Source organism: Ursus maritimus, unplaced genomic scaffold (genome assembly GCF_017311325.1).
Source record: "Ursus maritimus isolate PB19 unplaced genomic scaffold, ASM1731132v1 scaffold_10, whole genome shotgun sequence".
Lineage (NCBI taxonomy): Eukaryota > Metazoa > Chordata > Mammalia > Carnivora > Ursidae > Ursus > Ursus maritimus.
The window spans coordinates 66,783,761-66,855,849 of NW_024423344.1; the positions used below are offsets into that span (position 1 = coordinate 66,783,761).

Sequence of the window (72,089 nt, forward strand, 5' to 3'; positions counted from 1 at the left end):
AAGAGCATTCAGTGCTAGGGAGATTTTGAGTACAGCTGGCCTCTGAAAACCAGAGTTCTTTCTACTGCTTATTTTATGTGACCTTGGGCAGGTCATTTAACTTCTGAGCCTTTATTTTCTTATCTGTCAATATCTCAGGGATGCCACAGAGCACTTAATAAAAGTTATAATAAGGTAGATGTGGATTCAGGGAGACCCTGTGTTCGCTCCCTTGTCCTTGTCACTTCTGTCCGGAGAAACAAAGTAGGTTATAGGCGTGGTGGCTCTTAGAGAACAGACAAGGTAAGTGTCTTCTTGGGGAAAACAATTCCAAGTATATTTCAAAGACTGATGTGTTTTCCACAGTAAAAGACCGCTATTGTTAGAATTCTTATACGTGCACATGAATCTAAGCTTCTCTTCAACTTATTTTGGAGACAACGTATATTTAGATCTTGTATTTTGATCCACTCTGACAATCTGTCTTTTGATTGGTGTCAACTTTTTATTGTTAACCAATTTGCTCTTATTTTACATTATTCATGGAGAAGGAAAGAAGTGCCCTGAGTCACAAAACTTAGATTGCTAGATTATTATTAAAATAGTATTAAAGAAATTACATTAAGGGGCGCCTGGGTGGCACAGCGGTTAAGCGTCTGCCTTCAGCTCAGGGCGTGATCCCGGCGTTCTGGGATCGAGCCCCACATCAGGCTCCTCTGCTGTGAGCCTGCTTCTTCCTCTCCCACTCCCCCTGTGTTCCCTCTCTCGCTGGCTGTCTCTATCTCTGTCAAATAAATAAATAAAATCTTAAAAAAAAAAAAAAGAAATTACATTAAAGTCTCCTGGCCAAATTTCTCCTGGCCATATTCATTTATTTATGTATATAAGTTTTAGTATAATCATTGCTTGAAAGAAAAGGTAGCATAAAGAATTTGAATACTTTCTTTCCCTTTCTTGGATTTACTTCATCTGAGCTATGTCTCTGGTGGTTATAAGTAGTGGTAACTTGAACCAATTCTTCATCATCTGATCTAGAAAATGTTGACAAGATAAGTAGTTTTCCATGATGTAAAGGGATATTAGCTGAGCACTTACTTTACAGCATGGTAGCTCAGGTCACATTTAAGAATTTTTTGGCCCTCTTTGGCCTTGAGTTTTGTTCATCAGAGAAGCAAAAGTTGGGAAAATGTGCACATACATTAGAAAAATCTAAGAGCTGGAGGTGGAAGAGACCTTGAAAGTCACTGTCTGGACGTCCTTTCTAACCTAACCAGCTGAAATGTGTTTTGTGTCCTGGGGGGAATTTTACCAGCAGACCTAGATAACATGATTTCTCATGCATGGACCTTTCCCAGTCTTCATTTCATTTCTTTCACTCATGTGCTCATGACATTTTTTAACGTACTCTAACCCTTAAATGTTTTTCTTTTTCCTGTAGGAAACCTATGAGAATATCCCCGGCCAGTCAAAGATCACATTCCTCTTACAGGCCATCAGAAATACGACAGCTGCCGAGGAGGTACTACTCTAGTACTTGAGAGTATGGCATTCTTACAGAACAAGTTGGGTATTAGGTGGTGGTCCGTGTGGGTAATGAGAACTGTTGTTTACTGCAGAGATATTACCAGAACTTTGAACTTAGTATTTGCTAAAAGCTACTTTGCCGTTACCGTTTTTTTGAGTACCCTGTATTAAGAATGAAATTTCTTTTTTCTGTGTCAGATGATGTGTCCAGGATATTTAAGCTAACGGTTTTTAAGTAATTACATAAAAATTATTAAATTTAAGTGATTTCTGTGGCTATAAAAAAATTTTCTTCCTTGAAACAGTTCATTCTAAAGGAGGAAATTTAATTCATTCAGTGTTTTAATGTGTTGCCAAATGTTTCTGAGAAAATATGTATTGTCTGTCTTTAAAATTTTTATGCTTATAGTCATCTCTAGTTAGTGAAGCATATGTGCTAAAGATGTTTAGGAACAGAGAGACACTTTGGTGTGAATCCTTGGTAAATCATGGTTTTTAGCAAATGAACTTGTTACTGTACCAAATTCAAATTTATTGGTTCTTACTGCTTTTCTCTGCATTTAGCAGTGGATTTTTTTCTTCCCAAAAGTAATATCCTTATATATATTGAATGTTAAGTGAATATTTTCTTTATTTTGGAAAAGGTGTCAAAATATCCCAAGTCTAGAAAACCAGCTCCACCTATGAAACATGGAATTGAGAATTTGTAAAGTGAGGGAAATCTGGTTGGCTCAGTTGATAGAGCATACAACTCTTGATCTTGGGATCATGAGTTCGAGCCCCCCACTGGGCATAGAGATGATTTAAAAAAAAAAAAGAATTTGTATAGTGAGACTTCTTTACCTAATATTAAAATATGATGGAAATGAAGTCACACTAAACTTCCACATAGTATTACACCAGACTACTTGTGGTCAATTAGTTTATTGGCAATTTGATATTCTTTGGTAATGCTTAGAAAATAGTATAAAAGTGCCCCAATTTTTAAAAATAGATGACAGGAGGCACTTCTTCACCTTTATAATATATTCTTTAATTCAAAATGAATGTCAGATATGAAGAACAAACATAATGTAACTTAAATCTCTAAAAACAGTTGGCTATTTTAATTCTTGAAGATTGAATCAAGTTAGCTATGAAACAATTTTTTTTTTAAGATTTTATTTATTTGAGAGAGCAAGAGCTCACACAAGAGAGGGCATGAACAGGGGAGAGGGGCAGAGGGAGGGGGAGAAGCAGACTCCCCACTGAGCAGAGAGCCCAATGTGGGGCTCGATCCCAGGACCCAGGCATCATACCTCAGCTGAAGGCAGACACTTAACCAACTGAGCCACCCAGGCGCCCACTATGAAACAAATTTTAAAGCCAAGAATAAATACTACTAAAAACTATTGAATTTTACTTTTTAAAAACCTATATTGAACCCTTTTTAAATCTTGATTTGATTTAGGAATTAGATGATTGTGAACTAGCCTCAGGATCTTGATTGTGGCTTCATAGTTGTCAATGTAAGTGTGAGAACTGCATAAACTTGAACTACTTTTACAGGGATTTTAACCACTTTGAATCCTTTCTAGAACATTAAAGATTTCTTTAAAAGTTTGCTCTTTACCAAAAGTAATTCAAATAAAAAGATTCAGTGAAAAGTGACTCGAGAAAAAAATTGGCACATTTTTTTTTGTGTAGCTTAACTCCTTTTTGTTGGTCACAGTCCCAGACTGATTATAGTAATGAGTAGCTACAGCCCAGAAATGAAAGAAAATAGGAAAAATTGGGTTTAATAGTTTCAATGGCCTTTTGATTTAATATGATAAAATTTTAGAATGGTATATGTCTTCGGATAATCTAAAGGAATATTATACAGAAAATGCCAAACTTAAATATATTTTACAGATTTTTAAATGGAATAAGAATATACTCATTGAGATTAATTAGCACTTTTAGGCATTAGAAACTTGTAATGTTTGTTTGCTCAAATGAAGCATAAAGATAAATGGATTTGATAGCATGTTATCTAGGAGGCTAGTGAAAGGGATGTGATACAGCGAGACAGGCCAGGCTGGGAGTAAGAGTAGGTACACTAGAATGAGAGCCAGATGGAGAAGTAGGAAAGGTTTATAATTTAATTTCTTTTTCTTAAAAGAATATTAAAAATAGAAATTAAAGACAGGTTTATCATTGCTAAGATGTTTCCTATTTGTAATCTGATGTGTTCAGGGGCATTTCCTTAGCTTTGAACAAAAAATAGCTTTGGGTGGCATTTTCTATACAGTAGGCTAATGTGATTAGAGTTGTGTGTAGTTTACCTATTTTTTAGAAAAAATCTAAGTGCTTTTGAAATGAATTGTAAAAATAGAATCGTAAAATGTGTCAGTACATCAATGGACTGAATGTAGTTTGTTGGAAATTTTTTCTCTTGTAAGACACCAAGTTATTAACCACATTATCCATTTATAGGCTAGACAAATGGCTGCCGTTCTCCTAAGACGCCTTTTGTCCTCTGCATTTGATGAAGTCTATCCAACTCTTCCTTCTGATGTTCAGACTGCCATCAAGAGTGAACTACTGATGATTATTCAAATGGAAACCCAGTCTAGCATGAGGAAAAAAATTTGTGATATTGCTGCAGAGCTGGCCAGGAATTTAATAGGTGTGTATGCAGATACATTTGTTATTATGTTATAGAAAAAAATGAGTATATCCTCTCTTTTTTTTTTTTTAAAGTGGAGTCTTCTTAAAGGAAAATTTGCAAGTACCTGAGTACCATTTATTTTGTTCGAAATGAAAGTGATTATGGATTCTGCATTTAGAGCCAAAAATTACAGATGTTTGTGCGGTATAGTCCTAATACCTACCTGTTGGTTTTCAAAACATCTGTGTGGAGAAATGATTTTATAGTTTGCTTAAAAATTGTTAGTTTTATTTCCTCCTTTATCTGTAAAGTTTTGAAAGCACAGTGAACTTACAACCTACTTTGTAGATTAAACTTGCCAACAGAAGTAAAAATGAGTGGACTCCAGGAGCTTTTGCGGTTACATTTGTGTATTAGTAAATTATACACATAGGCTACTATACCACTGTACTATGTACTTTATGAAATACCCTCAAAATATTTTTAAACAATGAAATAAAAGGAAAATCTCTAGAAATACATTTTACCAACAATCAGAACCCTTCTTGGTCACACTAAAAATATTAATGTAATTGAATATGCTTTGTTATTTTTATGACAGATTCAGTGATACGATTTTTTTTTTAAGATTTATTTATTTCAGGGGTGCCTGGGTGGCTCAGTCGTTAAGCATCTGCCTTCGGCTCAGGTCATGATCCCAGGATCCTAGGATCTAGCCTCGCATCGGGCTCCCCGCTCCGCTGGGAGCCTGCTTCTTCCTCTCCCACTCCCCCTGCTTGTGTTCCCTCTCTCGCTGGCTGTCTGTCTCTCTGTCAAATAAATAAATAAAATCTTAAAAAAAAAAAAAAAGATTTATTTATTTCACTGACAGAGTGTGGGCGGAGGAGGGGCAAAGGGAGAGGGGAGAGAGAATCTTTTTTTTTTTTTTTTTTTAAAGATTTTATTTATTTGACAGAGAGAGACAGCCAGCGAGAGAGGGGGAACACAAGGAGGGGGAGTGGGAGAGGAAGAAGCAGGCTCCCAGTGGAGGAGCCTGATGTGGGGCTCGAACCCAGAACGCTGGGATCACGCCCTGAGCCGAAGGCAGATGCCTAACCACTGCGCTACCCAGGCGCCCCGGGGAGAGAGAATCTTAAGCAGACTCTGCGCTGAGCACAGAGCCCAATGCAGGGCTTGATTTCACAACCTTGAAATCATGACCTGAGCTGAAACCAAGAAATGCTTAACCAACTGCCCCACCCAGGCGCACCCCATTCGTAGATATGATTTTAAACTTAGTTCATTTAGGCAGCATTTTTAAAGGTTGAAAAGGATACCTCACTAGGATAAGATATTGTTGGTTGTGCTTATTAGTAAATCATGACACTAATTTTTTTTTTAATTTAATACTTAACATATAGTATAGTATTGGTTTCAGTAGAATTTAGTGATTCATCACTTAAATACAAACACCTACTGTTCAACACAACAAGTGCCCTCCTGAATACCCATCACCCATCTAGCCTATCCCAGCCCATCTCCCCTCCAGCAACTCTCGGTTTGTTCTCTATATAGAGTTAAGAGTCTCTATGGTTTGCCTCCCTTTCTGTTTTTATCTTTTTTTCCTTCCTTTCTCCTGTGTTCATCTGTTTTGTTTCTCAAATTCCACATATGAGTGAAATCATGGTATTTGTCTGTCTTTGGCTGACTTATTTCACTTGGAATAATAGACTGTAGCTCCACCCATGTCGTTGCAGGTGGCAAGATTTTGTTCTTTTTGATGGCTGAGTAATAGTCCAGTGTGTGTGTGTGTTACGCCACATCTTTATCCACTCATCAGTCGATAGATGTTTAGGCTCTTTCCATAATTTGGCTATTGTTGATAGTGCTGCTACAAACATTGGGGTGCACGTGCCCCCTTTGAATCCACTTTTTTGTATCCTTTGGATAAATACCTAGCAGCGCAATTCCTGGGTATTAGGGTATGACACTAATTTTTTAATCTCCGCTACCAATAATGCCAAAATTCTTGCTCACGTCAGCTGATTGATCTCAACCAATTCTTAAAAATAGGAAATATATTAATTTTTTTATTTTAAATAAGTTCAAAACCCCCTGAAACCTTTAAATTTGAAATTTTTTAAGTAGCCTAGAAAATCTCTTTTCAAGTTTTTTTAAATGTGCAGGTAAGAATTTTTATAGGTGACATATTCTAGTTTCTAATTCAAAATCACAATAATGGAAATGTTTCCAAAATGTTTCAAAGTTCTCTCCCCATAAATTTTTTTTTTTAAATAATGCTTTCATTCCTCTTGACCCCCAAGCACGATCTTTTGTGTTAAAGGAACTGATTAAGGGTATTTTTTTTAACCTCAGCTGAATAGCACATTTGTCATTTCAAAAAAGTTCAGCAAATGTGGAGGGAAATTTTTTAAAAACAAAAAGTGCATACATAACTCATCTGTAATTTTTACAACTCTTAAAATTCTTTGTGACAGAATAATTGGTGAGTCCTTTAACTGGCACAGATTTTTCTGGTCACTCATTTTTATTACAAAGTACCACAAAAATTTTTTATTTTAAAATCTTGTTTAAAAATAAACACCTTGATATTATGAGTACTGCTCTGGGCCCTGGGATTCCCACTCCTGGACCTTCTCCGGTTTGAAGGTAGTATTTACAGTGTTTTGGCTTCAAGACCTTGATACCAAATATTAACTTTGCCTACTTTTAAACTCTTTGATAGCAGTAGTATAAATAAATAAATAAAATCTTAAAACGAAAAAACCCACAAGGTTACCTGGGTGGCTCAGTTGGTTAAGCGTCTGCCTGCAACTCAGCTCATGATCCCAGGGTTCTAGGATCAAGTTCCACTTCGGGGTCCCTGCTCAGCAAAGTATCTGCTTCTCCCTCTGCCCCCACCCCCACTCACACACTGTCTGTTTCTCTCTCTCTCGCAAAAATAAATAAAATCTTTTAAAAAATAAACTCTTTAATAGCAATAGTATAAATAGAAGATTTAACCAAAGTCATAGTGCTGCCTTTCCCCCAAATGCTGCTCCTTAGAAATAGCCACTGCTGATATCTGTGCTTATGTAACCCAAAAGCGCAGTTGCTTTTTATGAGATTAGAATGCCATGTTTGTGGTTAAAGAACCTACTTTTATTAGGATTTTTTAAAAATATAAAGCATGTGACATTTTCTACTACTGCATACTTTGAGGCTTATGAAATGAAAAGATTTACCCCTCATTTTTTGAAGTTTGGCTTTACACGCTTTGTGCCTGGATTTCTTTACTTTTAGATGAGGATGGCAACAACCAGTGGCCTGAAGGTTTGAAGTTCCTTTTTGATTCAGTGAGCTCTCAAAACATGGGACTGCGGGAAGCTGCCCTTCACATTTTCTGGTACATACATGGATCTTATTTTCCGAAAAATTGAATGTCATAATGTGCAAAGCACATTTTAATTGATTGTTTCAGTCTGACTTTTTAGACTTAAATAATGCCTTTACATGAGCTTTGTACTTGTGTTGGAAGTAAAATTGAAAAAACACAAAACTTTTAATTTCATTTTATAATCATTTTTTGTACACAATAGTTCTCTGCAGTTTTTTTGTCTTTTATGATTCCATGACAGTTTCTTCTCCTTTATTGGAGATTGACATTACTAAATATTAATATATCTTTTAAAAAGCTACTTGAGTGATGAAATCTTGAAGAAGAAAGAAAAGCTGGTGAATCCCCATTGTTTTCTGGGTCTTCTATAATCAAACTTCATGAAAATACAGTATTTTAATAAACTATATTAATAAGCAAATGGTTTAAGTTTAGAATTAAGATTATCTGCACTAAGAAAAATTTTGTCCATGTTCTACAGTTCTCTGGTAAAAATATAATTGGATGTGTAACTTTTCAAAATTGTATATTTTTAAAAATGGGATCTGCCTTGAGGAGGGTACAGGTAGATATTATACCGTTTTCTACTTTAGTTAGATGTATCTTACCTATATTGGTAATGCACAGTGGAGAATTCATTGAAAGTATTCAGTGTAATTGTTAACCACAGTAGAGCAGAATTTGGACTGCCTTGATCACTGACGGAGCCCAGGAGCAGGTTGTCAGGCAGCACGGTTACTGCCACTGCCATCTGAAACCTTGTACTTCCTTTTGTCCTGTCCTGTCCTGTACTCCAGGTCACCTTCCTATGGAGACAGAGTGATAAGGATAAAGCATAGGGCTGGGATTGGCTGCTGAGTAGTGTGTGCGCACCTGGTTTGCCCCTGCTCCCAGCCTAATCCTCTCTGCTCTGTTTGTTGCCATCCGCCCAACCTCAAAAGAGGATTGCTGGGAGGATGGGTAGATGATGTTCAGCCTTCAAGGTTAATGCACACTTGGGTCAGGCTGATGTATAAGGTTAGATTAGAGCATTAGATATTCTGACACTTCACTAAAATATAATGTCATTTTGGATCTTTTTTAGGAATTTTCCTGGAATTTTTGGGAACCAACAGCAGCACTATTTAGACGTTATCAAACGGATGTTAGTTCAGTGTATGCAAGATCAGGAACATCCATCGGTAAATAATTTCAATGCCATTAATGTTAACACCTAATTTAATATAACATTTAACTTGTGAAAGAAATTTATATATTTGGAGAATGTCTTTAGTTTTAATACTTTAAAATATATTAGTTTTACTGATGAAGAAAAAGTTCATCTTGAGTAAGAAATCTTGAACCTGCATCCGTCAAAAATTTCTCATGTTTCACATATTTTACTGTCTTCATTTTAGATCAGGACATTATCTGCTAGAGCGACAGCTGCATTTATACTTGCAAATGAGCATAATGTTGCTCTGTTCAAACATTTTGCAGATTTGTTACCTGGATTCTTACAGGTAAGAAAACAGTGTGAAATAAGTGACAATTATATCCTTATTGGTTTTCTATAGACTTTAAAGAACTCATCAGAGTTCTCTAGCGTGCATTCATTTATTCATTATATTTGTTGCCTACTCTGTGCTGGCACTAGATGCTAGGGATTCATCAGTGAACAAAATAAATCTCTGTCCCTGTTGAACTCTAATCTCTTGCCCTTCATAGACTCATAGTCTCTTAAAATATTTAGGGTTTCAAAATTTTTCTATAACATGATAAAATGCAATGATAAAGGCAATTTATGGCTATTATTGAATATATAATCACATAAGTTATTGTCATAGAATCAACCAAATAACCTATGAAATGTAATGCCCATTTTACATGAGGAGAAACTAAAGAGGGGAAGATAAGAAAGTTGCCCAAGATCACAGTGTTGGTAAGTTACGGAAACATGATTCAAACCCAAATTGGACAGCACTCCTTATTCTTAAGCTCAGGGCTTGTAACGGTTTGTACTATAAAGTGAACAGTTTATGGTTAATTGTCACTATTGGATCCAAGAGTGTTATTATTTTAAGGATACCTTCTGCCTCAATCAGAAAGTTAAATAAGAGGGGCGCCTGGGTGGCACAGCGGTTAAGCGTCTGCCTTCGGCTCAGGGCGTGATCCTGGCGTTATGGGATCGAGCCCCACATCAGGCTCCTCCACTATGAGCCTGCTTCTTCCTCTCCCACTCCCCCTGCTTGTGTTCCCTGTCTCTATCTCTGTTGAATAAATAAATAAAATCTTTAAAAAAAAAAAAAAAAAAAAGAAAGTTAAATAAGATTGGGTAAGTTAGAGCAATTTGTTAGACCCATATTTTGTAATAAATGCATATTCTATTTTGAAATGCATTGGTAACATGCTTATGTACACATACAAGTTTTAAAAATACAAATATGTTGACCTAAGTTAACACAAAGAAGAAAGGAATAAACCATAAAATGGCATGCTTTTCAATTTATAAATGGTAGGGCATGACTACAATGAAAGACATAGACTAGGGGATTTTTAAGTGACATATACAAACACGGTAGCTAAACATGTGGACTGATAGATGATCATTGGCAAGGCAAACACCACGAATGCTGTTAGTATTGATGACTTGATTTCCAGAAATAGTAAAGATCTGGACAAAACAAAGTATGTATTCATTCTTGATTTATACTACAGTATTTACATTTGGAAGCAGGAGGAGTCATGGTACATTAAAACCAGACCAAAAATAATTTGTGAGTTAGGTTTTAGGTTCATCATTATAAATGAGTTTTACATTTTCAAAAGTGTCTGACTTTTACGATCATGTGAGATACATGATAAGGTCATATGAGTTCCTCAGAAGCATTTGTGTCACAAATACGAGATATCTGGGAACCCTGGCCTTTACCCTTCCTCCGTCATTGTGACAACCAAGAAAACTCCTGGGAGAAATAGCATCCCTGTTGAGAACCACCAGGTTAGAGAGGATTTGGAAGAGCTAAAACTGAAAAGTCTTATGTGAATTCTGCATATTTTAGAGTAATTTTGCAGGATTTAATAGAAACTTTTCTCCCTATGCTGTCAAACTGAAAAGATAGTTTGGGTCAGTGACAAACATTAACTTTCCCTGTTGTTTTAGTGGTTTATTACCTAAAAATTTTGTGAGTTACTCACTGCTTAAGTCTAATCTCAGATTTTTCTTCCCCTGAATTTAGAGTAAGTTAAAATGCTAGCCAGAACTTCTAGGGGTTGTCATGCTGAAATAGGCAATGGTAGATATAAAATGTTCACTTAAATACCACAGTGAGTTAACTTGATGTCAAAAAGAAATAAATTGAGTAATATTGTACACTTTATTTTATTTATTTATTTGTCAGAGAGAGCACAAGCAGGGGGAGAAGCAGCCTCCCTGCTGAGCAAGGAGCCCCATGCGGGACTCGATCCCAGGACCCTGGGATCGTGACCCTGAACCAAAGGCAGACGCTTAACCAGCTGAGCCACCCAGGCGCCCCTGGACACTTTAAATGTATCATAGAGTCTAGTATTTACTGCATGTCTGAAAAAAATGAGGATATGGATGTTGGAGGGACAGAGGAAAGGGATTCCTTCTGGTTATGAAAAGAATTCCTTGACAGCCTTAAGTTTGTTGTGCTGGTTACTATAATTCTGACTTAGATTTAAATCTTTAATGTTTCTAGTTAATATCAGTCAAAAGGAAGGCATAATGTGGCTGTGAGATTTGCATTCTATAGATTGCTAAGTTATTTAGTGAAAAATACTCTCCGATAATATTATCCTGTTTTCTGCCTTTTAATGTTTTGACAGTGAGACATCACATTTATAAAGTGACTCTTGAACATAGACCTTTTTTCTTTTCTCTTTCATTTTTTCCAGGCTGTGAATGACTCGTGCTACCAGAATGACGATTCAGTCCTAAAATCCCTTGTTGAGATTGCAGATACCGTTCCAAAGTATTTGCGTCCTCACTTAGAAGCTACTTTACAGCTAAGTCTAAAGGTAAATTCGATATTTTGGTAAATGTTCTGTTTATTCTTTTCAGTGAATAATCTAAACTACTAAAACATACAAATACGTCTTCTCTGTAGTTGTGTGGAGACACCAGCCTCAATAATATGCAACGCCAGCTTGCCCTTGAAGTAATCGTGACCCTCTCTGAGACTGCAGCTGCTATGTTAAGAAAACATACCAACATTGTTGCACAGACTAGTAAGTCAAAGGTCTTTAAATAATATGTGTTAAAAGTGGAAAAATTGTTGGATGAACTTGCTGAGAATTGTGTAAGCTCATAGATTTGATGAGAATATAATGAATGTCCTTTTACAATCAGATGAACGTGGAGAATGTATCTCTGTACATATTAATGTGCATGGGCCCAACACGATGGCTATGCCACAGATAGTCTGAAATCCCACAGTTGTAGGCATGACTTGTGATACCTTGAAATAAATGAAAAGATGGAGAAGACTTTTATGGGGAAAATCGGGTAACATGTTGAAAGACCGATAGAAGAACTAAATATCAGTTCTCCTTAAATTAATCTATAAACTAATACAGTTTCGGTCAGAATCCTGGTAGAGTTGGTCATAAGGATAAGGTTGATCCTAAAATTCGTGTAAAATAACATGGGGCCTGAAGTAGCCAAGACAATTTTGACGAGCAGAGTGGAAGATCTTGCCTTCTCAGCTATGAAGATTTAGAAATTATTGGTGGTAAAGGTATAGACAAATGGATGGTAGGAAACAAAGGGATCTATGAGCAGATCCACTCACATGGAAACAAAGCTGACTCTAAAAGATAATTGACCAAAGGTCATTTCCGTGACAGAAATCTATCCCAACCTCAGATACCCTGTAAAAACCAATTTGGGGTTGATTAAACACTTAAATGATAGATACTTTTTGAAAGTAAAGCTTGAGAGTAGAGAAAGATGTATTTTTTAAGACTGACTCACAAACCATAGATACAAACATTGCTAAATTTGCGAATACTAAAACAATTTTTTTGACCAAATACACCATAAGTGAAAGTAAAAGATAAGCTGCAGACTGGGAGAAAACAGCTGCAGTGCACAGAATCAGCAAGTTCAGGTCTGTAGGAAACAGGCAACGGCTAGGACCCAGGAATCCACAAGGGAGGAATCGGAGGGAGCTAATGAGGGCTGCTCAGCGTCAGTAAACACCAGTGCAGTTGTGGAGTCCAAGTTGTCATAAAGTTCAACAATTATCAAGTGTTGATGAAAGGTGTGGAGCTGAGGACTCATATAGCTTCAGGGCATTTCACACCTGGTCGTGAAATAAGACAGGTCTCCTTTCAAACTTCCTGGAGCAGTGCACATTTATGCAACCACTATGCAGAACAGTTAGTCTTCCTCAGTAATATTGAAGATACCTGTAACAGTTTCGTGCCCTGAACTCAAACTTGTCAAGGAAATGTGGATAGGAATCTCATCAAAGCAAATTTTGTAAAAGGGAGAAAATTAGAAACAACTAAAATGTCCATCAGTAGAATAGTGTGTTTATGTAATAGAGTACTGTGAAGTAATTAAGTTGAAATCCATGTGTGTTGAGAAGAAAGCAAATTGCCAAAGGATACATGTCGTATGGTACCATTTATTGTGTAAAAATTAAAATCTTGAGATAGTGCTGTATTTTATATACAGAGAGATCTGTAGTTCAAGTGTAACAACACTTGGAGAATGAGAAGCGTTGATTTTATGCAGTGCTCACCTCTGGGTGAGTAAAGGAAAAAATAGGATCTGGGAAGTATGACTTTTATCTTTAATGTTACTTCTTAAGCAGAACAAGATCTAAAGCAAATGTGGCAAAAAGGTTAAAATTTAACAAACCAGATGTTGAGGGCACAGGCAAATAATTTTTCTGTCTTAGAGGCAAAGTAAATCCTTTGTTTTTTACTTTTTTAAAATTCTTGTTCATAAATGGTGATATTGATAAAAAAGCCACAGTATTCGGGTATGAAGTGATGATTTGCTTTAGTTCCTCAGATGTTAGCAATGATGGTTGACCTTGAAGAGGATGAGGACTGGGCAAATGCAGATGAGCTGGAAGATGATGACTTTGACAGGTAATTGCGCATGCTGGACACTCTGTTGGCAGCTCCTTTGGCGGAATGGCGTGAGCTCAGGTGGTGGCGAGAGTTTAGGGTTCTAGGACCCATCTCTTCCACTGTATTCTGTCACCTAAAGTTAAACTTCTAAGTTTGGAAACTGGGACACTGGCTTTTCTTAAGATTTTATTTATTTATGTGAGGGAGAACGCATGAGAAGAAAGGAGGGTTAGAGGGAGAAGCAGATTCCCCACTGAGCGGGGATCCCGATGCATGACTCTGTCCTGGGACTCTGGGATCATGACCTGAGCCAAAGGGCCAAAGGCAGACGCTTAACCGACTGAGCCACCCAGGCACCCGACACTTTGGTTTTCTGTGTCAAATTTTGTAAATATTTTATTTTTAATAAAGTAGGTATCTTTTCTACCACATTTTACTTTAAATTTTCAAGATTATTTTAGTGTAAGAGTATCTTAAAATATGTATAAAAAAGCTTTATTATGAAAAATGCCTTTATATGCATAGACCTCACTTAAAATAGTTGTTTCCACACAGTTCCCTGCTTTCCCAATTTCACACAAGTTAACTTTAGGCTAAAGAGGTGGTGGCGGGATTTGTACTGTAGGGTACAGTGACACTGGAGCTGCTTTTTAACTTATTCAGACTTATGAGACCCTCATGGATAGAGAGTCCTGTGGCAGAGACCACCAGAATCTAATTCACTGTCCAGTGGTGTTGATGGGCTCTTCTTACATGCGTATGAGACACAGCACTTCAGAGCTCTGTTATCTTTGTGGATTCGTTTCAGTGGTCCTAAAGGTATATTCTCAGGTAGATTCAGGAATAGAGGGGGTGGGGATTGAGTGATTTGTCTAGGTTTTATATAGCCAGTCCATAGACTGAGGTTTAATGCCATTTCTCTTACTCTTCCCAGTGCATCATACTACCTCCCTTTCTTAAAGAGAACTGAAAGTATTCCCCTGATAGACCGGTAGTCAGTATAAGCTACTATAATAGGTATTAGGTAAAATTAAAGACCTTTGACTTACAGAATATACAGTGTGTTTTGCAGCTTAGTCCCGTTATTACAAATGACTACTCTGGCTTAAATGCTGTTTTGAAGTATATGAAAGTAATCCTTCACTGGAAACTACTTCATAGGGCTGAAGGGAAGACCTGGCTCAGATCGGGTTTCTGCTCCCTGGTTCAGTTACTGTAATGTGCTGTTCCTTGGCCTTTAATTTTCCCTGTACAAGGCACTTAATTTATATGACTTATGAAGCTATGTTTTCTGGGCTAGGTGAATAAGATTTTCTTACTTGTGAGTAATTAGGTCTTAAGTATATTTTCAAGGTGAGTTGGAATACATCCTAAAGATCATTTACAGTTTCATCTTTATAGTCTCCTCTGTCTGACAATTTGAGATGATGCACATGACAAACTCACTACTAATCTTTCAGTTCAAAGACAGTGCAAAAGGCTCTTTCATGGCCAGATTTCTTCTGTTTTCAGTGAAAACACTGGAATTGAGTTTCACCTGTGTATAATTTGTGGCAGTATGGTTTGCACCCCTTTAAAAGTAAATAAGCTCACAGCAAGGAAGACATCCTCCAGAGTCTGAGCACGGCTTTCAATTCTCTGTGTTCTGTCCATTGAGGAGTTTGAAAGGTATATGTCCAGGAAATGAGATCACAAGGCTCACCTAAACACTGCTCATACCTCTGAGTCTTAAAAGCATCAAAGCTTGAGTGTTAGCCAGTGAGGGGTGTGTGCAGGGAGAGGGAGAGAAAGAGCAAAGTCTTGAAAACTAAGGTTGAGAAACAGGAATTTTTACACCATGGTGAATGAATCTTGAAAATGTTATGTACCCTCCTCCTTTTCTTTAACTCTGAATTTTTAACCCACAACTTCATACATTCGGAAGACTGCTTGAATTGGTCTTTCTCAGCCTTAGTTTAGTGTGATAACGTGTTTAGATGTGCGTGTGTACGGTGCACTGTTGTTGTGTATGTTGAGCGAGGTGAATCCGTTCTCCGGTCTTGTGCAGCAATGCGGTTGCTGGCGAGAGCGCCCTGGACCGAATGGCGTGTGGACTTGGTGGGAAGCTGGTGCTACCGATGATCAAGGAGCACATCATGCAGATGCTCCAAAACCGTAAGCTGGGGCTCCCTCAAACGCTAGAGTAGGGCGGTGTGGCTTTCTAAATCCGAAACTCTGACACGCGCTTAGACTTAATCTCTCTACCTTTTTATCCTGTGTTTAGCCCAATTTTTATATTATACTGATAAAATCCTATTTAGTCCTCTTTGGGAACCATTCAGTCTTATGCTAAAGAATGTTTTTCCTCACTACTGCACATGTTCAGTTCCCTCCCTAGAATTGGCTTCAGTGCATGAAAAGAAATTGTAATTCCAAGGAAAGACTATAGATTTTCTCCCTAGCCAGTAATATCTAGGTTTTAATTTTTAAATAAGACATTATTATTTAATGTTTATAAAATATTAGCATATTTGATTCATATCCTCTTCCTTTATCTACTACTTTTTGTTTTTAAAAATGTCTAATCAGAAGAGAAGCCACTTCTATATTTCTGCTGTTGTTTTCATAGCAAATATTTGGTCATTTGTCAGCCTCTATACCTGTAATTTATACGAATATCAAAAATTGTTGTATAGGTGTTATATTTTTGTCTTTTTTTAAAGACAGCTCACAATCCAAAGAGCAAGAGTTGCGTGCTCCACCAAGCCAGCCAGGCGCCGCTTATTTTTGTCATTTTAATGACAGAGTTAAGGTGCTTAACTTTTTTTAAAAATTGAAATACAGAAATGTATAAACTAAAAGTCCCTTAACTTAGATTTAGAGATGGCCACTGTTAATAGGTCTCTGAGACTTTTCTCTGACCTCCTTTGTGTATACATGCACATTTAAAAAATGTGAACATACCATATGGACATACCACCTTAAGCTTTTACCCCAGGGTATATCTTTATCACCACAAAATAGCTCCCCCTCATTTTTTTTAGCAACCACATAGCCTTCTACAGTACCCCATTAGATGTTAATAGTTTTTGTTGATTACAAATAATGCTAATGTATACACTCTTCTACAGAAATCCTGGCTTACTTGTATAGATATTTATATCTATAGGGTACATTACATACAAGAGACACACTTGAGGGTCAGACCATTGATTCAGCATCTTAAAGTAGTAAAACGGAGTTATAGCAAAATATCGCTTCAAATAAAAGTGAACTGTTGAGAACTGGAGGCCTTACACAATTTACCTAATTCTTTCTTAACCCTATATAAGATTCTTCTCCTGAAAAGGCATGACCCAAAACCATTATTCCTTTTTAAGATGTGATTTATATCTGGGTCTTGAATAATTGGCTTCCCCTTTTTTTACTTCCTAAATTTCTGAACAGTTTTTTTTTTCCTCAAAGGGATGGAGACAGCATCAAAGATTGCTTAAGTTATGAGAGCTGCTAGAAAGTATCTAGCTTTTCCATTTTTAAAATGAAGAAAGTAGCCCAGAGACATTAAAAGATTGCACAAGGTCACCCGGTTGTCATTGGTTCACACTATTCTTCAAATCAGTGTGGATGTGATTGTGATTTGTAGTTCAGGAATTTGGCTTTTAAATTTCTGCTACAGCTTACTAGCTGGATGCCGAAGGCTTTACATATATGGCAGTGATCCCTTAATAAGATTTGTTACTGTTCACTGGATGGCTTTGAGCAAGTCTTCTGCACCTTAATTTCCTCATCTGTAAAAGAGGAAAAAATGATGCAGAGATGTATTTCATGTGTGCAACAAGTGCTTTAGCAACAGCAAACAATATGTCTCTTCTAGTAACTTAACATGCACCCCACTTTATTTTTAAAGATAGTTTTACTGGTTTTGCTTTAAATAATAAAAAGGAAAATTTGAAGGAGAAAAACCATTTTCAAATCCCCATACCATAGCATCACATTCTGCTGAACATACTTTAGGGACTCTGCCTCTTAGAGATGTGTAGGCATATCTTTTTTTAATTCTCTGAACCAAATACGGACACCTTTAGTAATTGCATCTCTTATTTAAATTAGTAAAATCAGTATGCAAAGATTAGCGCCTTATTTACTGGTTTCCTAGGATGATTATTCCTCAGTTGAAAAATTCTGACTTACTGGTCTATTGAGTAATTGAAACACATTAAAAGTAAATATTTAATAATGTTATAAATAATAGTGAGGTTTTAATACTTAACAGCAAAATCAGGAATTTTTCAGAAATTCTTTCTAGTAGAATTAGTCACAACAGAGTTCATCTTTATGTGCGTTTTGGGCTTCCCAAAGTGAACAATTAAGTCTGATAATAATTTCAGACTTTCCTACAACTTTAGTTAACCCTTATGCCAGTGGTTCTCAAACTTTCTGTTCTCAGGACCCCTTTACACTCTTAAAAGTTACTGAAGATCCCAGAGTGCTTTTGTTTATGTGGGTTATATCAATGTTTATACCATTAGAAATGGAAAAAAAAAACATTTAAAATATGCCCTTAAAGATGACAATAATAAACCCATTACACATTAACAGAAATAACGTTTTTCATGAAGAATGACTCTTCCAAAAGAAAAACATGTTAATGAGAAGAATGTCTTATGCATTTTTGTAAATATCTTCTAAATATCCTGAGTTCCTATTTCTGCCTCTTCATTCAGTCTCATAGGATTTTCACGTGTTGTAATCCTTGGAGTACTCCACTGGACCCTCAGAATGAGAGTGAAAGAATGTTATCAGAAGAAAAGTTTTGATTCAGAGAATCCCAGGGTTCTTGGGCCCCGCTTTGAGAAATATTGCTTTACACAGATACTAGCTTTCTATATTTATGTATCTCTTGCTTTGTGCCACAAGTTATGTGAAACACTTTAAAGGGAACAATAATGTAGTAAATATAAATATTTAGAAATGAAGAGTCAGGGAAATTATATATTAGAATAGGATAGGAAGGTTCAGTAAAATAAATATTGCTTAGCAAATATTCTATTAGTCTAAAATCACATAGCCATTAGTAATATTAGAATATAAATAAAGCCCATCTGTTCATTTATCATATTGTTAAATAAAAATTTTTTAAAAGCAGAATCTTTCCTCCGTGGCTTGCTTTTTTTTTTTTTTTTTTAAGAACTGTGACTGGGGCACCTCAGTCGGTAGAGCATGTGACTCTTGATCTTGGGATCACAAGTTCAAGCCCCATTTTACGTGTAGAGATTGCTTAAATAAATAAAATGATAAACTTTAAAGAAGAAAAAAAGAAATGTGACCATGATGGAGATAGTGAATATTTATTCAGTAAATAGCAGTGTGTGACACAGAATCCAAGTATTTGCTGCTTACTGTAAAACTTAGGAGGAAAGCCTTATTTTCTGTAGTTGGTTTAAATACTAGTCAGCTCTTTGCTTCCATATTGCCTTTTAACTGCTTTTGGAGTAGAAATCCTCCTGTGATGTAACCGTCACTCCAGTGAAATAGTCCCAGTCAGGCCCTTTTTTCTGTTCATTTTTCTAATGTGTAAAAAGATTTTGATAGTCTTTTCCAAATAAGGAGAACTTTGTTTTATACTTCTGACTACCAGAGTGACATGTTTGTACTGGTTAATTGCTCTTTCATATGTAATTATTTTTTGTAGCTGACTGGAAGTACCGGCATGCGGGATTAATGGCCTTATCTGCCATTGGCGAAGGATGCCACCAGCAAATGGAAGGAATTTTAAATGAGATAGTAAATTTTGTTTTGCTTTTTCTTCAGGATCCTGTAAGTACCAGTAAATATCTGACTCATAATTATTACCATAGTTTCACATGAGAACCCATTGCCTTTACTTATACAAAGTAATCTGTTCCAGCATCCAAGAGTAAGGTATGCAGCCTGTAATGCCGTGGGACAGATGGCTACAGATTTTGCACCTGGTTTCCAAAAGAAATTTCATGAGAAGGTAAGTAACAAGGCTCCAGATGCTCAAATCAGACTTTTAAGAAGAGGGGTGGCATTTTATGTATATGCTTTGAAATGTGGCATTTCAAAATGTGTGCTTATCTGCTTTCATTTCACAGGTGATTGCAGCCCTGCTGCAGACCATGGAAGACCAAGGCAATCAGCGAGTACAGGCCCACGCTGCTGCCGCTCTTATTAACTTCACTGAGGACTGCCCCAAGTCACTACTTATCCCATATTTAGACAATCTGGTGAAACATCTGCATTCCATCATGGTACTTAAACTTCAAGAGGTAAGTTTCTAGGTCTTTCAGCTCTTTATCTAGAGATTAACATAGGTTAATTTGATGGATAAGACCTGGAGAAAGAGAAACTTTTCAGCATGGCCGTAAAGAATAGAAAGTTAGGTTTGGCTATTGGAAGTAGAATAATTCAGTCTTGACCAGAGAACAGGCCAATATTGGAATTGGGAAGAAGATAGAGCCTAAAGGTTAGGTAAAATCAGTATTTGAATTGCCTTGAAAGCAAGGCAGTTATTTTGAATTCTGATTTATGTAAATTTGGAAGAACCATTTTGTTCTTACCTGCTGCAAGAAATCATGGTAATGTGATTGTACGAAATTAGCACGATGGCGTTGTGAGGCATAAACAAAAAGGGAGAAGTTTTAAGTCAAGATTGTCAGATTGCTCAGAGAGCTTGGGTGGAAATTGGGGAAGATGATTCTAAAAGTCATTTCTCAGGAAGCAGTAACAGTTTCTTTCTGCTGGCTTGAATTTAAAAAGATGAAGAAGTAGTAGAAAAATGTTGACCATTCTCACCTGGATGACAGAAGTAGAGAGATGAGGAAAAATATCCTTTTTGCTCTAAATATGTTGGGTTTCAAACAAGGCCTGGCTATCCAAATAGAAGAACGTTTATAGTTATACCTTAAATAAGAGGTGCAACCTAAAAACAATTGGCTGAACGATGTTTAGTGCAGCAGTGTGTGAGAAAGAGGATGCAGGTGAGAAAGGTAAAGATTTAGGCTCAGTTTGTTGTCAAATACAATGAAAATAAATTGCTGAAAAAATGACAGGAATAAAAACTAATAGAAGCCTTTTTTAGCTATTATATTTAATAGTCATAAAGTTACTGTCAAGTTGCTATAAAAGTAAAGTCTCATTAGAAACTCGGGTGTTTTTTTTTTTAAGACTGATTTATTTGAGAAGGGGGGAGGGGCAGAAGGAGACAGACTCTCAAGCTGACTCCCTGCTGAGTGCAGAGCCCAATGCTGGGCTCGATCCCAGGACCCTGAGATCGTGACCTGAGCTGAAACCAGGAGTCAGACGCTCAATCAACTGAGCCACCCAGGTGCCCCTAGAATCTCAGTTCTTGTACATTATTAATTCATTGTGAACCAGTGACAGAAAGTTCAGAAACCACACTTTGCCTAGCCCTGTTCTAAAGGAGAACAGGGTGGGGGCGCCTCGGTGGCGCAGTCGTTAAGCGTCTGCCTTCGGCTCAGGGCGTGATCCCAGCGTTCTGGGATCGAGCCCCACATCAGGCTCCTCCGCTGGCAGCCTGCTTCTTCCTCTCCCACTCCCCCTGCTTGTGTTCCCTCTCTTGCTGGCTGTCTCTGTCTCTGTCAAATAAATAAATAAGATCTGTAAAAAAAAAAAAAAAAAGAACAGGGTGGAAGATAAGATACAGTGTCTCAGAAGGCAAAGAAGAAGGGGGTTTGAAACAGGATGGGTGTTCAGTGTCAGATGACAGCAGACTAAGAACATGGTAAAGGAACATGAGTTAATTTGAAGACAAAGAAGTAGACCCAAGTTGAAGGTGGATGAGTTGGTTATTCAGGAATAGATGGAGCAAACACGACTTTACAAGTAGGTTTAGATAGAGGGTTGAAATGTAAAGAATTTCTATTGCATGTCCTTCCCCCAAGTGGATGACATGTCAGATTTTTAAAGACCAAAAGAAGGAATTGCTAAGATGGGATGGGGAAGAGGATAAGATACGTGGACAAGAGTTGTACAAAGAGAGGGTAGCCAAGGAAGAACGGCATTCCTCTGAGATCAGAGGTAGGGTCAAGACCTGAAATGTGGAGCAGAGGCAGAAGGGAGTAGGTTACCCTCCTCTAGGGGCGGTGGAAGTGGTAGTCCAAGTTGAAGAGCTCTGCGGAGAGTGGCTGGAGTTGATGAGGGGAATGAAAAAATCTGGAGTACTCACTGGGTCAGGTATTCCTGTGAATCCACAGGGATTATAAAATGGTATTTTAGGTGACAGCATGAGCCCAGCTGCAAGTATCCACTGTTTGTTACTGGCCAGGTCAGAGAACACCATAGGTCTTTGGTGCAGGAGAAAGGTGAGCTCATCAGTCTTACCAGACAGTGAAAGCGTTGTGAAGGAGCTCGGACACCTGTGGTGCTGTTAGTGGTACCTTCCAGGGAGAGTCCGATTAGAAGATAAAGGGAATTCTCTCCACACATGGTAGGACAGCACCGAGTATATAGTAAGTAGTGGGAGTAAATGAGGAAAAAGGACTAGGAAAGACAGGCATTAAGCTGGCGATACAAAATTGGAAGAGGAATCAGATTTGTGCTCAAGCATGAGCTGCTCTGAGATAAAGCAGACATGAGAAAGGAGCACTCTGTTAACAGCGGAGCAAGGAGATCCTCTCTCAGTAGTTCCACAGGGATCCTTCCATTTGCTCCGGAACCTGCGGTCTCTGCTCTGGCTGCTGGAGGGTGGTCTCAGCTTGCTGTTGCAGAGAAGCATTTGAGGACCCACAGGGGGTGTTTCTTCCAGTTTCTCATTTCCATGACTTATTTTGTGTGTCTTCCTTCTAGTTGATTCAGAAAGGCACCAAGTTAGTGTTGGAACAAGTTGTGACATCTATCGCATCAGTTGCAGATACTGCAGAGGAAAAATTTGTCCCCTACTATGATTTATTTATGCCATCACTAAAGCACATTGTCGAGAATGCAGTTCAGAAGGAACTCAGACTTCTCAGAGGAAAAACTATCGAGTGTATCAGCCTCATTGGTCTGGCGGTTGGGAAGGAAAAAGTAAGTGATTTTTCAAAGGTTGAATTTACTGTATATTGTTTGGCTGTGGAGGCATTGAGGGTACTAGAGGGCTTTTCCTTCTGATAAATGGTTTTCTGGATGCTTGATTTTTTTCCATCATCGTACTGTCCTGTCACTCCTACTTTGTATATAAATTAATTTTATCAGTGTTAATATTAAGGGTTTTTTTTTCTTAATTCAGTTATGCTCTTGAAACTTCCCCCTTTTCCTGCCTCACGTACAGTCTATCTCCTGGGAGGCCTGTGGAATTCAAGATCCATATGTTTAGTTTCACCCATTTCAGCATGTACTTGGAAACATTCCACTTGATTGCTTGTTAATCCAGAAGCATCAGGTGTCCTAAGAGAGAACTCCTATATGCATATTGTTCTTCAGAAAATAATTAGCAAGAACTGTTTGCCAGTGTATTTCCCCCACCCAGCATCTCAGAGTTGTCAAAGCTGATCCAAAGGAAGTTCCTCCGTCACTGACCCCTCAGGATTCAATTCTCAGAACTATCAACATTAGAACCTCTCTGGTGGGTTTCTCCAAAACCATCATCAGTATTAACTTATCTTATAAATCATTTTCTGTGGGATACTGAGAACCTAACCAATAATTTATGTCCCATACTCGCTGTATCTGGCTTTCAAACTGTCTTTGAAACACTGCCTGTTTACACAGTGAAGATTGCCAGAACTACACAGAGTTAAATGAAAATCATACGGTTCTAGGGAGCAATCCAAAATTTTCTTTCTGGATTTGGATTATCTTTTTACTGCTGGAAATACATAAACCATAGACCCAAAGTTGATGTCATTAGAAATACCTTTATATTGCAGTTCACTCTGACCTTCAGTAGAGAATATATTTTTTCTAGAAAGAGCACTAAGTCTGTGCAATATATAGGTGAACATTTTTTAGTGTAACTTTTGTCTGAGGGGTCATGACCTATGTGGGAAATAGGATGGATTTTCTTTTGGAAAGTTTTGTTACTATATAAGAAACAAAATTGGGTGGCAATAAGCACCCCTCTGATCTGGTAGCCACAAGTAACACTGGTGTTGATTTTTCCCAAATATTTTCTTGTAGTTCATGCAGGACGCGTCCGATGTGATGCAGCTCTTACTGAAGACGCAGACAGACTTCAGTGATATGGAGGATGACGACCCTCAGGTAAAGCAGCTTGCGCACGTGCGCCTCTGTCCGTGTAGGAGCTGTGGCTCGTGCGGGGTACTGTACTCGGGAAAGGAATTGAGTCAGAGGCTTCTTGAGATAACCCCTGGTTTCAGAGACATTCTTCACTGGTTTTCCTTCACTTCTCCTGCCACCTTTTTCTCAGCCTGCTGTAGCTGCCTCCTCTCCTCTGACGCTCAATTTTTGGTGCTCTTAAGTTTCTGTCCTAGGCCGTCTTATCTCCTGAGCAGTGTCCTCTGTACTGTGGCTTCAGTTTTCCTTTGTATGCTGTGACTTCCAGGTCTTTCTCTGAGTTCAAAGTTCATTTGTCCAACAACTTACTAGACATCTCCATTTCTATGTCTCCCAGCCCTCTCAGTGCCACGTGACTTCCTTCCCCTGTCAAAAAAGAAATACAGAAACTTAACAGTCTTAGAACATGCTCTGCTTCGTTTCACTTAGGACCTGCCCCCCACTCAGCCTGACTAATCCCTGCTCATATTTCACATCTGGTGTTTAAGTCTCGATAGTGGGTCCTTACGACACTGTGTTGTAAATTATAAGTGTGTGTCATAATCCTAATAGTATTCACGATGCCTAACGTATAACAGGCACTCCATAAATAATTGCTGAATTACGTGTTGACTTTATACAGCCATGCTATAATTGTTTCCCATAAATTTAAAATGGGTTTTGTTTTGTTTTTGAGTAGGAGTGGGGAGTATTTGTGTGAACACACATGAGGTAGATAATATTGGGGAGTAAAAAAAATCACTTTCTGGGTTACCAGGATGATGAATTAAAAACTGACTTCTCTGTAGGAAATTTGCAGGTGATTAAGACTACGTAAACACAGTAGTAGAAGAGGTGTCTTGAACATACCCAGCCACTTAGAAAATTAAAACAGCTACGAGAAAGGAATGTTTTGTTTCTTGGATGTTAATGTTTAATGAATGGAATTCTAGGCAGTAGGGATACAGTCAGATGAAACAGGTTCCTACCTTCAAAAAATTAATGCCTAGGAGTTGGTATGGTTAAGTAGTTTTATTTATGTGGTCCAGTTGCTATTAGAGAAAAACTGTATATTGCTTCTTGAAAGTAAGAAACAGTAAGACATGGTCCTGGTCTTTCTCTTGCCTCACCTGCTATCTGTATCCGAGGGTAAAGGTTCACAATGATTTTGTTGTTGTTTCTGAATATTTTAAGTGTATGACCTTAGAAAATGTACTTACCTTTTAAAGAGGTATGAATATAAAATAAAACATTGTTTCTATGAAATAGGGAAATGGCTTTATTTGTGATGTCTTTTTGCCCATTGTTTTAAAATCAATTTTAATTTTTCCCCCCAGATCTCTTACATGATCTCAGCATGGGCCAGAATGTGCAAAATTCTTGGAAAAGAATTTCAGCAATACCTTCCAGTGGTTATGGGGCCTTTAATGAAGACCGCTTCGATTAAGCCTGAAGTAGCCCTTTTAGATAGTAGGTGTCTTCATGAAGAGACATAGCAGTTGTGAAATTCTTCTCTGTAATTATTTTTAACATAAATTTGTTTTCTTCCCTGTTAATAGCCCAAGACATGGAGAATATGAGTGATGATGATGGTTGGGAGTTTGTGAACCTTGGGGATCAGCAAAGTTTTGGTATTAAAACTGCAGGACTGGAAGAAAAGTCTACTGCTTGTCAGATGCTGGTGAGTGTGTACACTGTTACCAAACTTCAGTTGACAACCTCACATATCTCATACATACACATTTCAGAGGAGTTCTTTTCATAGATGCTAAAGAAACTATTTTAAGGAGCAGGAATATATTCTTTAAGATGTAGAAGTCTTCTAACCCAACATTTCTACTTCTGGATAAAGAAGTCATGTAGGTAGGCACCTGGGTGGCTCAGTCAGCTAAGCAGCCTACTCTTGATTTGGGCTCAAGTCATAATGTCAGGGCCCTGGGATCGAGCCCCACATAGGGCTCTATGCTCAAGTAGGGAGTCTACTTGAGGATTCTCTCTCTCTGCCCCTCCCCTTACTCTCCCTCTCTCTCTTTCTAAAATAAATAAATCTTAAAAAAAATAAATAAATCATGTAGGTCAACTTCATTATCAGTGCTGTCTCTAACAACAACAACAAAAAAAACCAAGCAGCTTGAATGCCTGTTACGAGGAAGATAATAATGTACCCTAGACCATTAGACAGCTAATACAAAGCTATGTGCGGGGAAAGACTTTTGTCTGTTTTGTGCTTAGTGTATAGTAGATAAGGTGGCCAAGGAATATTTTTTTGAATGAATGAACAGAGATGTGATGATACTGAAAATAAAACTGTATGGTTTCACTTGTGTGTGTGTGTATATATATATGTGTACATATATATATATATGTATATATATGTAAAAACATGGTAGAGACATCAAAATGTTTGCAATGATTATCTCTTATAGTATTATGGGGTCTTTGTGTGTAAGTTCCCTTTGAGTTGTTTTTTCCCCTTTATGAGCATGTGTTATAGACAAGGACAATATATTTTTTTAAAAATATTTAAAAACTATGGTTTTGGATTATGAATTTAGCAGATGAGTAAGCCTAAATAAAAGTTAATTGTTTACATTTTATCTTGTATTAATAAAGTACTGTTGTGTTCTCTAATTCATTTAAACTTAATTTCTTAAACTTACCATCAGTACTTATTATATTTTATAAATATGTCTATAATTTATAAATATTTTGGATTTTTGTGGTATCAACTAGAGAGCAATTATAAATGTCACATCTCTAAACAAAATTACCAAATCTTCTAATGTAGTGGAAGAAAATAAACAATTATTTTTAAAACAGCACTTTTTAGGGTACCTGGGTGGCTTGGTCTTTTGGGAACCCAGCTCTTCGTTTCAGCTCAGGTCATGGTCTGGGGGTCATGAGCTCGAGCTGCATCAGAGACTGCACTGGGCGTGGAGCCTGCTTGAGATATTCTCTCTCCCTCTCCACTCCCCCCCCCCGCCCCCGCAACCCCTGCTCACGGGTGCTCTCTCTCTGAAAATAAATAAGTAAACAAACAGCACTGTTTTTCTGTTTCACTGCCTAAATTATTTCTTTTTTAAGATTTATTTATTTGAAAATGGGTTAGGGATAGAGAGAATACTCAAGCCGACCCTGCCTGAGCACAGAGCCCGATGTGGGGCTAGATCCCAAGATCCTGAGATCATGACCTGAGCTGAAACCAAGAGCTGGAAGCTCAACTGAATGAGCCACCCAGGCACCCCAAAATGATTTTTTTTTTTAAATACAAGGTAACATAAGCCTTTTTGAAGATTTACAACATAAGTGATATGCCCTTATCTTTTTAATATTTTTCCTTAATTGATATATTTTGTTTGAAGTTTCTCAGAGTGCTGAAACTTTTGCAAAATTCTCCTATCCACAAGAATTAAAACGACAGTGTATACTGCAGTCACGCCATGGCCCTTTCCCATTTTACAGTTCTTTTTACATTTATATTTGTGTTTCCCAAACACCTTTCACAGTCCTACATGTAGCTTTTTTTTTCCTTAAGATTTTTTAATTTTTTTATTTGAGAGAGAGAGAGCAAACAGGGTGAGGGACAGAGGGGCTCTCAAGGAAACTCCACGCTGAACATAGAACTTAACACAGGGCCTGATCTCACAACCCTGAGATGATGACCTGAGCCGAAATCATACATGGGACGCTTAACGAACTGAGCCACCCAGGCACCCCCCTGCGTGCAGCTTTAAATGTATTTCTAGTCGGGATACAGCATTATGTGGTCCTTTTGGTTCTGCTATTTGTTAATAAATATTAATACCTAAAAACTAACATGGATCTTGATGTCTTTTCCAATATTTTGTTTTTAGGTTTGCTATGCTAAAGAGTTGAAGGAAGGCTTTGTGGAATATACCGAACAGGTTGTCAAACTGATGGTCCCTCTACTGAAATTTTATTTCCACGATGATATCCTACAACTTTTGAATGCAAAACATTTCTAGAATTAGTTAAATTGTAGCTTATTCAGATATTAGACTTTGTGTTAACTGAAGCCTCTGCATCACCATTACTGTTTGCACTAACTATAGATAAACTTCATTTTTTGCACGTGCTTTAGTTTCATGGTTTTTGCTTGTGCCAAAAACATGAAAAAGAAAATGTTACCTAACTTCTAGTTGACAGCTTTTTTATGAACCTCTGAAGGATTTTAAGGATTGATATTTTATTACCAAATGTTTGCAGTTGTATATAATCGCTGCTTTTCTCAAATATCTTTTGGTGATGTTAAGAAACTAAGACCTTTCTTAATAGGTTAGAGACCCACTGATAATTTTTTGTGGTTCTACATTGGGGAGAAACATTTCTTGATAAACCTGCATGTTAAATGTTTTCAACATAGTAATAGTAATTAATACATATAGAAACATTTTTATGCCTTTACACACACACGCGCACACACACACACAATTTCACAGATGGATGTTTAAAAAAGGATGGCCCAGCAGTGTTTGAGTGCAGACCCAAACCAAGATCGGCCTGACTCCAGAGCCCCTTTGTTGTTCTTCCTGCAGTATCCTTTACAGAAGGATGCCCAACAGGAACTTACTATGATGCCAGAGGACAAGGAAGTCGTCTTACGAGGAAGTCTCAGAACCTTATTTTACAAATGATATTAGATAGGGAAGGACAACTTGATCTTCAATGAAAAATGAAAAGGCTCTGACAGGAGGAGATCCTCATTAGTTTTCCCAGGAGAATCATAGCTTTGGTTGCATTTATTAGAAACATACATTGCCTAAAGTTTTGGTATAGGAACATCTCAAGATAAGCTCTAAGGATCCCAGATCCTTTCACATTTGAGACTCATTGCTGCTGTATCGTAGGTGACAGAAAAGACAGGAGAGAAGTCATATGGATAGGGAGATGCCTGTTTTTGTACACATGTTCTACTTATCACAAGCTCCTGGGTAGCAGTCTGGCCTAAACAGAGGTTGCCTGGCGCTTGAGCACTTTAACATTTGCATGAGCAAAGCGATAGAATGATCTTTAGAGGATAGCAATTACACTAAATGTATCTGAGAATAATGATTACGTTTCCTTAACAATAAAACGTGTTCGAGTGGCAGCAGCAGAATCCATGCCTCTTCTCCTGGAATGTGCGAGAGTTCGTGGTCCTGAGTATCTCACACAGATGTGGCATTTTATGTGTGATGCTCTAATCAAGGCCATTGGCACAGAACCAGATTCAGATGTCCTCTCAGAAATAATGCATTCTTTTGCAAAGGTAAGTATTTTTCTCTTAAAAATACGTATGACGTTGTGTGTTCATTTATTAGTCTTGCTAAATAAATAAAATTCAGTCTTTTTGTGCTATAACATGATTTTCTTATTTACTGGAAATGTTTAATTCTTTTTTAGTTTAACGTTTTGGTGTTGTCATTCTTTTTGTTTTGTTTTTTTCAGAGCAGCTGCTCTTATAGTCCAGTCTTGATTAGTTTCCACCATCATTTACCTAATAATCCAGCTGCAGAATCTTGGCTCATTTCCAGCCCACACCTAGTTTGTCCTATTCTCTCCTATATCCCTCTGCTTTTCTCATCGCCCATGTCTTCTTTCTGCTGAGATAGCCTTCCTTGGTCTGTTCCAGAAGTCAGTCTCCCTTTTCTCCCTCTCAGTTCATTCTCCTTTTCTCAAGCATGAACTTGCTTGTTACTTGTCACTCCTCTTCCCATATTCTTGTTCAGCTCCATGGCCTGCTCCACAGTTCGTTTTAAAAGTTCTTCCTCACCTTTATTTGTCCCCATTTACACTCCTGCAGTTTGAATTTTCTTCTCTTTTTCCAAAGAATGCATGCTGCTGGGCCTTTGCACATATCAACCCCCCCCCCCCCCCCCCACTATAGTGCCTGCCAGCACACACTTGCCCTTTCTCCAGCTGGGTCTATATGGAGTCTGTGTGGGTGACTGAGCTCCCTGGAAGCTGGGTGCTCTGCTCCATCTTTAAGACCTCAGCACCTAGTAGTAATCCCTGGCATTTAAGACATGTTCAGGATGTTTCATATAAAAATATTGTTTAAATTCTTTCTTTGAAGTGCTGTCTTTGTAACACACACACACACACCCCCACCCACCCAAGCGTTATCTACTCAGTCATTAGTCATCCAGGGTACCGGCTTAGTGAATTTTTCCTCATGCTTCCATGTGATTCTTAATGGAATTTAACTTTAGACTCTAAAACCCTTAAATCCCGTGGCTTGTTTTCTTTCCTCAATTTCTTGGTAGTGCATTGAAGTCATGGGAGATGGATGCCTTAATAATGAACATTTTGAAGAATTGGGAGGAATTTTGAAAGCTAAACTCGAAGAACATTTTAAAAATCAAGAATTGCGGCAAGGTAAGTTTTTCACGCTTTTATTTCTGAATGTAATCCTTGACCATTTTAGCGACATTTAAAAAGACATTTATTTGGGTGTGTTTTAGTTAAAAGACAAGATGAAGACTATGATGAGCAGGTGGAAGAGTCACTACAAGATGAGGTAAATTATTCCCTTCAGAACTTCATTTATGTGATCATTTGCATCTGAAAGATTTTTATTTTTTTATTATTTTTTTTAATGATTTTTTATTATATTATGTTAGTCACCATACAGTACATCCCCGGTTTCCGATGTAAAGTTCGATGATTCATTAGTTGCGTATAACACCCAGTGCACCATGCAATACGTGCCTTCCTTACAACCCATCACCGGTCTATCCCATTACCCCATCCCCCTCCCCTCTGAGGCCCTCAGTTTGTTTCTCCTAGTCCATATGCATCTGGAAGATTTTTAAATGCTTAAGTTTCTAATTCATCTGACTTGTCATTCTGATGGTAATTATCAGTAATTTTTAGCGGAAGAATCTGACATGTGCTGCATTTACTAATTTAGAGAATAAGTAATTGAAATTAGCTGATTTGTGGTTTGGATGCTATGTGAGAGTTCTTGTTGAAATACCTCACACATAACAGTGCTTGTAAGTTCACCTAGTGTTCCTTTTACATACTCCTCTGAACAACTTTTTATTTGGTGCTTTCAGCATTTTAAAAATAAGGGAACTCAAATTCAGGCATTGAATGACTGTTTTAATGGCACACACTGTTGGCATTCCGGGGCTTAAGGCCAGATCTTTTTGTAACATCGGCTGTTTTTTTCCCGGACCACAGAATAATACAGATTTCCTTATAAATAATACACAGAGTGGTTGATGTAAGTCTTCTCTGCTTTGTTACTCTGTTCTCTCCTCATCGAATCACTTGATGCCATGAAATCTGTTTCCACTCTGTGTTCAGGGCCAGAGTGTGGCATGTAGCCATCCTGGTGGACCCAGGTCAGCCCCTTTCTGTGCAGGGTGCTCACATGCTGACAGACACAGATTGTGAGTAACTGACCCCACGTATCCACCAGTCTGCTCCAAGCTGAGAAACATTCTTGCAGAAAACAAAAAAATAGTACTAAATTAAAAAGACTTCTGTTTCAGAACTTCGAAATTTAAGTACGTTTGAAGAAAAGTCTTTGGAATAAGTACAGTACTTGCTCACACCTTTATCTTTCTGTAGGCAGATAGGAGACCCCACCCCCAATCATCGAGGTAACCACAGTCTCCGGATTCTTACTGTGCCCTTAAGAATATAATGAGAAATTTAATTTTTTATATTTCTTAGATTTTTTAAATAAATATAACTGTTTGTCATAGTGGAGATACTTTTTAATTCATATGGGTGTTGTGTGTGTTTTTTGTTTTTGTTTTTAGGATGATAATGATGTTTATATTCTGACGAAAGTGTCAGACATTTTACACTCAATATTCAGTAGCTACAAGGAAAAGGTGTTACCATGGTTTGAACAGCTGCTTCCGTTAATTGTCAACCTAATTGTAAGTGTTGCCTCTCTTTGACAGTTATTTTAGGTAGTTGCCTGGAATGTTTTCAGTGCAGTACTTGAAAACATACTTTCAGATTAAAATGGATCTTAGAAATCACAAAGAGCTTCCAGAGTCCATCTTTAATTTTATCAAGTTTATTGCATTGCCCTTGATATTTTCTCATTTAATATATGCTTAAGGTTTGCTAATTAGGTTTTCCGTAGTTCAGTGAAATTACAGTGCATTCCAGAGACCTACAAATGACTTTTCATTATTTGAGGTTATGTGTGCCCTGCTAAATTAACAAAATGATTACTTTTTTTGGTGGACCCTAGAGGATTCAGTTAAAATCCTTGTATGTACAACCAGCAATCATATATTGTGGACGATGGCCTTATTTTTTCAGTTTTTAAAATACACATGAAAAGCAATCAATAGAAGTTTGTCCTGCTTTGGCTTTTAATTTTGCATTGTATTTAGTAGTGCAGCACATTTTTTAAAAAGTTTAGGCACATGCGACTTAACCTGTTGAGTGGATATATAACGTTAAAACCTGTTCACAGCTTTTCTTGTTGTTTTTTAAAGATCGTTATGTTTTTTATGAGGCAAATGTACTTATGTTGCTGCTGCTGCTGGTTCTTCCTGGTACGTGATAATATCAGAAAATCATACAAAGTCTTAATTTTAAACTTGTCTTTCATTCAATCTCTGTTGTAAGTTGAGGATTGTCATTCACAAGAAGTGATTACTACTGTGTTGTTTTTCATTGCCTGTATCAGGAATACCCATGTAAGCTGATAGTCTGTAGTGAATTTTTTTTTTTTTTTTACAGTCTTTATGTACTCCAGTATTTGAAGCTTAAAAGATTTTCTCTTTTATAGTGTCCACATAGACCGTGGCCAGACAGACAATGGGGATTGTGCATCTTTGATGATGTCATAGAACACTGTAGTCCAGCCTCATTTAAATATGCAGAATATTTCTTAAGGCCAATGCTCCAATATGTATGTGACAACAGCCCAGAAGTCAGGCAAGCAGCTGCATATGGCTTGGGAGTCATGGCACAGTATGGTGGAGATAACTATCGTCCTTTTTGTACAGGTACTCCGTTTGTTTGGTTCCAGGCATTCCTTTTATCGCTTCCTTGTTCTCTTTTCCATGCCCCCAAACTCCCAAACATCATATAGCTATTTTTGCTGTATTCTCCTTCCCTTTCTCAAACATCTCACCTATAGCGCATACAAATTGACCTCTTTATTCTCCTAGAAATGGAAATGAAGTCTCAGTGGAATCTGAGCCTCCCACCCCATCCTCCAGAGTACAGTTGATTTCGGGTTTGGGGGTTATATCCTAGCTGCAGCAGGGGACTTTTTATGTTTTGAGACTCTACTTGAGAGAGTGAGAGCGTACATGAGCAGGGGGAGGGGCTTAAGGCGAGGGAGAGGCAGATTCCCCGCTGAGCTCAGAGCCTGATGTGGGGGCTCAATCCCGGGGCCCTGAGATCATGATCTGAGCTGAAGTCAGACACTTAAGTGACTGAGCCACCCAGGTGCCCCTAGCATAGGATTTTTCAAACATACTGGGGTCCCTGTAGGGTTAGCCTGGGAATACAGCTGCAGGTTTTTCAAAACTGAAATACCCTGAGGCGGTTGGGAGTATAAATCAGGAGGCTTCCGACCTCCTGGGGTCTCGGTCAGTAGAGGGAGTGCTTGTGCTCTTGGCCACGTTGGGGCAGCCTGCCTTTCCTTACTAGGTCTGGTTCTGCAGCCAATACGACAACATAAGCCTTACACCTAATTCTTCACTGTAATCGGTAACTAGGCCAAAGATAAAAAAGAAATATTGGCATGAAAATGTGAGGTTTTAACTGACCTCCTTGCAATTGCCTATTTTAGAAGCACTTCCACTGCTGGTAAGAGTCATTCAGTCAGCCGATTCTAAGACCAAAGAAAATGTCAATGCTACAGAGAACTGCATCTCAGCAGTAGGGAAAATTATGAAGTTCAAGCCTGACTGTGTGAACGTTGAAGAAGTCCTGCCACACTGGTTGTCTTGGCTTCCACTACATGAAGATAAAGAAGAAGCTGTTCAGACTTTTAATTATCTGTGTGACTTGATTGAAAGGTAAGAAAAAGGACAAATAGACCTTATTTTCTTCTCTTTATGCAAAACAGTGTTTCCTGTGCACAGCCCTCAGATGTATAGGTTTCTAATAACATTGTCTTTATAAATCATGTTAAACCATATCACAGTTAACACTGCCTTGCAATTAGATCTAATTTTGACTTACTCTTTATGGAATTAAATTCAGCAGTTGAGGCATTGTAGAACATAATGTTTTAAGAAGGTTCCCTTTTAATATTGTCACCCACGCCATTTATCTTTTTTGTTTACTTGGCTTTAGGTTTTTCTTTTTTTTTTTCTTTTTAGATTTTTATTTACTTATTTGACAGAGAGCACAACAGGGGGAGCAGCAGGCAGAGAGAGAGGGAGAAGCAGGCTCCCCTCTGAGCAAGGAGCCAGATGTGGGACTCTATCCCAGAACCCTGGGATCATAACCTGAGCCAGAGGCAGACAGCACCAGGTGCCCCGCTTTAGGTTTTTTTTTAAATTTCAGCTTTACTGAGGTGTAATTGACATACATCACTTCTCAGTAGAATGAGATTGAATGTTGGTAGTGCCATTATTTGACCCTCTAAAATTCTGGTGGTTTTCTTTGGATTCAAGAATCAGTGGTATAAGGAAAATATTCCAGACAGGTAATCAAGATCTGGCCCTGGGCTCTGGGCATTATTAATGCTATTTTGTGTCCATGAGTATATCTAAGAATTGCAACAACCTGGAAGCTATAGAAGCTATCACATCCAAGGCATGTTCTTTGGTGTCTGTTTTTCTGAGTCCAAGTTCTAAATATTAATCAGATCTAGGCTTTGTTGCTATTAATTACTGCTTTTATTCATGAATAACTCTAAGGCCTACAACCACTCCTTTCCTGGAGTTTGTAGAAATAGATCAGTAGGTGTATTCCTTCATGCCTGTTTAAGTTCAGGTTCACACAGATGTTGTGTTTGAGTGTTCCCACGGAGAACTATCATTAAGGGATGTGATAGCCATCCTGGAGACTGTACACTCCTTATCTGCTTCTGCCTCTGAAGCCACCCTTCTCCATCAGGACATTTGATCATCTCCTTTGGAAATGACTATACTGAAAGTCTCTTAAGGAAAGACTAGAATTCTAGTTAAATTCACTATTATGTTTCTTTCCATTAAACTTGCCTAAAGTTCTTTCCCATCTTACTCTTGAAAGGCCCTGAAAGCCTTTTGAACTTCAAATTTATTTGGAAACCATTTTGCCTTAAAAAAATAAAATTAGTGTTAAACTCTTATTCTTAGTAGTAGCTCTTTTTTTTTTTTCTTTAAATAAGTCACAAATTATAAAGCACTTAGAACATTCTGTTCCTTGGCCCTTAAAACAAACCTGAGAGATGAGCCAAGTATTTTTGCTAATTTACATAGGAAGACACTGAAGAGCTAATAAATAAAATTAGCTGGTTTTCCTCCCACTGAATTTGATTTTAGTGAATGCATAATTATCTTATAAAGACCCTGTAACAAAATTCCGTGTTGGAGGAAAGATGTAGGAAAGTGTGAGTGCTTGAGTGATTTCTTCTTATAATTCTCATTTATAATGGCTTTCTTCTTTTTGGTCAGTAATCACCCCATCGTTCTTGGCCCAAACAATACCAATCTGCCCAAAATATTCAGTATAATTGCAGAAGGAGAAATGCATGAGGCAATTAAACATGAAGATCCTTGTGCCAAACGTCTGGCTAATGTAGTTCGTCAAGTCCAGGTAAGCTGTTTTGCTTAAATTGGGGAAGGAAATAAAATAGTTTTTGGGGAGGTGTTTTGTTTTTGTTTTTTCTTTTTTTCCATCAGAAGAAAGAAATAGATACCCAATTTCATTTTTATATTTTGTCTCCAAGCCTCAGATTACTTATTATATAATCTGTTAATATGTTCTCATTTTTTAATTAGTGCTAAAACATTTGTCCTAAACTTGAGACATTTTGAGCCTTCCAGTTGGTGCTTAGCACATACTCATGTAGTTTTGGGGTTTTTTGCATTGTCTGAAGAAAAAAAAGATGAGATTTTAATAGTAAGTAAGCTGTCAGCCACCAAAGTTTTTTTAAATGATTTGTGCTGCCTGAATTCTTACGTGTTGTTTACTTGAGTGTGTCCTCTACCCGGGACAGCTTTATCAGGTCAGACTGAATGAAGAAAACTTAGTGTAAATGAACTTTAAAGATATGAACAGATTTCTTGCTTTTGTAATGATACTCATGAAACTAGTCTACCTCAAAAGAAGGCATTTGGTGTTATTAGAGTCTACCTAATGATGATTAGTAAAATACTTCCAAATTACTGTTTCACTGAGTCTGAATCTATGAAACTGTTTTTTCCTAGACTTCTGGAGGACTGTGGACCGAGTGCATAGCACAGCTCAGTCCCGAGCAGCAGGCAGCCATACAGGAGCTCCTCAACTCTGCTTGAAGGGCCTTAATAGCACCACCAGAAAACTAACTCCAAATAAACGTTTACCCTTTTGTTTAGGTTTCTTTGTTTTGTTTTTGAGCAAAAGAGAACGGTAGAGTTGTGTTGTGTAGGCCATCTGCAAAGCCACAACAGCGGGAAGAGAAGCACTGGGTTTCAGAGTGGTGTTTGAAAGGATTCTCTGGTACCACTGAAGAGGTTCCCCGTAAGCCCTACAGTAGCACTGAAGAGTATTTTTCTATTGGTATAAGCCACCCACGTGAAGGTGAAAGGGAAGTGAAATTAAGTTTTCTCATTAGACATAAGGAAATTTAAGACAAAACAGCTTTAAGATCAGTTATTCAGCGTAGATGTGTGTTAAAACAATTTGCTATACACCTAGTATTGATTTTATTAATTGGAGTGTGAGTCTTTTTGTAGGGTAGAAAGAAGCCTTCTACCCAACAAACTAGTAGATCTAAAAATTGAAAAAAGAAAAAAAAAAGCTGAAGACAAAAACAAGCATGAAGATATCATATTTGATGTCACTTTCGGTTTTTTCCCAAAAGGCTTATGCAGTGACTCAATTTGGAAAGCTTTTCAGCTTCCAGCCCTTGAATGTGAAGTGTCGTTGGCATGTCTGGCAGTAGTCTCTCATTCACTCCTCAATAAACAACATTGAAATACAAAAGAAGTTTGTGTAAAAATTCAGTACTGTCTGGCTTTGATTCATTTAATGTTTTTAATATAAGAATAAGCTAATATTTTTTTAGAATAGTAACTATGGCTTTGAATGTTTTCTTTTGCCCTAATATTTTCCTTGTGCAGTTTGAACTTTTAAAGCATCTAGTTTTTACCATCTTCCACTTTAAGTTATATACCTATTCCTTCACAATTGGTATCCTTTTAAGGTTTGCAAATTTCAACCAGTAGTTTTTTTAAATTAGGATTGTTCTGGTAAATAAAAAAAAGATTTGGCTTAGTATTTCCACAGCAAATTGTAATTGATACGAAGCCACACACAACTTTCAAACTTTTAATTTTATGATAAATATTATGCCTAAAATTATTTACTGGTAAATTCAGTAAAATGTGTGAATTTTTTTTCTCTGTGTGTTAACCTCATACCAGTAAATGACTTGCTGTTGTTTCTTTACATAATTTTTCTAAGGGATCTTAATAGATTTCTGTTGAAACTTCAGTGTTAACATTTTTATAGTTTGTACTAAATTTAACCGTGATAAAAAAATGAATTTTATGCATAGATCAGAATTTAAAATTAAAGATTTTTTTCTTTAAGTGATTTGCATTACTTTATTAAAATTAAATCTGAAATGGATTAGAAAGAATGAATTATCTTAACACGGTTCACTTGGTAGCAAATACCCTTCAAATATATTTTCAGTTCTCAGCACAACATTATTAGCCCCGAAGCTTCAGTATCTGGCAGAACAGCATTGAATGCCTTACCCAGCACAGGCATTGCTTTCAGTGGGCACTTGCGCAACTGTTTTGTAATGTGTGGGGAGCAATGTTTAGAGCTCCTTTATAGCCTGTGTTCCTGTTGGAGTAAAACGTCTCAAGACCACTCCTTTGTGCTTTCTCACGTAGAATAGAGTTTGAAAAGCCAGTTCATGTACTGATGCCAGTCGCAGATTTGCTTTTGTTTTTAAATTATTACTACACTTGAAAGAAAACATGTTAAAAATGTGGCACATGTGCCTAAGTTGAGATGGACGTGTGGTCTGAGGATGGCTGCATGTCTGTGGAGGATCTAGTGTCTGCGGAGCTCTGTTCAAAGCACTTCCAGGTATGACTCTCGTAACTCTGGTTTAAACATTAATGGGAAAGTCATAAGATGGATGAGTGAAGAGTCGGTAAGATCCCTGAAGGAAGTAAAGGGATGCAAATCCATTTTTCTGGATAGACGTAGAGAAACAGACATGTCATTGAAATTGAATGGAATTCATCAGGGAAGGTTGGTATCAAAGGCTGTTAATGTGACATGATCCTGAAATCCAGGACTCCGAGCTAATTGTAATATGTATGTTCATGAACTGACAATTCTTTGGAATTATCTGGAGAAACATTTTTAATACCTCATTTTGCCTACACAAGATGAAAATTCCTGTTTTTTTTCCTTTTGTACCAAATTTAGTTGCCTAGTGGCCTTGTGTGTCAGCCAGTAATGATATATTTATGAATTCAAGCTATTTCTGGGAGGAAATAATGTGTGTGGCTCTTACAGTTTCTGGGTATTTTGTAACAAAAGGATTAAGTTGCATGCACAAGTGTTAGAAATTTGTAGCAGAACTCATTTGGAGTATTTTTTTAATGCTGTAAATTTAAAGAAAAGTAAATTGTCTTAAAGCTAATTTGACACTTCTGTAATGGGAAGGCAACTTTATCATGACTCTGGAGTTGTAGTTTGACTAACAGAACCATCACTAAATACATAATAAGCAAATAAACATTCTCGATGCGCCGGGTCTCATAATAAGGGAAATGCATATTTGTAGTGGTGGGAGCATTATAGTTTATGATCTAATCTTGAATGATTTCCTATTTGGAATTTTTAAGCAGTTTGAAAGATGAAGGGGCTAGCTAAATGTTTTACTTAGTATGGCTTCATTCTGCCTATGAATATCATATCAAACAATTTTTTGGCTCTCATCTTGTTCCATAGAAATCACTTTGCTCCTCTTATCCCTCTTTGCCTCAAAGGAGTGATGGCCAAAACCTGCCATCTTTCATTTCCTTCGTTCCAAACGTTATTAAGTACCACTGTTTAAGAAGAGAGTGAATTACCTGCAAGGGGTAGGCTTGGATTTTTATTTCCAACATTTCAACTTCCGAAGCACAGGCAGGGGTAACTGTAAGACCATCCTGGACTAGACTGCCCCTCCTTCTTTTACACAGCCCTGTAATCCTAACAGTTCTTAACTAGATGATATTTGACCTTGTTCTACATATTACTTCTATTTATTTGAATATAACACTGAAGATAAACTATAGCTCAATTGTTACTTTATAAAAAATCCAAAAGCAGTGCAGTGTGAATGGTTTTTATGCAAAATGGCACCAAAAAATTTTCTTTAAAGATTTGATTAGAGTGCCAGTGAGAGCACGAGCAGGGGGAGCAGCAGGCAGAGGGAGAAGGGAGGAGACTCCCTGTTCTACCTCTGACCCTCCCCCCTGCTCATGCTCTCATGCGTTCTCCCTTGAATAAAATTTTTGTAAAAATCTTAGAATATTTCAAGTTTATTATTAAAGGGTCAGAAAAGATATTTTAAGAAAAACAATATAAATTTTTAGTGTTCTTGAATTGGGTCTCAAGAGAAAAGTTTAACACTACTATAAATGATCAATAGGCCGTAAGACCAGAAGCTCACATTGTAGCTGTTGTCTGGGTGGCTCAGTCAGTTGAGCATCTGCCTTCAGCTCAGGTCATGATCCCTGGGTCCTGGGATCCAGCCCCACATCCATCAGGCTCCGTGCTCAGTGGGGAGTCTTCTCCCTCTCCCTCTGTTGCTGCCTCTGCTTGAACACCCTCTGTCAAAATTTTTCTTAAAATTAATAAAGAGAATATAAAATAGTGACACTAATGTTGGAGCCATGACAATGGATTGAAATTATAACCGTTTCTTTGAAGAGAAGGGACTCCTGAGTAGCAACAGGAAGGATTCTGAGGCTCAACGAAGATTGCATTTGGAGATACTAAGGGGCCTTTCTGACTCGCATTGGAGATTGTCCCTTGCTCCCCTCCTGAGATGGAAGCCTCAAGGTCTGTCACCAGAGACCGTGAGTGCGAGACCCCACACCGGCCTTCAGGGATCCCACTCTCCCCAAAGCTGTTTGCCTAACCAGTGCAGAGGCCAGTTCCCAGAAGTCCTTCCCAGAGGCCTGCAAGGCTGGGGGCCAGCCAGTGGGGCCTGGTTCCACCCTGCCATTTGACTCCTGTCCACAGTTCCTGACAGCCCTGCCTTCCCAAGTCCCCAGCAGCCCCAACTCCCTTCCCTCCTGGAAGGGAGCCCCGGCCCCACAGGCTTCCTGCTGTTTTGAAAACTGCTAAGACCTGCAGGTAAGGGGTTGTTTCCCTTCATCCCCACCCACTTTGTTGTACTAGACCATTTGTTTCTTGCCTGGGCCTGTTTTCTTTGCAAATGTCCCATCCTGGCCTTTGTCTGAGCTAACTAGAATAGATGACATTTCCAAGTAGTTTCTCTTAAGCACTCCAAAGGCTTCCTCTGATTTGTGTGTGGCGGGGAGTGCTGGGGACGGTTCAGGGGAATGATGTAACCAAAGTGCTCAGGGGGTTCAGGATAGTGGCCTTACTGTGACAGCCCCACCCAGGCCCCAGGGACCAGTCCCCAGTCAGTCAAACATTCCCAGACCAACCAAGATGCAAAACTTCCTGATAATCTGAGCTTTCTGCTCCGGAACTCATCTGAACATTTTGCTGGAAATATTTTAATTATTTATGAAAAGATCCTTGACATATTTTCTGAAACAGATGGCAATGGATAAGGAATGCTCTCTTCCTCAGTTCGTATATGGGTATTTTCAGAAGAGGCTGAAATTCTGCCAAGTCTTAATTTTTTTTTAATTAACTTTTTACACAAAGGCCACCTGTACCTGGTTCAAAATTCAAGATTTATAAAACATTCAGGGAAAAGTCTCTTCACTCTAGTGCCTCGGCTAGTCCCTCTCAGCTTTCCTTGTGAAAGAAAAATTCATAGACTTGGTCCCAACAGAGGATTTTTGCTTTGTGCAATGCATAACCTCCTTCTGGAAGGAAATTAGCATTCCTGATGAGAAGCCTCTGTGACTTTCTGATGGACAGGATTTGGGTTGAAAACTGTTCTAAGAGGGTGACGGGCTGTCTCTGTGATACAGCATGCAACTCTTCATCTCAGGGTTGAGTTCAAGTCCCACACTGGCTGTAGAGATTTAAAAAAAAAATTAATGTATTTCTAAAAAAATAAAACTGTTCTGAGAAACTACCCACCTACCTAGTTAACCCAGTCAGAACTCTAACCAGACATTTGGGTTGGTTTGTTTGTTTTTAATAGCCAACCGTGATTAACCTTCTAACCTAATTTTTTTGTCTCTAAATGCTTCTGCTATGAAAGAAATCTTTGAAATTGGCCTGCTCAAGGTCTGTGTTCCTGCAATAAATTTATACTAAAGTTCTAACATGCTAAATGGTCTGAAAATGATCTTTCTAAACATCTTCCGCAGAAGGAAAATGATCTATTCGTATGTATCCTTCCAGGGTGATAAATATTCAAATGGCTTTTGGGAATAAAAGTTACATCATTTTGGCTAGGAATTATCAAGAGCCAGCTCTATTAAAGGTGGAGGTTAAACATCCTTTGCCTTTTAAATTGATATGCTCAGTACTGGTTATCATCAAATTGTTAAAACTAGATCATCACATTGATTTACAACCTCGTTTAATCTTTAAGTGGCGTCAGGCTAAATATCCTTTTATTACTAAATCAGCTTAGAAAGTCTCACTGTCATTAGGGAGCATATTTTCAAGTATGCATTTTCATAAAACAATTATCTTTACTAGCATTTCATTTTATTTTTAAAAAGTTAATATCAGAGTTCTGTTTTTAATGTGTTTATTTTTGTGGTTGCCTGCTATTTATAGCAAATGATACCAGTTTTTCATTTGGGGTAACGATTTAAAATTTTAAAGTGCTTTAAAAAAAAGTGATTTTTTTTTTTTTTTAAGATTTTATTTGAGAGAGAGTGAACGACAGAGAAAGCACAAGCTGGGGCAGAGGCAGAGGGAGAGAGAGAAGCAGACACCCCACTGAGCAGGAATCCTGAGATCATGACCCAAACCGAAGGCAGACCCTTAACCGCAGGAGCCACCCACGTGCCCCAGTGAGTTGATTTTTTAAATTATAATGTAAATAGAGGCACAGTTGCTGTGAGGGTACAGCAAAAACCATGCAGACGGTACTCATGACTGAATTCTAGTCTTTGAGATAGATTTTCTTGACCAAGGCTCACAGTGCAGTCCTACAGGATCAACTAGTTGTGCTCTTAGTGACGAGAAATGCGGTGCTCTGCGTATTCTGTCGGGTTAGATGAACAAAGCTCAGGCAAGAGTATGGCTCAGCCAACAAGACGCTTGGAGGCATGAACCAAAACCCAAAGAACTGTACAGGTTTGGGGGGTTATTTTTCATTTCAAAAACAATTTCAAATTCATAGGTAAGTGTATGAAATAGCACCAAGGACTCCCATGTATCCTTTCCCCAGATTCGCCACCTTGAACAGTTACCTCCAGAATCCCTTGAGGGAGACGAAGAATGACTCCTTGACCAAGCTCTCATCAGGCTCCTCTGAGCTCCTCATGTGGGCCTCGACTGTCAGACTTCCATGGTCCTTCCTGCCTCGTCCAATGTGGCGAGAATCGTGCTGTCAGGGGGCGCCCCCCATGTCCGTTTGGGTTCCCCGTGCCCCACCATCCCCCTGGTGAGGCAGCAAGGGTCCTGCTGGGTCAGTTCAGCCAGAACCCCAGTACGCCTGATGGCACCTCTTCCCAGTTGCCCGTGTACTGAGCCCCACCCTGCCCCTGGGCTAGAAATCCCCACTTGTCCTTGTTGGGGTGACAGCTGACCCTGGTCTCTCACCTTGCAGAGCCCCATTACACTGGACCCTACCCCTATGGTAATGAATATAGTCTGCCTTGCCTTCCTTAGCAAGTGTCACGAACAATCTTTTCTTTAGCAAAAGTTACAGAATCCTAACCCCTCATTCCTTAATATTTTAGCACGCATCTCCTAAGGATGACTTGTCCCTGAATACCACAGTATCCTCACTGTCGGGAAACTTCCCATGACTACCCTATTACGTAATAAAACATCCAGGCTGCAAATTCACCAGTTGTGCTGGTTACTCACGTACTATTTCTTGGCTCCAAGCTTACCTTGCTCTGCTCTCCCACACTGGGGCTGGGACTTTGCCCAGTGCATTTGCAGGACTCCCTTGCCAGCTGGCCTCTGGATCCTACGGAGGGGAGGCCCTAGTGAGAGATGTGGCAGGGGGAGGAGAAGGGGCAGCCCCCCGTTTCCAGCCCCCCCCTCCCCCCAGTGGCCCTGTGCAGCAGGAGAGTTACCACTCCACACTCCAGCTTCTGAAGGTCTTCCCAGCGTCAGCCGCACCCAGGCCTTCCCGCCCCAGATTCAGCAGTCAGGCCGCAGCCCCTCCGAGCTCTGGTTCTGGCTGGGCCTCGTGGGGTACCTGCTTCCTAGAGCAGTAATATCTTGCTTGCCTCTGCCCCAGGCATCATGGCTAACTTCTGTATGTACTGATATTTAAGTATCCCCTTCCTCTTCCAGCCTTCCAACATCTCTACATAACCGATTTATTTGCTCTGTGTCTCATTTTTTCTTTTTTTTCTTCTTTTTAAGATTTTATTTATTTATGTGACAGAGAGACAGCCAGCGAGAGAGGGAACACAGCAGGGGGAGTGGGAGAGGAAGAAGCAGGCTCCCAGCGGAGGAGCCCGATGTGGGACTCGATCCCGGAACACCAGGATCACGCCCTGAGCCGAAGGCAGACGCCCAACAACTGCGCTACCCAGGCGCCCCTGTGTCTCATTTTTTCTGATTGAATTTTTTAAATTGTTGTAAATACACGTAACGTACAAGTTACCGTCTTAGCCCTTTTCAAGGGTGCAGTCGAGTGGCGTGAAGTGCATTTACGTTGTGCAGCATCTGCGCCTGGGGGTCCGCGCATTAGCTCTGCCTTCCAAACCCGAGGGATTTCAGCTCTTATCTTCGGGGCCCACGAAGAGCAGGTGCTCCATGAACTGCTTGAATAGAGGGGCGAATGGAAAGCAGGAGCCTAAGTGAGAGTGAACGAACACGTGTTTTCTTGAAGGACTAGCGTGCCCTGTGGGAAAGAGTGGGGACTTGAAAGGCATTTGAATTGCACATACACTGCTTATTAAGTGGGGGGATTTGGAAAATGTACTTGGCTTGTGGATGCCAAGTTTGCTTACTGGGAAATGGGGAAATAAATACCTACTTGTCAGGGCTGCAGTGAGAGCTAAGTGAGGTCAGGAGTGCAGAGGGCTGGGAAGTCATAGGTGTACAGTGGGCCCTACCTGCACCCCGGCCCCCCCCCCGCCCGCCCCCAGGCCCTTCATGCCTAGTAACAATTCTGGAAAATTCTTTTATCTCAGGACAAAAACGGAGTTGGTAGATTGATGGCAGACACAGTGAAGCAATAATCAAGGTGGAATTTGTGACTCATTTATACTGTGGGTATCCTAAAACTTAAGCATATTGGATATCCAGAAAGAAGCTTTGCTCTTTTACCTTAAAATGTATGCAAAAAAATCTTTTAATTATCTTAAAGATTCATCATCCTGAATGAAGCTAGTAGGAAGTAAATAGCCACCCCAAGAAATAAGTGTGTGGAAGATAATATTCCTGTTTTTTAATAATTGAGACTATCACTTTGCATTATGAGCAGCTTACAGGTGATTTTTATATTCTATTTTGGGTGGCGTTTCTGATTATTTAAAATCTGTTTTTCTAGAGAAAAATCTGAGAACCTTGAGGGGGCAGCAGAGGAGCATCATGACTTCGAGAGTTAAAGAACAATGACTTTCTGAGCTGCATCATTTTGGGGAAGAAATACTAACCTATATTGAAGCTGTTTCTAAAGAAATTACCAATTCTCGGGGCACCTGGGGGGCTTAGTCTGTTCAGCATCTGCCGTTGGCTCAGGTCATGATCCCGGGGTCGTTGGGATGAAGCCCCAAGTCTGGCTCCCTGCTCAGCGGGGAGCCTGCTTCTCCCTCTGCCTCTGCCCCTCCCCCCTCCTTGTGCTCTCTCACTCTCTCTCTCTAAAATAAATGAATAAAATCTTTGAAAGAAAAAGAATATACCATTTCTATCAGAAATACCTCAACACGAGGCCTTCTCGTCTTCTCTTCAGTCATCAGGTGAACGAGACGGCTGCCATTTCCTGTTGCTGGTCAGAATTCTACTTTCATCCTTCCATGGCCAACTTTCAGAGCATAAATAGGCAAGAAATACAAGCTATTGTGAATAATTAGAGCCCTTGGGAAAAAAAGGATAGCAGATAATTCTCAAGTGGACTAGTCCTCTCCTGAGTTAACTGTCAGTGTGTTTGGATTGTATCATCATTTCTGATTCTCCTCCACTGTTGGGACAAGTAATCTGATTAACAACATAAACTTGGTAAAGCTTGAAGCCTGAGCTGCTACTTATGTAAAATTATTTTGAAAATTTTCCACATTGGAGGATTTCTTAAAAACCTTCTCCATATAGTCGGTGCCTGATAAATGCCACCTAATTATTTGAACTTCAATAAATATATGGCAAATAATTCATTGCTATTTGAATTCACATACACTTTATTAAGTGGGGCAATTTGGAAAAGGTACTAGCATCATTCTTTAAAGCAATGTGGTTTTTTGTTTTTTTAAGATTTTATTTGTGAGAGAGAGAGACAGCATGAGCCATGGGGGAGGGGCAGAGGGAGAGAGAGTGCAGACTCCCCCGCTGAGCAGGGAGCCGACGCGGGCTTGATCCCAGGACCCTAGGACCATGACCTGACCCAAAGGCAGATGCTTAATGGACTGAGCCACCCAGGTGCCCTTTAAAGCAATGTTTCGATCACAGGTTTTGTCCATTCCCATCAAAATTGTGGCCTGGTACAATATGGTTAAACAAGTAAGAAGTTGGAGAAACCATGAGAGTTTTCTGATCAAAATAATAGCATAGTAGGATTAAGGGGATCATTGAGGATAAATATTAGAAAATATGAAAACTAGCATCTGCTACCCTAAAATATGGGCTAAGCTAGCTCTATGTACTTAACACATTTTTGAAAAGGAATATATGTACCATATGGTGAATACTTTTTACATTGTTATAAATTTGGCATATGCCTCTGGAGAAAACAATAGCCTTTCTATGTGGTAAAAACACACCATTTTGTCATTGCACTGGATTTGTTCAATTCTGTCCTCTGTCATCAGTGGCCAATATGAATGCATCTAATTCTCCCACACTAAGCCGTCAACATGAATGCTCAGTTTATTAATGTCTGTGCATGATCAAAGCTTGTGTGTACTAAACTATGACGTGGCTAATGACGTTGAACATCTTTTTTCATGTGCTTATTTGCCATTCATACCCCTGTTTGGTGAAACATCCATTTATATCATTTGCCTATTTTACAATTGGATTGTTAATTTGTCTGGTTTCTTTTACTGTCAAGTTTTGAGAGCTCTTTATATATCGCAGGTGTAAGGTCTTTGTGAGACATGTGATTTGCAAATACTTCTCCTGACCAAGAGCTTATCTTTCACCCTCTTAACAGGGTCCTTTGCAGCACAAAACAGAAAAGGATCTGTATGCTGAAAATCACAACATGTGGTCGAAATAAAAAGAAGATCTAAATAAATGGAGAGGTATTAAGTGCTAATGAATTGGAAGACTCACTATAGGAAAGATATCAATTGGTCCCAACATGATCTATAGATTCAACATAATTCCTATAAAAATCTCAGCGAGATTTTTTTGGCAGATATAGACAATCCAAGTCTAAAATTTATATGGAATGACGAAGAAACTAGGATAGCCAACACCACTTTGAAAAAGAAGAATTAAGTGGGAGGAAATACTCTACCTGATGTTAAGACTTAATATATAGTTTTCGTAACCAAGACTGCATAGTACTGGAAGAGAAAGAGACACATAGATCAATGGAAGAGAAAAGAGAACCCAAAAATAGATCAATGCAAAATGTCCAATTAATTCTTAGGAAAGGTACAAATCAATACAATGGAGGAAGGACAGTGTTTTAACAAACGATGCTGGAAAACTGGACATCCAGAGACCCAAAAAAACCAAGTTCTAACCTAAAATTCACGCTGAATGGGGAGGGGGGTGGGGGAATGGGATAGACTGGTGATGGGTAGTAAGGAGGGCACGTATTGCATGGTGCACTGGGTGTTATACACAACTAATGAATCATCGAGCCTTACATCGGAAACCGGGGATGTACTGTATGGTGACTAACATAATATAATAAAAAATCATTAAAAAAAATAAAAATAAAAAAAAATAAAATAAAATTCACGCTGAATACAAAAATTAGTTCAAAAATGGGTCATGAATTTAAAAGCGAAGTTCTAACACTTGCAGAAGAAAACTTAGAAAAAAATCTTTAGACCCTTGAGTAGGCAAAGAGTTCTTAGACATGACACCAAAAGCACAAACCACAAAAAAAATTTTAATAAATTTGATCTTATTAAAATTTGTGTGTCTCTCTCCTTTTGAGGAGACATTCTTCCTCCATCACTCCCTCGATATGGGAGCTGCCATTTTCTTAAATGATGCCATCTTTATGGCTGTAAGGGATGGAACATCTGACCCAAGCTGGGGCTGGTTGATATACCTAGTGTCCTGGTCATGGGAATTGGTGGGAAACATGAACAATGCTGCAAACCAGGCTAATCAGATTACCCCTGGAATTTTTCTACCTGTGGGCTGGAGAAGTGAGCCTTCTTTCTTCTCCAACCCTGGGATGTGAGGATAGGAGCCCATGAGGGTCACTGGGTCACATGAGTTAGCAGGTGTGTAGTGGGAAAGCAGAGTGACAGGTTTCACACGTTCTTATGTCAAGGCGCCAGCCCCGGCAGATCCCACCACCTCTCCAGGGCCAAGGGGAGGAGTACCACTGCCCACCTTTAACCCATGCACAACACCCTGTTTGGGAAGCTCTGCCATAGTCAGCAAGTCTCCCTTTCTTTGCATGGGTTGTTTGAGTTGGGTTCTTGGCATTTGCAATAGAAGGAATTCTGACTACTTTGAAGCAAAGCTAGTTTGAAGACCCAGGACTGTCTCATTTCAAAGACTGTGCTTTTTACCACTGTGTGGCGTACTGCCCCCACCATGGGCGCCCTCTTCTTGTTCAAATTATACTTCCCAGAGACATGTTTTCTTCCGAAACTCTACCTTTTGGGGGGAATCATCATTTGTATGTCCATCATGGTTTCCACTACATTTTCAACTACATTGAATGCTCCTGTTCGTAAAGGATGTTGAGATTCAGCTAACTCTTGTCTGCACTGTGCCAGTGAGTCTGCTTTCTCATGTTTTTTTTCATTTAATACTCAAGTATTCTGTGATGTCATGGTCTCTGTGTTTCACCAATGAGGAAACTGAGGCTCCATGTAAGTAAGGAATTGGCCCAAGGCCAAAGGTAATTTTCATCCCACTGATATTGCTGTGCCCCCTGTGAACACTGCCTTTAATGAGCTCTGAGAATTTATGACCTCTCTAGTGCCTTTCCTTTTTTTTTTTTTTTAATTAAAAAACTGTTGAGCCATCCTATTTTCCTGGTGGGAATGCAAAATGGTTCAACCACTATGGAAAACAGTTGGGTAGTTCCTTAAAAATTAAACATAGAATTGCCATATGAGCGGAAGAGAGGAAAAAATAAGACGAAATCGGAGAGGGAGACAAACCATAAGAGAGACTTCATCATAAGAAACAGACTGAGGGTTGCTGGAGGGGGAGGCGGATGGGATACTGAGTGCTGGACATTAAGGAGGGCACATGATGTAATGAACACTGGGTATTGTATAAGACTGATGAATCTCTGACCTCTACCTCTGAAACCAATAGTACATTATATGTTAATTAACAATTTAAACAAAACTAAACTAAAACTAAAGAAAAAAATTACCATATGATCTAGCAATTCCGCTAAGTATGTAACCGAAAGAATTAAAAGCAAGTACTCAAACAAATGCATGTACATACATGTTCGAAGCAGCACTCTTCACAGCCAAAAGGTGGAAACATCCCAAATGTCCATCACTGAATGAATGGATAAGTCAATTGGTGTATATTCATACCCCAATAATTCATACCCCTAATTAATGGAATATTATTTAGCCATGGAAAGGAACAACGTATTGATCCATGCTACAACATGGATGAATTTCAAAAACATGTTGACTGAATGAAGCCAGACACCAAAGTCCACATATTGTACGATTCTATTTCTATGCAATGTCTAGAATAGGTAAATCCACAGAGACAGAATGCAGATTGGTGGTTACCAGCAACTCTGGGGGGAGCGAGGAACAGGAAGACGCAGCTTAATGGATACGGAGTTTTATTTTGGAGTGGTGGAAATGTTTGGGAACTAGATAGAGGTGTGGTTGCACAGTATCGTGAATGTACTAAACACTGCTGAACTTTTCACTTTAGAATGTCTAATTTTGTGTTATGTGAATTTCACTTGAATTCAATTTTTAAGGATCTCATACACAATACGTATCATTACACCAAGGGGCATGAAATGCATAAATGTCATCATACTATACTGTGATGGTTAATTTTATGTGTCCGTTTGACTGGGCTAGGGACGCCCAGACAGCAGGTAGAACATGATTTCTGGGTGTGCCTGTGAGGGTGTCTCTGGGAGAGAGAAGCATTTGAATTGGTAGACTGAGTAAAAAAGATCCACCCTTCCCAATGCAGGTGGGCATCATTCCCTTCATTGAGGGTCTGAATAGAACAAAAAGGCAAAAGAAGGGCGAATTTGCTCTCTGCCTGAGGTAGGCTGTCCATCCTCTCCTGCAGTCCAACACGNCACCTCCTGCTCCTCCTCCTCCTCCTCCTCCTCCTCCTCCTCCTCCTCCTCTTCTTCTTCTTCTTCTTCTTCTTCTTCTCCTTCTCCTTCTCCTTCTCCTCCTCCTCCTCCCCCTCCTCCCCCTTCTTCTTTTTTAGATTTATTTATTTATTTATTTGAGAGAGAGAGTGAGCATGCACAAAAGGGGAAGGGGCAGAGAGGAAGAGAGGTTCTTAAGCAGACTGCACTGAGCATGAAGCCTGACACAGGGCTCGATCTCACGACCCTCAGATCACGACCTGAGCCAAAACCAAGAGTTAGATGCTTAAGCGACTAAGCCACCCAGGTACACCCCCTCCCTATCAGTTCTGATTCTCCAGGGTGCAGATGACAGATTGTGGCCTTGGCCTCCATAATCCTGTGAGTCAATTCCCATAATCTCTCCCCCTCATATATACTTATATTTTTTAATGTGTGAATATACAGATGTGTATATATGTATGCATACATCCTATTATACATGTACATATGTTTATATGTATATATACTGTTTCTTTAAAGAACCCAGACTGATAGATATACATATTCTTTTTCTTTGTTTTTCTTTGTTTTTTTGTTTGGTTGGTTGGTTGGTTTTGTGGTGTAGCCTGTGTTTCTGTTTTGGCTTGGCTTCTCTTCTTCCCCTCCTCCCTACATCTTCCTTTCAGTGTCCTCCCCAGAGTAACTAATGTTAACACTGTGTTTCTCTACAAATGATAAGACATTCATGCATATATACATAGCTGTATACAAGGGTTTTTAGTTATCTTATAAAATGGGATCATACCATACTATATGTTCCTTCCACATCTTGCTTTGTTGGCTCCAGAAATTCTTACTGAAATAGATCCTAGTACTGATATAACTCTAATTCTTTATTTTTAATGGACATACATTGCTCTTCTAACTAAAGCTGAAAGAAGACCTACATTCAACCTACAATACTTACTATGTGTTCTTATTTCATTCTCCCGTCAGTTCCTTGAGAGTCAAGTCTCTTCTTCATCCATAAGAAGGCACAGAAACCCCAAGGGCAATGAGCTGTGTACTTTTACGGTGTTCTTCCAATTGTGTGATGTCTCGCTCAGGCCCTCTTGGATGAGCGACATGCATTTTTAAGAGGGCCCAAGTCAAGATGCATTGTGTAATTGTGTTAGGAGCAAAGTTAACTTGTGCACTTGGGGCCCGAACCTAAGACCCAGGCCTCATTACTGCCAGGCTTGAGCCACAGAGGCAGCCAGTGGCTGAAGATAATTAGCGGTGCAGTCAGACTCTCTCCTCTCATGGGTCCTTAATGACCAAAACAATCTTTTGAAGCTTACAAAACAAGCTCAGATTATTTTTCTGCCCTGAAATGCAATCATTTCTCCTCAGCTTCCTCCAAAATAAGATTTAATAATAAGAGTTGTTGGTTTCAGAAGTTAGTCACACCAGTGGTAAAAAGGCAGAAATAATCCCTTAGTTTGTTTATTCCACCTGCTGACAGCTGCGGCTGTTTCGGGTGGTCGTCTGCAGGCAAGGGAGAAGGCAGGGAACACTTTCTCCTTAAAGTGATGAGGCACAGGCTTAGCGGGCTGCCCGCGCCATGTTCTGCGTCCGGGGAAGGAGGCGGCCATGTTGATTGCTCTGAAGAACGAGTGAGCGGTCTTCACAAATGAAGATGGAGCGGCGCGCGTCTGTAATCCTCCAGGGAAAGGTAAAACGGGCGATTAGCGCTGGGGCTGAGCAGTGGTGCCAAATCATGGTGGCCGCAGGTGCTTCCACGGGCCCTTCCTGGTGGATGGAAAACATGCTTCGGCTTTTTATCCAGGGAAGGAAAGTAACGACAATGTGTCTTAGCAGGAGAAGGATACAAGAATAAATCACTTATAATTTGCACAGAAATTGATGACCGAGGGAACAAATCGCTAGGGGCCTCGAAAGGAGCTCAGGCTCCCACAGAAACCTGAAGCTTAAGCCCCGTTTGCTGTTGTATAGTTCCACCCCTGCTTTTTAATTTTTTTTTAATTTGAGAGAGAGAGAGACCGAGCAGGGGGTGGGGCAATGGAAGAGGGAGAGAGAGACTCTCAGGCAGACTCCCCACTGAGCACGGAGCCTGACGTGGGGCTCCATCACACGACCCCGAGATCATGACCTGAGCCGAAATCAGGAGTCAGGTGCTCCGCCAACTGAGCCACCCAGGCACCCCCCACCTCTGCTTTTGAGGACCTACTATGTGCTAGAAATTTTCATATACAGCCTCTCATTTAACCCTCCCAACAATCTTGTGAGGCGGTTGTTCTTACCTCCATTTTTTTCAGGATGCTAAGAAAACTAACCACTTTTTTCCCCTCTTTGTATTTTTTGAATTTTCTATACATGTATTTACTATATTATCATAAACAACAGTGAAGTCATTTTCATTTTGGAGAAGTCCAAGAGAGAAAGACACATGCCCATAACTTTTGTGCATAGGGTTTGGTGCTATTTTACCAGCATGCGGCTGGAAGCCGGGCACTCAGTAGGTCCTCAGCAATATTGGTCATCTATCCACACAGGTGAATCCTGCTTGGAAGGCTGCATTCTTCATACACCCCGTTGTCTCTAAAGGGCTCGATGCCAAGCTAGGGGAGCAGGAAGACCACCTCATAGATAATGGGTCTATATAAAAGACCATGATTCCAGAAAAATTAGGAAGGCTCTTTGTGCCCAAATTTTCAATCTCCTCTCCTTCCCCACCATCATCCCTACAAAAATAAGCCATATTCTTGTGCCTGTTGAAACTTGATATTTCCTTAATAAGAGGTAACATTTTGTCTCATAATTGGAATTAAGGCTTTGTATTTCCTCTGGGATTTTGACACAAATGCCCCCCACCCCTTACGGCAGCTGATTCTTAAGAGCCGTTTTGGGAGAAGTTGGTGTTCTGAGGATGTAGTCAGCTCTTAACTGAGTTCTGGGGAAAGGAGAGCCCCATCTCCCCCAAAATCATAAAATGTGGTTGTGCACAGAGGAAAGCTGTGGTAAGTTCTAGATCCTGGGAGAGGATCCCCGTTGTCTACAATAGGGACCGAGCGTGTTCTGCCTGGTTCTTGATGGCAGGACCTAGAGTAGTCAGTGAAAGCTCTGAGTCCAGATGATATCTAGAGAAGGAAAAAGTTACCAGTAAATAGAGGGGATCCACCGAAGAATGGGTACCTTGTGAAGAACTGAATTGTCATCACTATTAATGTCCAACCTAAGGCTGATAAAGTGCTATGATGGAAAGAATTTCTCAGTCTCTAAGCGGATTGAATGAGGCCATTCACATCTTAAGGCTTTTAGTTCTTAAGAGTACACTTCTATTGAGCTAAGAAGTTCGGGGGGCTGAAAGAATCCCACACACTACATGCTTCATTCTGCAAAATATTTGCTTCTCCTATTATAATCCATACGTTTTTACCAACACAAATGTCATCATTTTTCTCTTAGAAAACTTTATACCAGTCACGGGGAGGGGCTCCATTTAGTGTAGCCTGAAAAATAATAGACTTTTAAAAAAATTTGTGAATACAGGAGGGGATTGAGAAAAACTACCTGGTTTTTGTTGTTGTTGCTGTTAAGATTTTATTTGTTTCTTTGACAGGGAGAGAGAGCACAAGCAGGCAGAGTGGCAGGCAGAGGGAGAGGGAGAAGCAGACTCCCCACGGAGCAGGGAGCCCCATGTTAGGCTCGATCCCAGGACCATGACCTGAGCTAAGGGCAGATGCTTAACCATCTGAGCCACCCAGGTGCCCAAGAAGCTATCTGTTCGAGTGCATTTTGTTTGTATAATTTTTTAAAAAGATTTTACTTAATTATTTGGCAGAGAGAGAGAGAGCACAAGCAGGGGGAGTGGCAGGCAGAGGGAGAAGCAGGCTCCCCACAGAGCAAGGAGCCCAAAGCAGGGCTCGATCCCAGGGCCCTCAGACCATGACCTGAGCTGAAGGCAGGTGCTTAACCAACTGACCCACCCAGGCGCCCCTGTTTATAATCTTACTCCTACGTGGGAGACAATAATTTTACAGATACCAAAGATAAATTGAAAATTCGGGCAAGAAAGTCTGTTGATCCAGGTTTCTGCTTTTGGTGTTATTTTTAAAGCATATTTATTTGTTTAATTTTTAGTAATCTCTACAGCCAATGTGGGGCTCGAACTCACAACCCCGAGATCAAGAGTCACACACTCCACCGACTGAGCCTGCTAGGCAACCCAATCCAGGTATTTTAAAAGCTGAGTTTCTTGTTTAATCTTCTACATAGTTATAACACTGGGAGCGTCTGTAAAGATGGCAGGCATTTTTTTTTGTTTTTATTATTTAATTGCTCTTTAACTTTTTATTATAGAAAAATTTAAAGATTCCCCCAAACGAAGAGAAGATCCTAATGAACCCACATGTAACTACCACCAAATTCAACAATTAACAACATTCTGCCATCTTGTTTTACTTACTCCCAACTTCTGATTTCTTGAGTAATCAAACAAAAACCCCACCCCCTGCTCCCTTCGATTTATGTGTCGTGTCCCCCACCCTACCTTTCTTTTCAATTCCTACTCTGCTCCGTCCTATAGCTTTATAAAATAGGGGTGTAGGGGACTAAGGCCAGGAGTAGAAGCACCTGCCTTTGGCGCTATTCCTTATACAACAAAAATATTCAGTCTTTCTTTTCCTCCTCCATAAAAAGATAAACATTGGGGAAAAAAATCAAATCCTAAACATCAAACATTTTACTTATAATGTACTTCAATACGTTATAGCATTAAAGAATGGTTCTGGAGGGTTGTTTTTTTTTTTAAGATAAAATTTACCTATAACTGGCAAAAAGTTGATCACCAAAAAGAAAAAAAAAGATGCAGATCGATGCCTGGTCATACACGTGCATCATCTATATCAGACCATAACTCTGCTGGAAGTGCATTTATTTATTTCATGAACAAGTATTTTTTCCATGACTACTATTTGCCAGGCACTGTGCCAGGTCTGGAAGATCGAAGACAGACTAGTCTGTGCCCTTGTAGAGCCAATGTGGTAGAGGATTTGGGTAGATACGGACAGCTGAAGAGCTGGGCAGTCCAGTATGGCCAGTAAAAATATGCACAATGAACAGGAAAGCACTGTAAGGTCATACAGCTGCAGTAGATCAGGGGACAAAGCTGGGAAACATCATTTAAGACCCCACAAAACTGTGCCTCACAATCCGAGATGGCGTGACCCCTTGAGGGCAAAGGAAATGCTGGCTGTGCCTGATCCAGAATGCCATAACCCAAGAGTAGACCCAGGGCCCAAAGGGTCACAAAGATGAAGCTCGGGAAGATGGCTACTGTTGATTTCTTTTTTTTAATATACATGTCCAACTCACACTATACATATGCAAAAATTGCACAAATATACTGCACCGTCCACTATGTAAGATCATTGGTAATAAGATGCATTTGAATGGACGAACATATTGACTTCTATTATTTACTTGTATTCACCTATAAGAATAGCTTTCTGTGGGGCTATAAACAATTCTCTCCCACGTTACATCCTACTCCTCCCATCAAGAGCTATGTCCTTTGAGTCTGGCTGGCCTTAGCAGCTTGCTTAACATTTAAATCTCTGATCCATTTTGAGTTATTTTTTTATATAAGGTTTATTTTGACATTCATCTTCCATCATTTTTTTGTTTTGTTTTGTTTTTAAAGATGTATTTATTTATTTTGGGGGGGAGGGGCAAAGGGAGAGGATGAGAGAGAGAGAATTTCAAGCAGACTCCCTGTTGAGTGCAGAGCCTGATTTTGGGATCAGTCTCACAACCCTGAGATCATGACCTGAGCTGAAACCAAGAATTGGATACTTAACCAACTGAACCACCCAGGCGCCCCCACGCCCCATCATTGTTTTTAATAGCAAAAAAATTGGAAACCCAAATGTCTAGAAAAGATTAAGGAAAATCTTTGTGTTCTGCCCTGGGAAACTATCCCAGATATTTACTAGGCAAAATTAAATTTTTTTTTTTTTTAGTCAGAGAAAGACAAATATCATATGATTTCACTCATATGTAAAATTTAAGAAACAAAACAGAGGATTGTGGGGGAAGACAGGAAAAAATAAAACAAGATGAAATCAGAGAGGGAGATAAACCATAAGAGACTCTTAACCATAGGAAGCAAACTAAGGGTTGCTGGAGGGGAGGGAGGTGAGGGAAAGGGGTAACTGGGTCATGGGCACGTGATGTATGAGCACTGGGTGTTATATGCAACTGATGAATCACTAAATTACCTCTGAAACTAACAATACACTATATGTTAATTAAATTGAATTTAAAGGGGCACCTGGGTGGCTCAGTCGGTTAAGTGTCTGCCTTCAGCTCAGGTCATGAGTGGGCCCAACGTCAGACTCCCTGCTCAGTGGGGAGCCTGCTTCTCTCTCTCTCTCTTCCTGCCACCCCCCCTGCTTGTGCTCTCTCTCTGTCAAATAAATAAATAAAATCTTTAAAAATAATAATAATAATAATAAGTTGAATTGAAATAAAAAATAATTTTTTAAAAAGACAGTGTGAAAACACTGAATCTAGTATGCTAGAGAATATATACACAATATATGTCATAAAATAACTGGAAAGAAACAAAAGAAACTGATTATGTTGTTTGCTTCTGGAAAACAGAACTAGGAAACAATGGTGAGAGGGAGACTTTTTCTTTAAAGTTTTTTTTTTTAAGTTTACTTGTTTATTTATTTTTTTAACTAATCTCTACGCCCAACATGGGACTCGAACTCATAGCCCCGAGATCAGGAGTTGCATGCTCTTCTGACTGAGCCAGCCAGGTGCCCCTTTTACTTTCAACTTTTTCCTTTCCTTTCCTTTCCTTTCCTTTCCTTTCCTTTCCTTTCCTTTCCTTTCCTTTCCTTCCTCTTTCTTTTTTTCTTTCTTTCTTTTTTTTTTTTTTTATATTTTGTTTATTTATTTGAGAGAGAGTGAGTGAGAAAGAGAGAGAGAGCACAAGCCAGGGAGAGATGCAGAGGGAGAGGGAAAAGCAGGCTCCCCACTGAGCAGGGAGCCCAATGTGGGGCTCATACCCAGGACCCTGGGATCATGACCTGAGCCGAAGGCAGATGCTTAACCGACTAAGCAACCCAGGCGCCCCTTGCTGCAACTTTTAAAAGAGAAAAAAGAAGAATGCTACATTGCACATTCTTTCTTTTTTAGCTTTTTTCCTCTTGGTTTTATTGAGATACAATTGACACACAACACGGTGTAGGTTTAATATGTACAATGTGATGGTTCTATTTAAGTATTGATTACAAACTGATTACCACAGTAAGTTTAGTTAACACCTCCATATCCATCACCTCACATCATTAAAATTTTTGTGTATATGTGGTGAGAACATTTAAGATTTACTCTTTAGGCAACTTTCAAGTATACAATAGAGTACTGTTAACTATAGTCATCATGCTGTGCGTGAGATCCCCAGAACTTAAACCATTTTATAACTGGAAGTTTGTCCTCCTTGACCAACATCTCCCCATTTCCCCACCCCCCAGCCCCTGGCAACCACCATTCTACTCTCTGTTTCTATGAGTTCGGACTTTTAAAAATTCCTCACAGAAGTGACATCATACCGTATATGTCTTTCTCTGTCTGCTTTATTTTATTTAGCATAATGCCCTCAGAGCCATTCATCCATGTTACCATAAATAGCAAGACTTCCTTCTTTTTTATGGCTGAGTAATATTCTATTGTAAGTGCATATGCTTCCACATTTGCTTCATCCATTTATCCATAGATGGACACTTGGGTTCATTCCCCATCTTGGCAATCGTGAATAATTCTGCCGTGAATGTGCGGGCCAGGGGCAGGGTGCAGGTGTCTCTTCAAGGCCATTTCCTTTCCTTCAAATATATACCTGGAGGTGGGATTCCTGGCTCCTGTGGTAGTTCTATTTTTAATTTTTGGAGGAACCTCCATACTGTTTTCCATGGCGGCTGCACCCATTCGTATTTCCCCCAACAGTGCACAAGGCTCCCTCTTCTCCACACGCTCGCCAACACTGTTGTCTCTTATCTTTTTGACACTAGCCATTCTGACGGGTGTGCTGCGTCGCCATCCTTATCCCTGGCTTCTAAGGGCCATACTCATATTTCCTGGAATTGTGGAATCACAGGGTAGTATGTGTTTAACTTCAGTGGCAACTCAGGTCTGGTTTTAAGTTTTGAAGGACCAGTCACATTCCTGTGAGGTGGTTGTCTTCATTTCTGCTGCCGTATAACAGATGAGCACAAACTTAGAGGCTGAAAACCATTCCCATTTGTTATCCCACAGTTTCTTGGGGGCGGGAGTCCGGGCACAGCATGGCTAGGTCCTCTGCATGGGGTCTCACGAGGCTGCAGTCAGGGGGTCTCATCTATGACTCAGGCACCTCTTCCAAGCACATGGGGTTGGTGGCAGAGAGCGACTCCTTGCCGTGTGGGTCATTTCTGCCTCCCACAGCGACTCTGCACGCTGAGATTTCCATCTCTTTCTGCTAAGGCCTGGGGAGCTGGATTCATGGCCCTCAACACCTCTGATGTGTTTTGAAATGTGCTGGTTTGTTCCTCTCAAGTCAGAATCCCCTTGTGTGGCTCAGTCCACGTCCTGCCCTGGGGTCTTTCTCAATGCTGGGGAGGTGAAGGGTGGAGAAGCACCCTGCTGGAGCACAGGACAACCCGGGATCAGAGGGAGTGAATTTCCCCTTGGTCTCTGTGGGGGACAAGAGCTGATGGCTAAATGCTCAGCTTCCCTGAACTCAGGTGGGAACTTCTGTAAGATATTCTGTCCCCTTCTCAGAGGGCCCCGTGGACCTGACCCTTTGAGATTTCTCCATTGTGACTTTGGGTTGTTGTGATTTTATAATGTTCTAAAGGTTCAGAGAAACTTCTCTAGTAGCCAACTATAGAAAGGATCCCTGAATGTATAGTTTTCCAGTGTTCCTGTTTAAAACCCAAAATGGGTCATCTATTTGTCTAGTTCCTAAATATGTTTTTTAGCTCTTAATTTTGAACTAATTTTATTTTACTTCATATAATTTCTAGAACACTTATTTTAATAACGTATATTTGTAAAAAATATAACCTTAGAAGGTTTAGCATCCCTTATTTGACAATGCTTCTGTGTGATTTAACATAACCAAATAAGTATATTTACTATCTTTCTTCTATGAGGGGAACAAATCCTTTGACTTGTTCCAGGGATCCTCTTTGAAGTCATAAGATTTTAACTTATTATTTATTTTTTTATTTTTTAGGATTTTATTTAATTTTTTAAATTTTTTAAATTTTACTTATTTATGTGACAGAGAGACAGCCAGCGAGAGAGGGAACACAGCAGGGGACTGGGAGAGGAAGAAGCAGGCTCCCAGCGGAGGAGCCCGATGTGGGACTCGATCCCGGAACGCCGGGATCACGCCCTGAGCCGAAGGCAGACGCTTAAGGACTGTGCTACCCAGGCGCCCCAAGATTTTATTTATTTCAGGGAGAGAGAGCACGCGTGTGTGCGCAAATGTGAGCAGGGGGCAGGGCAGAGGGAGAAGGAGAAACAGGTTCCCCACTGAGCAGAGAGCCTGATGTGGGGCTCGATCCCAGGACTCTGGGATCATGACCTGAGTTGAAGGCAGATGCTTAACCGACTGAGCCACCCAGGCACCCCAGACTTTATTTTAGAATTTTATTTTGGGACAGTCTGGACTTTTTACTAGATGGAATTACTGATCATTATGAAACAATACTCAGTTATCCATTTAACCAAAGTGGCATTTAAAGGCATCACAGGCAAATACAGAAAGTTAACTAGATGTTAAAAAGTCTTAGCCCTTTTAATATTGAATAGACTCAATTTTTCCCCCTCAGTAATCAAAGACCTGATAATGACGAAATGTAGAATCTTGGTTTTTCTAGGTAGATGCTGTGAAAGGTAAAGAAAAACTTGTGTTTACAATTCCTTTTAAAAAGCAGACAATAATCTAAGAAAATGTTTTCTTTTTAACAGAAAAAAAGAATTCTAATTTTGCATCAGCTTACTTTTGATATTAAAACTCATTAAATATATCTACTGTAATCTAAGCCAGCTTGACCACCTCCTTTTAAAGATGTCTTTTTCACAAATCTTTATCAGATTTTTCCCAGATTTTGTCCAGTTCTTCCTCTTTGAATAACTTGCCTCAATTTAAGACAGAAGACTTTTTTATCCTCAACAAAAAATGCATTTTCTTTCCTCATACCTTCTTTTACCCAAAGCACAATCCTACTTTTCTTCTTTTTTTTCCGAGTTTTAATTTAAATTCCAGTTAGTTAATATACAGCATAAGAAGAGTTTCATGTGGAGAATTCAGAGATTCATCACTTATATACGACGCAGTGCTGGTCACAACAAATGCCGTCTTGAATCCCCATCACCTGTTTAACCCATCCCCCGAACTAATTTTAGACTTGCAGGAAAGTTGGTAAAATAGTTTGGAGTTCCTGTAAACCCCCCACCCAACTTTCCCTATGGTGAGCCTCACATAATCTTTACATAACCATAGTGCAATAATCAAAACCAGACAGTTTACACTGGAAAATACTATTAACTAAACTAGAAAAAATGTCACTAGTTTTTCCATGAGCAACCTTTTTCCATTTCAGCATCCTTCGCGGGACTCCACTATGGCACATTTAGTGGTAGTTTCTTTTTTCTTTTTTAAGATTTATTTATTTATTTGAGAGAGAAAGAGTGAGAATGGGGGGAGGAGCAGAGGGAGAGAATCTGGATCAGACTCCCCACTGAGTGCAAAGCCAGACACAGGGCTCAATCTCACAACCCTGAGATCACAACTTGAATAGTGGTTGTTTCTTCTTAGTCTCCTTTGGGCTGTGACACTTCCTGGTTCTTTCCTTGTCTTTCATGACCTTGACACGTTTGAAGAGTTCTGACCAATTATTTTGTGGAATATCTCACAGTTTTGGTTTGTCTAATGTTTTCTCATGACTAGAATGATGTTACCACTCTTGTGTCCTCAGTGTAGCAGACACGAAGATGTGTGATGTCAGAACACCTTCTTATCGGTGGTGTTACCCTTGATCATTTGGTTCAGGTGGTGTTCACCAGCTTTCTCTCCTGTAAAGTTACTATCTTTTTCCCAGGGAGAGACTTTCAGACTAAACCGATACCTTTTTCTCCCTCAAACTTTCTCCCATCAGTCTTGGTATTCATTTGTTCAGTGGGTCTTGTCCACAACACCTATGTGTTAGCCAAGTGGTGATTTTCTCCTTCCCTCTTTTCTTCTACATTTACCAGTTGGAATGCTTCTGTATGGAAGAGCTGTTGCTTCTCTCCAGGTATTTGTTTATTTCTATCAATATGGAAGAGTGGATATTATTTTATTATTTATTTATGGGCTAAAATCCAATTTTTTTCTTTGTTTCTTTGCTTCTCTCTCTCTCTCTTTTTCTCTTCCCACATTACATTGTTGCAGCTTTGGCTATTAGGATCCCCTTCAGATTGAGTCCTGTGATCTTTCAACATGCCCCCATTCTTTTGTAAGCACTCCCTTACTTCTGGCACTACAAGATGTTCCAAGATCATCTGTGTTTTCCCTGCCTGGTCCTGGAACTAACCATTTCTCCAAGGACCCCTGGTTTCTTTCATTGGAGGATGGTAATTAGAAACCAAGGTTGGGGTGCTAGGTGTTCTCATTGTTATGGAGGTGCCATTGCTTCTCAGCCCTCTAAATAAACAGAGGCAGGAAACATATGTCTGTGTATATACTAACCCACACATTCACATGCACACACCCACATGTGTATTTGTATATCTACCAATCCGTGTATATATTTAAAACCATAAATTTATATGATGTCCCTGATTCGAATCCACTGCTCTGGAGTTCATCTGGCCTTTATTTGGAACTTCTTTCTCCTATGGGGAGAAACGTGGTTTTCATTATCTACAGTACCTTCACTTATTTGTTCGACTCTTATATTCCCATAGTAATTTCAGAATTGCTAACCCATACACCTGTGAGACACATATTTACTACAAGACAATAGCATTTATATGCCATTCTGTTGGTATCCAGTACAGATATTGGTTACCAAAGCTACCCAGGTTAGTTCTTTTCTTGCCTACCCCCTTCAGTGCTGTTAGTGATTCATGTGTGATACAGTTAAGGTTGATTTGTTGGTGTTTGTGTTTCATTTTGGGTATTTGAAGGGTACATAAAACACTACTGTCATTCTAAGACTCAGAGCTACACAAAAAATATACTCAGAGAAATGTCACTGTCTCCATGTCCCTGATACCCTGATTTCATTCACCCCTTTTTCTCCCTCCTTCCCATCCCTCTCCTATCCCTCTCCCCCATAGGTAATTGGTATCTTTAGTTCCTGATTTACCCCAGCTCTATTTCTTTCGGACAAATGAGCAGACACATGTGCATTTTTAAAACATATTTATTCATTTATTTGAGAGAGAGAGAACAGGGGGAGGGGCAGAGGGAAAGAAGCTCAACCAGATTCCCCATTAAGCATGGAGCCCAAAACGGAAAGATCATGACCTGAGCCGAAATCAAGAGTCGGACACTTAACTGACTGAGCCCCCCAGGTGCCCCCGTGTGTATTTTTTTATGATCCCTTCTTCCTTACATGAAATTTTGCATACTACAGAGAAGCTCTTGTTCTTCGCTTTTCTTACCTCATAATATGCCTCAGTAGTCACTCCATTTCAGTTCACAGAGATCTTCGTCCTCCTTTCTTACATCTGTACAGGACTCCATTATATGGACTCGGCATAGTTTATTCAGCCAGTCTCCTGAATAAAGGCACTTAAGTTGTTTCTGATGTTTCATAATTACAAACAATACTGCTATGAATGATCTCATGTACGTATATTTTCATATTGTTGTAGGCATATCCATGGCACAGAGTCCTAGAAGTCGAATTGCTGGGTCAAAAAATGAAAAGTGCAGGGGCGCCTGGGTGGCTCCGTCGGCTAAGTGTCTGACTCTTGATCTCAGCTCAGGTCTTGATCTCAGGGTTGTGAGTTCAAGTCTGGCATTGGGCTCCACGCTGGGCATGGAGCTTATTTAAAAAAACAAAAAAGTAGAAGTGCATATATAGTATTGTTAGATACCACCCAGTTTTTCCCTAGAAGGATTATGCCGGGGCGTGCCCCCCAGCAGGGTATGAAAGTTTGTTTCTCCACAACCTCAACAACAGAATATACTCTCATGTTTAAAAGTTTGTACCAGTCAGATAAGTGAGAAATGGTACCTTAATGTGATTTATTTTGAGTGAGCTTGGACATTATCTCATTCATCTGAGGGCCATTTTTATGTCTTTTTTGTGAAGTGTTTGTACATCCCCTTTTCCCATTTTTCTGTTGTATTTTTATTCCTTTGCCCCTCAATTTTTAAGAGATTCCCTATGCATTAGGCATATTAGCCCTTTGCAGTATAATTTGTTGTGAATATTTTCTCCTAGTTCGTCAGTCATCTTTTGATTTTATTTTTTTATGCAGTCAAATATATCAATCTTATTGCCACTGGACCTCATAGTTGAGAAAGACCTTTCCTACACCAAGTTTAAAGAGGAATTCACCCCATTTTATTTGCTAGTGCTTGGATGGTATTATTATTATTATTTTTTTTTTTACCTTCAGAGTCCTTATCCATTTGGAATTTGCTTTGTGTGTGGAGTGAAATATAAATCAAATTTTATCTTCTCCCAAATGGCTATGCAGTGCTCCCAACACCATTTATTAAAAAGTCCATTTTGATCCATTGATCTGAGATGCCATGTTTGTCATCTACTAAATTTCCCGTATGTTTGAGTCTAATCTGGTCTTTCCATTCTTATTCCCATGGTCCATTTCTCCATTCACCTGCCAGCAGCACATTGTTAATTATGGAGGCTTTATCCTGCATTTTAATGTCTGCCGGGGCTAATCTGCCCTCACAATATTTATCTTCTGCTGTTTTCCCTAAGAACTCTAGAGTCATACTGTCTAACTATAAAATAGCTTGTTGGTATTCTTACTGGGTAGGGTTGCATGGAATTTGTAAATTAGCTTAGGAGAACAGACATCTTTAAAATGTTGAGTCATCCTATCCAAGAATAGGGGATATTTTCCTTTTTGCTGAAGCCTAATTTTGTGTCTTTCAGGAGGATTCTAAAACTTTTCTCATACCATATCTGCATGTGTCTGTTCTGATCATGTCCTTTTCACCCCAGTGGTGAAGGAAGGATTCTATGCCCTACATAGTGTTTGATCGCTGAGCACGCAACACCAGCACTAGACACGATGAGATGGACAGTGGGTCATTAGTCCCACGCATTCACAGCCCTGGGGAGGAGGACACCCATGCCATGGAGGGTCACCCAAGGGCTGCACCTGGGAGCAGAGTGACCCAGCAGCCTTGGTGGGCTCGGTGGGAGGGGTGGGAGGCAGGCTGTGTAGTGACAGTGGTTTCCACAGGAGGATGTGACTGGCTGGTCTGGATAACACGGGGAGCCTTTCCCACGGGTTGGGGGCCTATCCGGCAAGAGCAGAACTTACCGCTAAGGCTCTGGGGCCCTGTGAAGCTTACAGCTATTGAGGCAACACAGAGAATTTCAGGCTTTACGATGCAATATCTTCCTAAATTTATTCCTGAATAATTTCTCTTATTTGCAGCCATTGTAAGTGGGGCCTTCTCTACCATTACATTCTGTAACTAAACAATATTTTTTTTAAATTGCCATAAGCAACAGAGTAAGGCAGCTGCTGTTCAGAGATAGGAAGACAAGAAAGCCTCAATTTTACAAGTGAAAAATCAGGGAGGACATTTATGGAGCCCTTTAGGATCAAGCATTACCATCCCAGGTCGGTTACCCCGTCAATTTGTTCTGCTTTGACAGTAGAAGAGCAACGTTTGTAAATCCGCAAGAACAGAAAGGGCTACCATTAAAAAGCATTCATTTCAAGGATCATTAAAAATGGACAATTTAATTTGCATTTCAAAGGTAGACTCAGAAAAGATTAATTTGGCAGTATGACTAATGGGGAAAGTTTGGTGGCATAAATTATCATCTTTTGTCCTAAGGAAAATACAGTATATAATAACAAGGTAGTTAAAAAGGGACTAAAAAGATTTCAAAGCAACAATATTAAGGATTTAACAAAGATAAGGAAGAAGACAATGACACCAGCTAGCCCTCAGAAAGAACTTCAAACTATTCTAGTCTATTTTGTTTAGTTTAGTTTAGTTTAGTTTCTTTTATTTTGACGTAATCTCAGTGCTCAACATGGGACTCGAACTCATGACCCGGAGATCAAGAGTTGCATGCTCTGCTGACGGAGCCAGCCAGGTGCCCCCAAACTATTTTAAAATCCATAAATAGGGGCGCCTGGGTGGCTCAGTCGTTAAGCGTCTGCCTTCGGCTCAGGGCGTGATCCTGGCGTTCTGGGATCGAGCCCCGTATCAGGCTCCTCCGCTGAGAGCCTGCTTCTTCCTCTCCCACTCCCCCTGCTTGTGTTCCCTCTCCCACTGGCTGTCTCTATCTCTGTCAAATAAATAAATAAAATCTTTAAAATAAATAAAATCCATAAATAGCAAGATTAATGTCTCATTCATTTATTTACTCAACAACCATTTATTGAGTGCCTACTGTGAGCCAGGATCCATTCTAAGAGTTGTCATTCAGAGGTCAGGTTTACCGTCCTGGCCCTCAAGCTGCTCACGGGCTTGCAGGGAAGCTGGAGCAGCAAACAACATCGTATCAGGTCTCACGGGCCTCTATTCAAACTCTATAGGGAGGCAAGGAAGGGGCATCTACCCCAGACTAAGTAAGAGAGGGCTTCTCAGGGACACCTAACCCTAAATTTCAAGGATAAAGAAGAGTTAGCCAGGCAAAGAACTGAGGGGGAAGGAATTCCAGGCAGAGGGAAGAGAATGTGCGTTCGGGGAGGTAGAACGGAGGCAGTGTGGCTGGAGCTTAGGGAGTGTGCGCGTGCACGGGGGCTGTATTGGAGGCAAGAGGCCTTCGGCGTCCAGGCGGTGCACAGCCAAACACAGAGCCAGCAACGAGGACAAAGTGCACAAAGAGCCAGCTGGGACCCGAGTTACATAAAGACCGTCTCCACGAAGTAAAACACACACCGAGAGGAAAGATAGTGAGTGCCACATGACAGTTACAATGTGGACCAAATCTTTAAAAAGAAAGTCACTGAGTGAATTTAAAAACCAAACGCAATCCAGGGCACCTGCGTGGCTCAGTCAGTTACGTGTTGAACTCTTGATTTCGGCTCAGGTCAGGATCTCGGGGTCCTGGGATCAAGTCCCCCCATCAGGCTCCCCACTCAGCAGGCAATCTGCTTGAGGATTTTCTCTCTCCCTCTGCCCAAAAAAAACCCAACCCAAGGATTTGATGGCTTTTGGGTTATGTCCAAAAATGCATTTAAAGAAAAGAGAAAAGGTAAACTAAAATTAAGGCCTGTGTAAATGGAAGAGAGGCAGGCATTTTAATCATGATCTCTGACAAAACAGAATTTAAACAAAAGCCCAAGGAAATATCAACGTTGGCACATTAGAACGATAAAAGGCACAGTGAGTAATGAAAACACGGCAATATTCATTAGGTACCCCACGTTTCCTAACAACAAAATATATAAATGAAAAAGTGACAGTTATCCAAGAAGAAACAAACAAAACTCGGATTCCTTAGTACCCTGCTTTCAGTATATGGCAGATCAAATAAACAAAAAGATGGTAAAAAACATCACAGAGCTGAACAGCACCACCAGTCAGGCAGAATCAACAAAAAGTTTCAGAGAACTAGATGCAGAGAATCTACCTTTTAAAAATGTATATGGGGCGCCTGGGTGGCTCAGTCCGTTGGGCGTCTGCCTTCAGCTCAGGTCATGATCTCACGGTCCTGGCACTGAGCCCTGCATTGGGCTCCCTGTTTGGCAGGGCGGGGGGTCTGCTTCTCCCTCTCCCTCTGTCCTTCCACCCATGCTCATGCTCTCTCTCTCTCACTCTCAAATAAATAAAATCTTTAAAAAAATAAAATAAAAATGTATATGAATCTCTCTCACACTCCAAACAATCGTATATTGGGTTAAGAAGTTTCAAAAAAATAAAATAGGTTGTATGTTGATAAAATTAGAAATACAATAGAAAACTTGTAGACAGTGTTTGCTATGTGACAGGTGCTATTGTGTGTGTGTTTACAAATATTAACTTACTTTTCACCATAACCTGATGAAATCAGTATTATTATGATCCTCATTTTACAAATGAGAAGACTGAACAGAGAGAAGTAACCGGCCAAATTCCTCACTAGGAAGTAAGAGTCACTCCACTGGGTGCACAGGGATAGCTGCCCAGGTCGCACGGTCTGAGCGTCACTGGGGCTCCCAGGATGGGGATGTGACCCAGAAGTGGACACCTGGCCCCAGCCAGGTCAACAGATTTTCTCTCTCAGAAACTGAAACCTGCCATAGAGAGATCCAGAGGCTTGACTTGATTTCCTAGCTGGGTCCCTTTGGCTGCCACTCATCTATATCCCAGAGCTGGCTGGTCAGCTATTCCTTTACTATTTTTTTCACTTTATTTATTTATATAAATAATCTTTATACCTGACATGGGGCTCAAACTCACAACCCTGAGATCTGGAGCCTCATGCTCCTCCGACTGAGCCAGCCAGGCGCCCATCTCTTCCTTTGCTATGAAGAGCCGCCCCAGGATCCTTCCAATACTTTACGCTTTTGCCTAAGTTACCCAGGACCCCGAAGAGCCTTAACTAAAGAATTTAAAACAGAGCCCCACAGAATTTAAAACACTCCCCACAACAATAGAGTTACAGAGAAAGTCCACAAAAATTACTGACATCCTATTTTAAAAACACAAACTCCGCCCACCAAAATTCATAAATGTAAAATGCTATTTAGAAGAAAATATATTTCTCTGAATAAATATATTAAGAAAAGGCAAAAGGAAGGCGTCTGGGTGGCTCAGTCACTTAAGTGTCTGACTCTTAGTTTTGGCTCAGGTCATGATCTCAGGGTCGTGAGATCAAGCCCCACCTGGGCATGGAGCCTGCTTAAGATTTTCCCTCTCCCTCTGCTCCTCACTTCCCTCCCCCCGCGCGTGGGCTCTCTTATCTCTCTCTCGAATAAAAAACAAACAAATAAAAATGAAATAAAAATAAAGAAGGCAAAAGGAAGACATAAAATAGATCTCAGCTGAAGGATTTAGAAAAGGAGCAAAGCAGTCAAGCATTGTTCAGTGGAAAAACACTTAACTGGAGACTTAAAAAAATAGAAAAGTTAAACCAATGATTAATTCTTCAAAGGGTTAACCAAAATAATAAACCATTGAATTAAACTTTTAAAAAACCCACAAAAAAGATTTAAGAAAGTGAGAAAGCTATTAATTCCACAGGAGCAGGGAATTGGCAGTAAAAATAGGACCACACCTGTGTAATATAAATTCACAGATTAGTTGTGCTTATAGGCTTAAATTACACATTTATTAAATCTGTGCATGGTTAAGCCAGAGAGTATCTTTGCCTCTTACCAGCTAATTCCTCTGCGTTTTTTGTTTTTTGTGTTTTTTTTAAGTGCCCGGTTAAACCTGCCAGGAGTTACAAATCAGAATACTCAGATCTCAGAGGATGGAACCCACCCCCCAAGGGGTCTGATCCGGGTGCCGGAGCACCGCAGGGCCCTCGGAGGTAGGCTGGCGCTTAGGTTAGTGGCCTTACCACAACCCACGCCACTGTCCCCAGCGCCGTCTGCAGGGATTCTCACTGCCGCTCCCGTGCGGGGGGTGGGGTGGGGGGGAGCTCTGCGCCCATTCTCTGCTCACACACCCCTACCCCTTTCAAGGTGCTGGTGCTGTTGGGGTGTCTACAAATGCACAAATCCCCAAACCACCACCCTGACCTGTTTTGGGGGGAAGCTCGAAGCCCCTCTCTCTTCCTTCTGCCCCTCTCAGACCTCTCCCAGTTCAGCTCATCACCTCTTAAAGCCTAGGGCACTCACCCCAGAAATGGGGTGACGACTCTGCTGGATGCCTGGCATTTCTGCTTTTGGCTCAGCATCCCCCCAAAACCATTAATGAACCCCTGAAGCAAGGAAAGGCAGACTGGCTTCCTCGGAGCAGAAACGAGAAAAAGTATTCACGGCAGCAGGAGACAGACACAAATTACAATCTAGCCTGACATGGTTCCTTGTGGCTTTCGGGTTTCCAGGAGGATTCCTCAGCTCCACGAGTGAGAACCGCCCCTGGCTTGAGCTGTTTGTCAGCGGTGCTCCTTTGGGCACCCACCAAGTTGGGGGACGTGGAGAGACGGGGGAAGAGCAGGCCGCAGAAGGAGGTGCTGAACCCTTTACAGCATGGCTATCGTCCTTGTAAGTAGGAAAATGCAAGGTTTTTAAAAAGATTTTATTTATTTGAGAGGAAGAGAGTGAGCACAAGCAGGGGGGAGGGGTAGAGGGAGAAGCAGAATCCCCAAGGAAGAGCGAGCACCATGCAGGACTCGATCCCAGAACCCTGGGATCATGACCTGAGCCGAAGGCAGACACAACGGACTGAGCCACCCAGGCGTCCGGAAAATGCAATCCTTAAGAGGCTAGGAAATATCTCACCAGTAGAAAAATCTATTTTTTTCTATTTTTTGGAAAAAATTAGTCAATTTTAAAGAATAAGTCAATGTAATGGGTAACTGTAACAGTAAGTAAAGATCTGTAGTTTTATGGATTTTCCCTGAGAGCACCGCTGTTGTAAATTATTAGGAACACGGCACCTGCCTGGGTCAGTTGGTTAAGCAGCTGACTCTTCATTTCGGCTCAGGTCATGGTCTTAGGGTCGTGAGAAGGAGCCCCGAGTCGGGCTCTGAGCTGGGTGTGGAGTCTTTCTGAAGTTCTCTCTCTCCCTCTGCCCCTCCCCCTGCTCACATGTGCGCTCTGTCTTTCTCTCTCTCTCTCTAAAAGAAATTGTTAGGAATAAATTATCAGAAATAGAAAGCAATTATGGAAGTACACTCATTTATAAGTCTTGTTACTGAAAATCTGCCCAATGTTTTAGGTATTTGTTATCAAACAACCGTGACTGTGATTCGTCAGATTATAAGATCTATTTCATGTCTTTTGGAATTGGGATATATAGACCTAAACCTAAAAATATATCCCAAAATGCACCATTACAAAGCATCAGAGGAACTGTGCTACTTAAGTTAGATTAAGAAATAATCCTAAAGGAATAACAGCCAGCTTGCTAATACATTAATATTTAGCAATTTATAATTATTATAAAAATACAATTAGGATAGTAACAATTATTTTCTAATAGCCAGTAGACTAAGTGCTAACTTGTGGCTTGTCATTTTCTAAGTGCTGCGTGGGTTTTAACATTTAATCCTCATGAAAAGGCAATTACTTTTGGGGCCCCTGGCTGGCTCAGTTGGTAGAATGTGCAACTCTTAATCTCGGGGCTGTAAATTTGAACTCCATGTTGGGATTACTTAATCGTAAAAAATCTTTAAAAAAAAAAAGTAGTTTCTTTTACCACCCCTTTCTGAGATGAAAATTGAAGCCCAGAGAAGTTAAGACACTTACCCAATGTCACACAGCTACTACTGGGACTTCAGCACAGGAACTATAGCTCCCCTTATGTCCCTTTTCTGTTTTACCAAAGTAATGCAAGCTTATTTAAACAAGATGGCCCATAAGGAAAAACAGTAGTGCCCTGGCCCACCCTCCCACTCCAGTCAATCCCGCTCATCGGAGGCAACAATTTTCTTGATAATACTTAAAATGGTCACACAGTACATTTGACTTTTTTTAGTGTATAGTTCCATGGGTTTAACACAGGCACATATTTGGGTAACTGCCACCATGATTAGAGCACAGAACTGTTCCATCAGCGCAAATGTCCGTCGTGCCGCTCATTCATAGCCACACTGCCCATGCAGATCTAACCCTTGGCAACCCCTGGTATGTTCTCCATCATTATGCTTTTATCCTCTCAAGAGTGACATACAAACAGAATCATACAGAATGTAACCTTTCAAGACTGGCTTCTTGCGTTCGGCATAATGCCTTTGCGATTCATTCAAGAGATTTTATTACTAGCTTATTCTTTTTCATTGCTTAGTAGTATTCTGTTTTATGGAGGTACCGCATTTCATTTATCAGTTTCACTGTGGATGAGCCTTTGAACTGTTTCCAGTTTTGGACCATTATAAACAAAGCCACTAAGGATTTGGGTAAAATTTGTGTGTGAACCTAGTTTTCCTTTCATTTGGATAAATACCGGGGAGTGTGATTGCTGGTTCGTAGGGTAAGACTATGTTTAACTTTAACGAAACTGCCAAGCTATTTTTCCAAAGTGGCTGTACTGTTTTGGATTCCCACAGCAACTTAGGAGAGTTTCGTTGCTTCACATCCTTATCAGCACTTGGTATTAGATGTTTTGTTTTGTTTAATGTCAGTGGTGTAGTGGCGTCTCCTTGTGATTTTGATTTGCATTTCCCTATTGCTTAATGATGTTGAGCGTCTTCTTATCTGCAGGTTTTCCGTCCATATATCTTCTTTGGTAAAGTTCTGTCCACATCTTTTTGCCAATCTGTTATTGGGTTGCTCTTTTCTTATTATTGAGTTTTGAGTGTTCTTTGTGTGTGTGTGTTTTGTTTTGTTTTCGATGGTTCTTTATATATTCTGGATACAATAACTGGTGAAGTTAGGTGACTTGCAAGTACTTTCTCTCAGTCTGTGTCTTGTCTTTTCGTTAGCTTAACAGTGTCTTTCAGAAAGGACACATTCTTAATTTTAATGAAGTCCAATTTATTAATTTTTAAAAATGAATTGTTTTTGAGTTATATAAAAGAAATTATTGCCTAACCCAAGGTCACAAACATTTCTTCCTATGTTTTCTTCTGGAAGTTTTACAGTTTTAGGTTTTATATTTAGACATATGATCAGTTTTGGGTTAATTCTCATATATTGCATAAAGTATGGGTTAAAGTTTATTTTTTATGTATAGCTGTCCAATTTTTCCAGCACTGTATTCTTCAAAGACTGTCCTTTCTTCATTGAATTGCCTCTGCACATTTGCTGAAAATCCAACTGCCATGTTTCTGTGAGTCTGTTTCTGAACTCTCCGTTCTGTTGATCCATGTACTTATGCT

At 39.7% G+C, this 72,089-nt stretch overlaps 1 protein-coding gene across 1 annotated transcript; it reads left to right on the forward strand.

The window, feature by feature from the left end:
* Positions 1-1,401: 1,401 nt before the first annotated feature.
* IPO5 (importin 5) lies at positions 1,402-36,312 on the forward strand. The gene is made up of 25 exons (XM_008685009.2): positions 1,402-1,498; positions 3,961-4,153; positions 7,418-7,520; positions 8,596-8,692; positions 8,909-9,013; positions 11,409-11,531; positions 11,621-11,741; positions 13,529-13,616; positions 15,646-15,752; positions 19,270-19,394; positions 19,486-19,575; positions 19,694-19,867; positions 22,407-22,625; positions 23,718-23,801; positions 25,151-25,283; positions 25,373-25,494; positions 27,668-27,764; positions 28,910-29,082; positions 30,080-30,191; positions 30,278-30,333; positions 31,589-31,711; positions 32,581-32,800; positions 33,595-33,823; positions 35,411-35,552; positions 36,167-36,312. The coding sequence occupies exons 2-25, from the start codon at positions 3,970-3,972 to the stop codon at positions 36,251-36,253; spliced, it is 3,114 nt and encodes a 1,037-aa protein (XP_008683231.1). The 5' UTR covers positions 1,402-1,498; positions 3,961-3,969; the 3' UTR covers positions 36,254-36,312.
* The last annotated feature ends 35,777 nt before the right edge of the window (positions 36,313-72,089 follow it).

Excerpts from the sequence above, each read along its gene's own strand:
- IPO5 (XM_008685009.2), top strand. The coding sequence starts at position 3,970 with ATGGCTGCCGTTCTCCTAAGACGCCTTTTGTCCTCTGCATTTGATGAA. Across the intron at positions 4,154-7,417 it reads GCTGGCCAGGAATTTAATAG|ATGAGGATGGCAACAACCAG; the intron begins GTGTGTATGCAG and ends CTTTACTTTTAG. Across the intron at positions 33,824-35,410 it reads CTGTGTGACTTGATTGAAAG|TAATCACCCCATCGTTCTTG; the intron begins GTAAGAAAAAGG and ends CTTTTTGGTCAG.